We start from the raw sequence: 72,089 nt of genomic DNA on the forward strand, positions 1-72,089 counted from the left end.
GGTGGAGGAGCTTCGCCCCACTGCTCTTTGAGCACTGCAAAAAAGGACAAATAAAATGATAATTACCTAATGTTATTATCATTTTATTTTTCAGTGCAGACTCGTGGCCAGGTTAGGGCGGGGTGGGGCTGGGCAGTCAGAGCAGCGGGAGAAGGAAATATGTGCACTATAAGTGCGCATGTCAGTTTGGCTGGCCGTCTTGGGCCAGACAAACTGACATGCACACTTAGCATTTCTCCATCAGCTATGTTGCCCAGCTGGATGGAGAACTGCCCCAGGCTCGCAGGCACTGCCTGAACAGCCCAACAGGCCGCTCAGACCAATCACTACCCTGCTGTCATGCTGGTGGCAGCAGCATCGTGATTGGCGTAGGGGAGGAGTCTGGGAGCCTGTGTGTTTCCGTTCCATGCTGCCGTGAAAAGAAAAGGACAGAAAAGAGGGGGCAGTCGTCCACAGGTAAGTGTTTTTTTTCCAATCCCCCATGCTCTATCCACCGCCCCCGTTCAGCAACAGCCGCCACTGTACTACACCATTATCATTCTCTTGCTGAACTTGGTTTGTGTGCTACACTTGGTTAACACTTGGCTTTTCACAATCCAATGAGTTCAGTGGTGTAACATCGATGCAGTGGCGTAGCTAGGGGGGGTCCGCCCCAGGCGGCACAATTTCGGGGGCGACCGCGCGGCACTGGTGGCCCGTTGCGGCTGCCTTTTTAATTTATTTGGGGACACTGTGTCCCCAAATAAATTATAAAGGCTGCCGCGGCCGCAGTGGGCCACCAGTGCCGTGCGCGCTGCCCAGTTTGAAAGTGCGCGCTGTGCGCACTGACCTGCTGTTATTAGAACTGCAGTGCGCCAGCGGCAGTCACAGTGCTTCCAAAATTGCGGCCACGTATTTGCTCAGCTCTTGACCGTTGGTCCGTCCCAGCCTCCAGGGCCGTCAATCCATCTTGTAGCGCGCGAGCGCTACCAATGACGGCCCTGGGCGACATTAAAAAAATTATTTATTTTGGCCAGCCCTGCCCTCGCGATGAGAACGACGTAGCAGTGACGCGTCACGCGCTTCACCGCTACGCGCTCCTTCTGGCCTGGGGCAGTCAGTGGCAGTGCTGTTCTCTGGGGGATTTGCTGGCTCTGGAGACTGGTCTGGCTGCTGATTAAGTGAACCGTGTACGAAGTTCGAACCAACCACCCCTGCCTGCCATAGCGACCCTGGTGCGAGTCTCAAGTGAGGTAAGAGGAGAGTTTTCAGAGGGGATATTTAGTGAGTGGCAGAGTGGCAGCATAGCTGCCAACAGGGCTTTAAGTGGGATGAAAAAACTGGGGGGTCTCTCAAAGGGGGGCGGCCGATTTGATTAAGGGCATGGCTTTAAAACACTTCCGCTAAAAATCTGTGTTTAGCATAGTGTGCCGCCTGACTTGTATTTTGCTGTTTCTGTCATTGCATCCAGATATGTGATACAACAATTAACATCATACCTACAACCAGGCCCGGTTGTAGAGGGTGGGCCAGGCCCACCCAAGGCTTGTCATGGCCCACCCTAGGCCATTGTGAACTGGAAAATGATTGTTTTTCATCCTAGTGTCTCACAGTGGCTTGAAGCCCCATTGTGCCCTGCCGCGTTGTTTTATTTAATTATTAACCATTGACATGCTCTAGTTTCAAGCCTGGGGACAGGTGTGAAATCAGCAGGGATAGTAGCTGCTATGATGTGCAAATGAACCGCACAGACATCCTGAACACTTTCACTCACTCACACTAAAGAGGCTGCAGGCTCCCATCACAAGGTACCTAGGAGTTGCAAAAAGTGATATGACAGAAACGCTTTGCAAAGGATTTCCTTTTCCCCAAAAAGTTCGTGAAAATGTGTTTAGAATTAGCATATAGATTTACTCAGGTGTTTTTTTAAATTTCTTCCTACTCTGAGGCCATTACTAACTTGCAGTATTACATAAAAAATAAATTAATGGAAAAAGTAAAACTAAAATATGTTTTATCTTTCCATTGGCTAAATGAAAAAACATTCTACTCATCATTAATTCACAGCACAATAATTTGTATGTCGATTGTTACAAGTGATAGAATGATTCCTTGAGCAGGGACCTATGGGCAGGGCCACTGGAATTATGTGATTGTGCAGGCGTGGCATTTTTCGCATAGCTATGGATTTGCCGCATTTGCCACATAATCCATTATCTTCTGTATAATCTGCAGATTTTTAAAGAGGTTGTTTTTAGCTCAAATGGTTCAAAAGTTATAAAATTGCATTGACATGTGGTGGCGCTGAGTGGAAGGTTCTTTCCTAAGGTTGACTGGTCACCTTCTGATTGCTTATTGCTATATTCAGGTGTTAAACTGGTCCCAATGAAGTGCAATCTATGTCTAGTGTTAGCAAGCGTAAAAATATCAAAATAATGAACTAATACTATCACATAATGTGCCGCATTATGCTGCATAGTTTGCTTTTTCTGGTTGCACAATTTAGTCAACACTGCTGCATAATTTGACCCATGCTTCTGCCTGAACTTTCCGCATCTTTATTTTAAAGTTCTGACAAGCAAAGTCCTTCCCCTTTCCCAAAGCTAGAAGGGCAACAGAGAAAGCGAAGTCAGTAGCTCTTTGGGTGGTAGTTATTGTCTTAAAAATGTCAATGGAGGACAGATGCCAACACCAAAAATCTCGCATCTCTGAAATACTTACTGGAACCCATTCGTCTTCATGGCCCACCCATGCTTCTTTATGGCCTACCCAAAGAAGAAATCCTAGAGTCGGACCTCTTTCAAGCGCTCGACATCCTTTTACAGGGGGGGGGGGGGGGGGTTCCCAGCTGCAGGGGGCCCCCTCAGCACAGCGCTCGGGTCTGAGCGCTCCAGATAAAATCCGGAGCAGGGGCCCCTCTGTGTACATTGCAGGGGGGCCCCTTAAACTTTCGTTACGCCACTGACTATGGCCTAGACAGGCACACAGGTGCCGACCTCTTCGAAAAGGTAATCCCAGCCTCGGTGCTGCACCTGTTCAGAAGGTTAGCGCCCAAACACCAGTTGTGACTGGAGTCCATTGAGCGTCAAAGACAGCAGGGCTGAGCCCTGAACTCTGAAAAGCCGGCACGTGCGGTTACAGCGAAGACAGGGGGACCTCGCCTGCAAACACGGCCTCCTCAGGTCTCAAAACTCCCTCCCCTGTGAAAAGTAGTGCAGTAATGTTTGCTGTTACCATGGTGACGGCGGGGCACGCCGGGCTGGTGTGGTTTGTAACTGGTGAAACCCTCGTGTGCAAGGCGAGGCGGGGCTGAGGTCTGTGTAAGGCAGATAAACCTTCGCCTTTATTTCCTGGCATACTGAGGACTGTATTTTTGAAAATAGAAAAAAGGACTTTGATCTCTTGGGCAAGCGGCTCCCCGCTTGGACAAACTGAAACAGGCGGCAGAATGACGGAACGCGACCACTCAGTAAAAGTAAGTAGACAACGTCGATTTAATTAATAAGAAAGTCTCAGTAAGTATCGCAGAGTAAGATGTATAATAAATCACAGAAATTCAACAGAACACTAGAACTATTCGCTGTTTAAATATAAATATATTGGAAGCAAGAAAGGTTTAACATACTTTTTTTCCGAGAAATGTCGTTTTTAGTTTTCATATATTAATACCGTCTGTTACATAGGTTATACCGCGGGGTGTTATGCAGAAAATGTGTAATTCCCCAGCTTTTTTTTGCACTAGATGCTTTTGTTCCTCTTTTTTATTCAATACTATTGTTGTGTCACATTGCATTAGAGTAATCTTATCCGAATCGCTCCCACCACAAACTGAATGGTTACAATGCGCGTCAATAAATTACCCTACTCAAAGGTACTTATGTTGTCAACGTCAGAAGGATGAAAGATTGAATTGGACCTACTGGGATTTACTGCTGTGATGTGTGGGTCTGTGACAGGCCCGGTTCTAACTAATGTGGGGGTGGGAGGTGGAAAGGGGGGCATGCCCCCCCAAGCATGACCTTTGGCCCTCCCAGTAAGGGCAGAGGGTTCCGTGGAGAGCGCACCTGTATTTCCTCCATGTCCCTGGGCGAACGTTACAAAGTCTTTTTTTCCACTTATCAGTCAGGGGTCATTAAGGAACCTCTAAAACACACTTTATAGTTCATTTTTTTTACAACTACTGTTCTAAGTATGTACTCAGAAGCAATACAAATACTAGTTTTAAGAGATTTTCCCTATTTTTGTACTGGCTCAGACATTAAAATACTGATCATGCCGGGAAACAAAACGGGCAGGAAGCAACCTATGGTGTCCGAGGCAAGCTGGGCGGTGTGTACTGGGGGACCAGGGACCGAGGTTTACCTGGCAATGATGCAGCAGGTGCAGTGGCACCAGGGCCCATGGCTGTGAGCGGCCTTCTGCTCCTCAGTTATGGCTGTTTCTGTGGGGGGTTCTGAGAGTATTTATTTATGTACTCTGTGTACGTAGCGCACAGTGATATACTGTAGGATGGGGCATGCATTATGCTGTTTAGATAGAGGTAGCGTATGCCTCATTGGATGAGCAGTCACGAGAAATCATATATGTCAGCCCATTGCCTTAGAATTAGGGCCTGATTAACAAATGTGACCGATATCCCGACCACCATATTACAAGTGCATTGCATCCCGCCTGCCGTATTACAAGTGCATTGCATCTGGCCTGCCGTATTACAAGTGCATTGCATCTGGCCTGCCGTATTACAAGTGCATTGCATCCCGCCTGCCGTATTACAAGTGCATTGCATCCCGCCTGCCGTATTCCAAGTGCATTGCATCTGGCCTGCCGTATTACAAGTGCATTGCATCCCGCTTGCTGTATTACAAGTGCATTGCATCCCGCCTGCCGTATTACAAGTGCATTGCATCCCAGCCACCGTATTACAAGTGCATTGCATTCCGCCTGCCGTATTACAAGTGCGGTGCATCCCGCCTGCTGTATTACAAGTGCATTGCATCTCACCCGCCGTATTACAAATGCCATTGCATATAATGCACTTGTAATACTGCAGATGGGATATCCGTCACATTTATGAAAGCGTAACCAATCCACTGAATCTAAATCAGTCCCTTATTGTGGAGTTACCATGCCTACAATAGTATGTGCGTCTGTCTGTTCTCCGACCGATGCATTTGTAAAGAAAATTACCGTGTTATCTCAAGTACGATATTGTGCTGGGCTGAATTTATTCTCACCAGTAAAGCAGGGTGACAAATATGAGCATTTCATATTTTGATATATTGTTCCAATCAATCAATCAATCAATACATTTGTAAAGCGTGCTACTTCGCTACTTACTGGCGGGGGGAGGGGGAAGCTGCAACTGCTCAAAGAGCCAGGTCTTGAGGAATCTTCTGAAGGTCAGAAGGTCTTGGGTCTGTCGTAGGGGGATGGGGAGGGTGTTCCAAGTCTTGGCGGCGAGGTGGGAGAACGATCTGCTGCCGGAAGTCGCTCTTCGGATGCGGGGGACTGTGGCGAGGGTGAGGTCGGCGGAGCGAAGCTGGCGGGTGGGGGTGTGGAAGCTGAGTTGTCTGTTGAGGTACTCTGGTCCGGTGTTGTGGAGTGCCTTGTGTGCGTGGGTGAGGAGCTTGAAGGTTATCCTCTTGTTGACGGGGAGCCAGTGCAGGTCTCTCAGGTGGGGTGTGATGTGGCTGCGGCGAGGGATGTCGAGGATCAGACTTGCAGAGGCGCTCTGAATACGTTGAAGTCATTTCAGGAGTTTGGCCGAGGCTCCTGCCTAGAGGGAGTTTCCGTAGTCCAACCTGCTGCTGACGAGGGCCTGGGTGACGGTTCTTCTTGTTTCGGTGGGGATCCACTTGTAGATCTTGCGGCGCATGCGGAGCATGCGGAGGGTGTTGAAGCCGGAGGACAAGACGGCGTTGACCTGCTTTGTCATGGATAGAGTGGAGTGGAGGATGAACCCTAGGTTGCGTGCGTGGTCGGTGGGTGCTGGAGCTGTTCCCAGTGTGGTCACCAACTAGGAGTCATCCCAGGCCGAGGGGGTGGAGCCGAGGATGAGGACTTCCATCTTGTCCGAGTTCAGCTTCAGTCGGCTGTTCTTCATCCACTCGGCGACGGCTTTCATTCCTTCGTGGAGGTTGGTTTTGGCGGTGTGGGGGTCCTTGGTGAGGGAGGGGATCAGCTGGGTGTCATCGGCATAGGAGATGATGTTGAGGTCGTGCCATCGTGCAACGTGGGCGGGCGGTGCCATGTAGATGTTAAACAGCGTTGGGCTAACGGATGAGCCCTGGGGCACGTCGCAGATGATCTCGGTGGCTTCGGAGCAGAAAGGGGGAAGGCGGATGCTCTGTGTTCTGCCGGAGAGGAAGGAGGTGGTCCAGTCATGGATTCCGGAGTTGTGGAGGCGTGTACGTAGTGTGCGGTGGCAGACCGTGTCGAAGGCGGCTGACAGGTCCAGGAGGATGAAGGCCGCGGTTTCTCTGTCGTCGGTGGCGGCGATGAGGGCAGTTTTGGTGCTGTGGTTGCTGCGGAACCAGGACTGGGACGGGTCCAGGATGTTGTTCTCCTTGAGGTAGTGGGTTAGTTGTCTGTTGACGGTCTTCTCGATGACCTTCGCCGGGAACGGGCAGTACATTCCCAAGTTATAATCAGGGCCACTGAAATTATGCAATTTTGCAGCTGTGGAATTTTCCACATAATTTAACATTTGTCATATAATCCATCATCTGCTTTGTAATCTGCAGATTCAAAAAAATGTTTCTAGCTAAAAAGGATAAAAACTTAATAAAAATGCTGCAACACAATGCAGCGCAGCTGGAAGACCATTGCAAAGGTTTCTGTTGCGTATTGCTATGCTTCAGTCTTAAACTTACACTAATGAGCTGCAACCTACGCTAAATCAGTGTTAATAAGTGTAAAGAAAATGACAAAATAATGAGGTAATACTATCAAAAAATGTGCTGTATTACGCTGCATAATTTGTCATTTCTTGCATTATAATTTAGTCAACCCTGCTGCATAATTTGGCTTTCTCTTGCCACATAATTTCAGTGGCCCTGGTTTTATTGATCTTATTCTTCATCTAATCAAATCTACTCACAATGGGTCTGATCATAATTCAGTTCAATACCACTGTTATGGAACCTGGCATGATATACACATGGTGCAGTTAATGCTAACTATCCAAACTTACCTCGGAATAAATGATTAATTCCACAGGTATATTTTAAAATGAACATCTCTAAAGTTTTACCACAAACAAAATATTATTTTCAGATGAATGGATAGTCTCTGGGTACATCGTGGTACTTTATACAACATAGTGCGAGGTCGCGCAGCTGATGGTACATGCAAAGAAGCTGCAGAGTGTGTGGTCCTTCGACTTTCAGGGCCCAAAGCTGCATCACATACATATTCAGAAAATACATGCTATTTGCTCGCCTCAAATTAGTTATTTTGTCATTTTATCGATATCATTTAGCAAACTAATCTGCAGTTGAATGGACACAAAACTTATCACATACATGCACCTACGATATGTGTAAACAACATGTTTATGCCCAAGCACTTTTGTACCCAAGCACCTCACACCAGGCTCAAACAAACGCTGCACACCGAAGGCCCACACCAGAATGGCCAATACACACACACACACATGCACAAAAACACCACAAGAGCATACACACACGACACTCACTCAAACTGATATGTAGATCAAGAGATACACAAGCAAAAACTTTCACCATTTACAAACAGGATCTCAAAAACCGCAAAGCCCAACAGGCTATTAGTGTTTCTCTCCCCATAGCTGAATTTGCCCTAGAATATATTTATCACAATGACAGATGAATGTTGGATGATTCCTACTGCCTCAAACTGAACACCGGCACAACTAAAGTTGTGATCTTTGACCTGTGACTCTACCAGGTGTGCGACAGAGCTAGTACCTACTCCAAACCCGCACACCATGAACCTCGGAATGGTCATCTACTGCAAACCTGACTGCACAGCCCAAGTCAACGCCATCACATGCTTTCACACCCTGAAGATTCGGAGGAAGATTTTCAAATAGCACCCAGTCAGCACCCGGAAAACCTTTACCCATACTCTTGTCAATAGCAAACTAGACTATAAGAACACCCTCCATGCCGGAATCAACAAGCATCTCATCAAGAGGCTGCAGAACATTCAGAACTCGGTGGCCAGAGTCACTCTCATCCTCAAAAGAAATAAGTGTTGGGCAAATTGTGAGGAATAAATAGCCAGTCTTCCTAGTGAGCAGATGGCAAGGCTTGGGTGTGGTAACGGAGACCTCCTTAAACTTGCACTACTATTACAATCTGCTTGGTATCCAGGTGCTTGTGTTGGAGTCTGGCCTGCTGGAAATTATGAAGGTTGAGGCTGACGGGTATAGACACCAGCTCTTAATCTCAAATAACTCTCTATATGCTCATAATTGAGAAAAACTGGGCCCACATTGGCTCACCCATATGCACCCTTGGTTTGGTGTCCCAAGCTTGCCACACTGTCTCTCCACTAGCCACAAGCTTTTCACACTGTCTCTCCACGTACAGCAAACTCCTCACACTGCCTACCTATGCACCTCAGGTTTCTCGCGCTTCCTGTTGAGAGGTGTGAAGATCCTAGCACCGTCTGTTTATTGGATCTACCCTCACACTGCCAGCCCGCGCTCCTGAGATCCTCACACTGCCAGTTCAAGGATCCCAGCAGCTCATGTTGTGTATCACACTGTCTGTCCATGGGCTCCAAGCGCCTCACAATACCTTCTGCTCCTCAAACTGTTTGTTTATAAACTACAAGCAGCTCTCACCATCTGATTGTGTGATCCAACCTCCTCACTGTGCCTGCCCATGGGCCCCATCTCCTCACACTGTTTGTTTATAAACTACAAGCAGCTCTCACCATCTGATTGTGTGCTCCAACCTCCTCACTGTGCCTGCCCATGGGCCCCATCTCCTCACACTCTTTGTTTATAAACTACAAGCAGCTCTCACCATCTGATTGTGTGCTCCAACCTCCTCACTGTGCCTGCCCATGGGCCCCATCTCCTCACACTCTTTGTTTATAAACTACAAGCAGCTCTCACCATCTGATTGTGTGCTCCAGCCTCCTCACTGTGCCTGCCCATGGGCCCCATCTCCTCACACTGTTTGTTTATAAACTACAAGCAGCTCTCACCATCTGATTGTGTGCTCCAACCTCCTCACTGTGCCTGCCCATGGGCCCCATCTCCTCACACTCTTTGTTTATAAACTACAAGCAGCTCTCACCATCTGATTGTGTGCTCCAGCCTCCTCACTGTGCCTGCCCATGGGCCCCATCTCCTCACACTCTTTGTTTATAAACTACAAGCAGCTCTCACCATCTGATTGGGTGCTCCAACCTCCTCACTGTGCCTGCCCATGGGCCCCATCTCCTCACACTGTTTGTTTATAAACTACAAGCAGCTCTCACCATCTGATTGTGTGATCCAACCTCCTCACTGTGCCTGCCCATGGGCCCCATCTCCTCACACTCTTTGTTTATAAACTACAAGCAGCTCTCACCATCTGATTGTGTGATCCAACCTCCTCACTGTGCCTGCCCATGGGCCCCATCTCCTCACACTGTTTGTTTAAAACTACAAGCAGCTCTCACCAGCTGATTGTGTGATCCAACCTCCTCACTGTGCCTGCCCATGGGCCCCATCTCCTCACACTCTTTGTTTATAAACTACAAGCAGCTCTCACCATCTGATTGTGTGATCCAACCTCCTCACTGTGCCTGCCCATGGGCCCCATCTCCTCACACTCTTTGTTTATAAACTACAAGCAGCTCTCACCATCTGATTGTGTGATCCAACCTCCTCACTGGGCCTGCCCATGGCCCCATCTCCTCACACTGTTTGTCCATATACTCTGTGCTGGAAATGGAAAAAATGTACTCTGAGAGCCCAAACATTGTGGTTCAACTTATGTTAAAGAAATCTGCTAACACACCTTCTTGAAGTCTGAAAATGTTTATTAGCAAAAGAAAAAGAGTCTGTGAATTTACAGCCGTGAGACCCGAGAATCCACCAGCGTCCAGTGAGCATAAAAACTACAGCACACTCGTAAACAAGATAAAGATATATGTTTTCATACACAGGGCTCCAATTGGAATCACATGGCGAAATGGAAACAAAAGAGGGGTTACAGGTGCATGGAAGAGAATTGAGAGACTCCACATTCGACCTCCAATGATGCAACAATCTAAACTCACAGAGCTGAACAAACTACCTGAGCATTTCTCGCCTGCAATGCCAGAAATGAGAGTGAATACACACGTCAGAGGCGGCACATAGTTAATATTAGCAAGAAAATGGCAATGACCCCCACATTTACGCCAACGCGAGTCATCAATACTTAACACATACTTTTTTAAAATAAAAACTGTGCCGAAAGAAAATGTGCAACAAGGACAAATGTGATAAAAACCTGTTGTGGCTTACTGAATTTCAGTCACAAACAGGATTCATTTTGAAATGTCTGAAGGGATTAAGGTATCTGCTGCAGCAATCCTTGTGCATCCAGCAATTTCTGTGGTCTATTAACCGCAAGGTAACACTGGTGGTTGTCGTTTTTGCTGAACAGATGAGTGTGTCCAATCTCAGGTTTGACTCATAAAATATCATAGAGCGTTAAGGTGCCTGCTGTAAAGCACAGTGTTAAATGGTAGCGGCAGTTTCAGTTGGTAACCTTTCAAGTATTTGCCCGGCGGTAATCGCCTCTCATACCACTCGATAATTTACCAATAAAAGAGGCAGGCGCCGGAGACTGGAAGGCAGGAAACAAAGTTTTATTCCGTCGGAGCAGAACACATCAGATCAGACAGCAAGGTATCGTCACGAGGTGCTCTAACCGCATCTCTGAGACCTGGTCTCTTATACACCGGTTTATTACTTTATTACATATAGTACATTCTTGAGATTCTCTTGATACCTGAAAGAACATCCCCTGAAGCCCCGGCTCAGATCCGATCCCACACATGGTTACAGTAGAGGTTCCCACCCTACCCGCAGTGGGAGATGGCTATCACGCAGCAGGGAATTCCGCTAATTCCCGGGGGTGTGTGCAACCGGCCGGGTCTCAGGGGGTAGGGGCTTTGATCTACTGTAATCCCTTTGATGCGGGGTGTTTCCCTTACAGTAGGGGCAATAAACTGCATCCGCAGGGCTAGGTGATGGCCTGGGACCAGTTCGGACAATGGGGCGCAGAGGAAGGGGGTTATCAAAGGAGAGGCATGACCATGTATGGGTTGTCGGTCGGAAGTGGTCACGTAGCAGGGTCGCGCAGAAGGAGAGGGTTTATGGCCTGTATGAGAGAGCGGGGGTGGCCGGCGCGCGGGGGATGCTCGCAGCGCCGGGGGAAAGCGCTGGCGATCGAGAGTGAGCGGGGAGAGAGAGTGGGGTGCCTAAAATGGCGACCGTGCATTTGCTATGCGTGGCGCTGGGGAGAGGCAAGATGGCGCAGATAATGTTCAGTTTGCAAGCTAAATTTCCACAACAGCATGTAACATACAGGCCGCATGTATGCATTTCATGTAGATAGTTCATTCGGTTACTGCTTGGCTGCAGAGAACCTTGCAGCTCAAGATCACAAATTAAAATATTTGTAGTAAAACAGTGAGTTCTGAATGCCATCAAGGAACTGCATGCAAAAAGCAAGACAGCAGTTTATAGTTTATAGTTTATACTGTGTTTAACAATCGTTCATTATTCTAAGGTTGCAACAAAAGTGTTCATTGGAGTATTAATAAATGCTCATTACCAAGTGCTATATAAATGGTTATTAGTGTAATTACTTCAGTCGGACAGGGGTATTCTTTTAGTGCAAACTTACATACAAAGCTTGGAATTTAGAAAAGCTTTCTTCCAAATTATAGTTTAGCTCTTAAGGACTCGTGAAGTAACAACAGGCTGAGTTTGCTCATTAGCATTTGCATCAAGGTGCCAGGCTCCAGCTAGTTCTAGCATTAGACGCAAACAAAAGGTGTGCTGATGGCCCGTTAAGTGAGGCTTTTATGTTGGTCTCAGTTGGAACTGAAAGTAAGGCACATCGCTCATTCCATGCAAGTTGTAATAATGTAAAGCAATATTTAAAGCATGCAGACCTCATTGCAGAGTGACTAGCGAACTTGAATGCGCTGATGGCCTCTGAGGAAGGAGTGAGAGACTCTGAAACGCGTCAGGCCGAGGGTTTCCAACACGGAATCGGAAACTGTCTGTTTATTTAAATTAAAGATGTTCTTTGAACCTGCGGTGGTGAGCGGCCTCAACTTGCTGAAGCAATATGGGTGATTTATCATGTGGCGGCTCCAGGCCACAGAGGGATCGCACTCTCCGAACAAAAGGAACCACGCAGGGGGAAAACTTCCTTCTGCAAGTGGCACGGCAGGTTAATTAATTCAAGCAGACATGGTCCGATTCGGGGGTTCAATGAAGGACTTTAAATTTTTAACCCTGAAAAGATCGGCGCAAACAAAACCCACTGGAGGGTGTAACTACGTTTGAATGGCACTGCAATGACCAGCATGCAACGGAATAATTGTATTGAATTAAGAGGCACACCGGAGGCCAATGTATAATATTTAAAGCATGCAGACCTCATTGCAGAGTGACTAGCGAACTTGAATGCGCTGATGGCCTCTGAGGAAGGAGTGAGAGACTCTGAAACGCGTCAGGCCGAGGGTTTCCAACACGGAATCGGAAACTGTCTGTTTATTTAAATTAAAGATGTTCTTTGAACCTGCGGTGGTGAGCGGCCTCAACTTGCTGAAGCAATATGGGTGATATATATATATATATATAAGCAAGGCGGACTCGTCCGCCGAAACGCGTCTGGGCCATAATCTTGAAATAAAGAATTTTCTTGAACATCATCCCACGGAGTCAGTGCCTGTTTCTGAATGCGAGAAACCAGGATTGGAAGAAATATATATATATATATATATATATATATATATATATATATATATATATATATATATATATATATATATATATTTCGAAATTACTTCTCGCCCGCCTCATTTCCTTTCGGCAAGTAGAGAGTAACTATCTCCAATGGGTAAGTGCAAAGTTTTCTTTATTCACTCACAGGTTACAAACTCTGACGCATTTCGGTCAACAAGTCACCTTGATCATATGTGATACTCGAATAATACATATATGCTATTTTTATATATTTATAACATTAATTTATATTTATCTATTTATATTTTTAACTATTTTAAATAATTCAATTTATTTTATCATTATTTCCTGTGCGTTTTATTTTAAGTCCCTTCCTCCATTACTTTCTATGGGAGTGTGTTGCAGTACCAGTGGTTAGGCATGTGTAGTACTGGACTTACTAGAAAATTGAAAATTAGCACCAATGTGTAAGTTACTGCAAAGGTGCAGTTTGTGAGTACCAAAAAGTAGGATATTTTGTAGTTTATATTTTTTTCCATTCTGTAGCGATCCTAGCTCTTTGTGTTGCGCTGTTCACTCTTTCCACCAGGTGCACAGTGCAGTGTTTGTCACTGCTTTGTACGTCATTCAAGTGATCTTGAAAATAGTACATACTTGGAATGTCAGTCATGTACATCTATAAGAGTGGATCAAATCTGTTCAGCTCTCTGATGAGATACACACCCAATTGTGGCACACTCATCAATATGGCCAGAATGTAATAGGGATAATTCTCACATACAGCTTGATCTAATCTTCATGATGTTAGTCCTTCTTCCTCCATTGGCTAATACTCAGGTAGACATAATGCAAAAGGACATAGAAGCACACTGCACTGCCACAAGAGCACGAGTAAACATTTGTAATTTTTGCAGGGCGATGAATATGTCGGCGAAATCAAAGGAGGAATGAAACCATCCATGCGGCTCACAGTCATGGGTGTTCTGAGTCCCAACCCGAGCAGGTATGTTGGTTAGTAGGTCAGTGTTGGGTGTTTTGTGGCTCTCAGGGTTACTGCCTCCACTTCAGGTTTATAAAACAGCATTCTATAAACGCAGGTCCACATTAGTACATTATCACTATACTATCAGACATTCTGCGCAGCTAAGATGTGTCAATTGACCAAATGTCTTTTCAGTCTAGTGCAAATAATGGCCATCTATAAGTGTTTGATGGCTGTCACAGTGCAGTGGCTGCTCAGTGGCATGGGTGCTGTCCTGTTACATTTCTTGATAGGCTGACATTTCAAGCAAAGCCACTACAGTTGGCTGGGGCACTCTCCTCCTTCACAAATGGCAAACATATGGGGAAACAGCCTTTACAACGCCACCATTATCACACATTACAATTACCATGCATCCTTAACAATGCATAAGTCTTTACCACGCATGTCTTTACCAACCAAAAGTTTACCACGTAGATACCTTTACCATGCATGTATTTGCAATGCAAGTGTATGTATTTCGCAGGTAAGTATAAAGCATATATATACATATATATATACATCCAATCGAAAGCTGCACCAAAATTGAGGCACCACACATGTGCGTATTCAACCTTTTATTTCGGCGAGTTGCAGGGAAATCAGGCTCCACATCACAGCGTAAGTCACCAAACATGTTTCGGGCTACCTTAGCCCTTGCTCACTGGTATTCCTCGGGGGGCACAGCACAAGAGTTTCCCGCCGCCTTTGCAGCATTTAAAGTATGGTCCCGCCCAGTGGGCGTGCCTCGCAACGGCATGCTGGTCTCAGTAGTTTAGGCTGATTGACATCACTAGTGGATATCGCTGTGTCTCCCAAGAGTCTCTCCAACCTCAAGTGGGTAACTGTATATATCAAGGCTGGGTCCCTGCTCGTAGTCTCGCCAAAAATGGTCACGCCATTCCATTGTGCGCCTATACAATCACAGCGCACTGGAGCTGCTCGTCCGCAGCGGGGTGTCTCGCGACCAGGGCAAGGCCGCTACACATCCAATCGAAAGCTGCACCAAAATTGAGGCACCACACATGTGCGTATTCAACCTTTTATTTCGGCGAGTTGCAGGGAAATCAGGCTCCACATCACAGCGTAAGTCACCAAACATGTTTCGGGCTACCTTAGCCCTTGCTCACTGGTATTCCTCGGGGGGCACAGCACAAGAGTTTCCCGCCGCCTTTGCAGCATTTAAAGTATGGTCCCGCCCAGTGGGCGTGCCTCGCAACGGCATGCTGGTCTCAGTAGTTTAGGCTGATTGACATCACTAGTGGATATCGCTGTGTCTCCCAAGAGTCTCTCCAACCTCAAGTGGGTAACTGTATATGTCAAGGCTGGGTCCCTGCTCGTAGTCTCGCCAAAAATGGTCACGCCATTCCATTGTGCGCCTATACAATCACAGCGCACTGGAGCTGCTCGTCCGCAGCGGGGTGTCTCGCGACCAGGGCAAGGCCGCTACACATCCAATCGAAAGCTGCACCAAAATTGAGGCACCACACATGTGCGTATTCAACCTTTTATTTCGGCGAGTTGCAGGGAAATCAGGCTCCACATCACAGCGTAAGTCACCAAACATGTTTCGGGCTACCTTAGCCCTTGCTCACTGGTATTCCTCGGGGGGCACAGCACAAGAGTTTCCCGCCGCCTTTGCAGCATTTAAAGTATGGTCCCGCCCAGTGGGCGTGCCTCGCAACGGCATGCTGGTCTCAGTAGTTTAGGCTGATTGACATCACTAGTGGATATCGCTGTGTCTCCCAAGAGTCTCTCCAACCTCAAGTGGGTAACTGTATATGTCAAGGCTGGGTCCCTGCTCGTAGTCTCGCCAAAAATGGTCACGCCATTCCATTGTGCGCCTATACAATCACAGCGCACTGGAGCTGCTCGTCCGCAGCGGGGTGTCTCGCGACCAGGGCAAGGCCGCTACACATCCAATCGAAAGCTGCACCAAAATTGAGGCACCACACATGTGCGTATTCAACCTTTTATTTCGGCGAGTTGCAGGGAAATCAGGCTCCACATCACAGCGTAAGTCACCAAACATGTTTCGGGCTACCTTAGCCCTTGCTCACTGGTATTCCTCGGGGGGCACAGCACAAGAGTTTCCCGCCGCCTTTGCAGCATTTAAAGTATGGTCCCGCCCAGTGGGCGTGCCTCGCAACGGCATGCTGTTCTCAGTAGTTTAGGCTGATTGACATCACTAGTGGATATCGCTGTGTCTCCCAAGAGTCTCTCCAACCTCAAGTGGGTAACTGTATATATCAAGGCTGGGTCCCTGCTCGTAGTCTCGCCAAAAATGGTCACGCCATTCCATTGTGCGCCTATACAATCACAGCGCACTGGAGCTGCTCGTCCGCAGCGGGGTGTCTCGCGACCAGGGCAAGGCCGCTACACATCCAATCGAAAGCTGCACCAAAATTGAGGCACCACACATGTGCGTATTCAACCTTTTATTTCGGCGAGTTGCAGGGAAATCAGGCTCCACATCACAGCGTAAGTCACCAAACATGTTTCGGGCTACCTTAGCCCTTGCTCACTGGTATTCCTCGGGGGGCACAGCACAAGAGTTTCCCGCCGCCTTTGCAGCATTTAAAGTATGGTCCCGCCCAGTGGGCGTGCCTCGCAACGGCATGCTGGTCTCAGTAGTTTAGGCTGATTGACATCACTAGTGGATATCGCTGTGTCTCCCAAGAGTCTCTCCAACCTCAAGTGGGTAACTGTATATGTCAAGGCTGGGTCCCTGCTCGTAGTCTCGCCAAAAATGGTCACGCCATTCCATTGTGCGCCTATACAATCACAGCGCACTGGAGCTGCTCGTCCGCAGCGGGGTGTCTCGCGACCAGGGCAAGGCCGCTACACATCCAATCGAAAGCTGCACCAAAATTGAGGCACCACACATGTGCGTATTCAACCTTTTATTTCGGCGAGTTGCAGGGAAATCAGGCTCCACATCACAGCGTAAGTCACCAAACATGTTTCGGGCTACCTTAGCCCTTGCTCACTGGTATTCCTCGGGGGGCACAGCACAAGAGTTTCCCGCCGCCTTTGCAGCATTTAAAGTATGGTCCCGCCCAGTGCTTTCGATTGGATATATATATACATATATATGTAATATATATATATATGTTTATATATATAAATTCACTTAAGAAAACAGAAACAAAGGTTACAGGGATGTTATAATTAGGAAGTAGAATTAAAAAACAACTTAGAAATTCACTGACAAAAACATAGGTTACAAGGATGTTATAGTTAGGAAAAATAATTTTTAAAAAGCCACAGGTTACAGGGATGTTATAGTTAGGCTCAAATTTTACTTGTACAAAAGCAGTGAAATTCAGCAGTTATCATTAGCGGAGCTAACTATAACCTATGCCTCCACACTGCACTGGTTATGGTCTCACATATAACACCACTCATGAAATGGTCAGTGACATCACTAATGACATCATCCAGTGAGTAGGAGTGCTTTCTAAAGGTTTATGAGTGTTAAACATATATACCGAGGTACTACAAAAGTTGAAATAGTATACTTTGTGTACTACTAATGAGTGATACTATTTCTAACATATATTATGTGAGTTGTTGTGTGATTGTGTGTATCCATGTGTGAGTGGCTGTATGGGTGTATAGATAGCTGTGTGGGTGAGTGAGTGGCTGTGTCAGTGACTGTATTGGTGAGTGAGTTTGTGTGTCATTTGCCGTATGGGGAGTAAGTGGCTGTGTGCATGGCTGCATGGGTGGTTGAGTGGGTGTGTAAGTGACTCTATCAGTGAGTGAGTAGGCATCTGAATTGCTGCATGAGTGAGTGACTGGCTTTGTATGTGGTTGTATGAGAGGGTGTAGGAAAGTTCCCTTTTTTGCATGGTTGCCCCCCACTTTTTGCCAGATGTTGATGCTCTTTGACTGAGTGTGTCCTTGGCTCCTGCCAACCAGGTACTTAGGGCTTATGTTCTTTCCCTAAATCTGTACTGTTGCACACCCATTTGGCAACTCTCTGGCCACATGTAAGTGCCTTATAAAAGGTACCATAGGTACCAAGGGCACTGTGACCAGGGAAGGCCTCTGTGGACTGCAACACATATTGTGCCACCCTTAGAGGCCCTGTACCTCAACACCCACACACTACCATTGCAGGCTGCGTGTTTTGGTGCAGAGTAAAGTGAAGAGTCGACATGGCACACATCCCTGTGTGCCATGCTTACAACCCATGGCCTATGGCATACGTAAGCCACCCCTCCAGCTGGGTGCACCATACCACTGGTGAAGGTACAGTTGCATGAGTCCTGTACCCCTACAGTGTCTAAGACCATTCTTAGACATTGTAAGTGCAGTAAAGCCATAAAGAGTACACGGTTAGGGTGTTTGTCATTAGGAACACCGCAGCACCATAATGGCTTTACTGAAATCTGGGAAGTTTGATATCAAACCTCTGAGCACATTAAACCCACACTGATGCCAGTGTGGGATTAATGCCAAATGCACTCAGAGGGCATTTTAGAGATCCTCTCTGAAAAACGACCTAACTCTAGTGACCTGGCAGGCTGGCTACTCACCAGCTGCCACCCCAGACATGTTTCTGGACCCCTGGATCGAGAGCCTGCTGCTCTCTGGGGTCTGAAACAATGCATATTCTGGGCGGAGGTGCCAAGCCTCCTCCCCCAGGATGGGCAGGTTCCACAAAGGGGAAGCATCAAAGGCTTGCCGCCTTTGTGAGCTGACCCAGCCATTTGTTGCTCCCTGCAACTGGTCCAACTGGTTCTGACCCCCACTTTGGGCGAGAGAATCGGCAGGAAAACCAAAATACGAGGAGAGGTGTGCCCACCTTTGCCAACCCCACCCCTCAGGTGGGGGTGGTGAGGTGAAGCACAACTCAGTCCCCGTCATCTTGAAGATGGGGGTACCCAGCCAACCAGAGTGAGGCTTATTCCTACCTCCCACTGGAGGGTGGCATAATAGGGGGTGTACCCACCCCAAGGACGGGGCCCATTGATCCCAATCTGTACCTACCTGAAACACCCCTAAATTTAGTATTTAGGGGCAACCCCGAACCTTGCCTTCTCAGACAAGCAAGAAGAAGAAGAACGACCGAAGAGCCGTGCTGAAGGAAGAAGAGGAAAACACCAACTGTTTTGGCCTCAGCCCTACCAGCCTGTCCCAACCTCGACCTGCTCCAGCAGAATCTGGGCATGTTCTGCAGCCAGCAGCCCACAGAACCCATAGGACCTGCCCTGCATTATCTAAAAAATATGTTGTCTCCCGTGAGCACGGACTTTCTCAAGAAACAGACTCTGGCTCCAGCCAAATCTGCGAGTCTGCACCACTCTGCACTCGATGCCCACTTCCCCGCGTTTTAGTGGCCCAACACCACGTGGAGGTCTCCCGGCGATCCTGACCTGGGATCTGGTGAACCCTGACCTACCTCAAATCTCCCGACGACGCCTTCAGTCTCTATTTGGAGGATCATCCGACTGTGACCGGAGCCGGTAAGGAAAACCCGATGACAAAAAAAACTCCTTCACCCTACGCCCTGTGGCCTTGGGTGGCCCAACCGACAGTGTCCCGGAATCCCTCGACATCTCAACTTACCTCTCCGACTGGTGGTCATCTCCAGAAGATCTTCGTGCCCGAGCCTGCAGTGTTTCTTCTGACTGGAGCTTCCCCATTGAAACCACCAGGGCTCTGATGTCGATCCAGCACCCCGCACCCAGTCGCCCCTGTACCGCTGTGGGTGCACCTTGTGTGCCAACTTGAATCCCCCTTTGCCCTGAGCTTACCTTTAGGAGCTTTTCTCCTACATCCAAGTGGCGTGCCCATGAGCAGCAACCAACCGAAGGCCCCCTATCCCTCATTGGATAACATTGGGCCTCAGCACTCTGCACCCAGCTGCCCTAGTACCGCTGAGGATGCTCTTTAAGTGCATCCTTGACCCTGGGGGAACCCTTGTTCTAACCCCAGAAACTCAACTCCCAAGACTGATTACTTACCTTTAAAAGATAACCTAATTTTCTCCCATAGGACTGCATTGACTGTTTTCTTGTGAAAAAAGCTCTAAGTGTGGAGTTGAAAATTGTATGAAAATATAAACAAGTGTATTTTGATGACAAATTGAATTAATTACCTTTGTCTAGGAAATGTCCCAGTGTGATATCTAGGCATATCACACTAAGTAGAAAAAGTAACCCTGAAAAGAAATCCTGAAAAGTATTCAAAAGTAATCCAAAAATATTAAGAACTATATTTGCACATTTTTGCAAACCTGTAAGAAAAGTCTCTCTTCATCCAGCTTGCCTTTTAACAATCTGTCTTGAAAAGTACAATCATATTTACCTGTACACAGTCCTGCTTGGTTCTATAAATGAAATGCAACAAAAAAATATTTTTTGATACAAACAATTGATCTAAGTTCAGTCTTTGAGTGTGTGATATCATTTCTTGCCTGAGTGTGTGCAATAAATGCTTAACAGTACCCTGTGATAAAGCCTTACTGCTCATCCACACTATCACAAATGGTGAGTAAGGTATTATCTACTTTGACCTCTGTAAGACTTTGGAGATCCACTAGACTCTGTGCTCACTATACCTAACTTTGGTATAGTATATACAGAGCCAGCTTCCTACAGTGGGTGAGTGGATGTTTGAATGGGTGTTTGTTTAAGTGTGTTGGTGTGTGAGTGGATGTACGGTAGAGTAAATGTCTGTGTGAATGGGTGTTTGGTTAAGTGAGTTGGTGTGTGAGTGTGTGTGTTGTAGAGTAACTGTGGGAATGGATGTATGGGTGAGTGAGCGAATGTGTGAATATTTGTATGGATGTGTGAATGGGTATGTGAGTGGTCATCTGGGTGTGAGTGTGTGTGTGTGAGTGCTTGTATTGGTGAGTGAGTGGCTGTGTTAGGCTATATAGGTGAGTGAGTGTGTGAGAGGCTGTATAAGTGAATAGGTCTGTGTGTGAATATCTGTATGGGTGAGTGTGTGGCTGTGTGAGTAGCTGTATGGGTAAGAGACTGGTTGTATGAGTTGCTGTATGAGTGAGTGGGTGTGTGAGTGGCTCTATGGATTGCTCTACGGAGTGGTTGTGTGAGTACTTGTTTGGGTCTGTGAATGGGTATGTGAGTGTTGTGTGGGTGTGTGAGTGGGTGTATTAGAATTTGCATAGGGGTGTGAGTGGGTGTGGATGATGTCATCAGTGATGTCACCAGTGATATCATTTGAGATGTAATCAGTAATATCATCAATGATGTCACTGACCATGTCATGAGTGATGTAATATGTGAGGTCATAAGCAGTCCATTGCATTGGCGTAAGTTACTGTTAGCTCAGATAACTATAACTGCTAATTTTCACTGGTTTTGTACGCGTGAAATCTGAGCCTAACTATAACGTCCCTGTAACCTCTGTTTTTTTTCAGTGAATTTGTAAGGTTTCTAAAAACAAAATTCCTAACGATAGCGTCCCTGTAACCTTAGTTTTTTTCAGTCAATTTCTAAGGGTTTTTGAATTCTACTTCCTAACTATAAAGTGCCAGTAACCTTTCTTTTTTTAAGTGAATTTCTACATTTAAAAAAAAAATGTTTTCCTACCTCTAAAGTGTACCCTTTTAGAGTGAGTGTCTCATTGGGTGTGTGAGTGGGTATGTGAGTGTCTGTATGGGTCTGGGAGTGGGTGGATGAGTCTTTGAGTGGGTCTGTGAGTGAGTGCATAGGTTTCTGAGTGGGTCTGTGAGTGAATGCATGAGTCTATGAGTGATTCTGTTAGTGGATGCGTGAGCCTGAGTGGGTCTGGGAGTGGGTGCGTAAGTCTCTGAGTGGGTAAGTGAGTGTCTAAGTGGGACAGAGAGTCTTAGTGTGAGTGTCTGAGTGGGTCTGTGAGTGAATGAGTGCTTGAGTCTCTGAGTGGGTCTGTGAGTGGGTTTGTAAGTGTCTGAGTGCTCTCTCTTTTGCCCTCTTATGCTCTGTTGTGCCTTTTCTGCTTGGACACGTGGAGGTTGTGAACTCTAGAGGGAAGAGCTTTACTGTTCTTTGCCCGGCTTATTCACGCCATCTCATAATGAATATTATTTGGTCCAAGATTATTTGATATTAAAAGTCATTCTATGCACCTTGTCAGAAGGTGGCGCATCAGATCATTCCATTATACAATTGTTCTGCAGCAAGAGCAGCACTGCAGCACTATCAGAGGAAAGCACAGCTGCCTATCCTGGCCATACAAGACAAGGGCCTGAAGACTCAACCTTCAGATATCACAGAGGTATTTGAAGCTTGTTAGGAGATCCTTTATGGATATCCCACAATGGAACTCAAGGAGGGTGAATTTTCAATGGACTGACACTGTCCTCTCCCTCCCTTGAAAGTAGGGCTTCACTGTGAGACGAGGTCACAATTAATCAATTCTGTATGGCTTTACAAAAAGAAAACATTACACGATTGAATGCATCACAATTTCTTGCATGGTACATTATCTAGGTAAGAAGCTTGAGCTCTGGACTTCTAGCCAGCAAGGGCTGCAAACTATCTAGAACTGGAGCCCGGCTCTGTCTGCCGGTCAGATTGGAGCACAGTAATTCCATTTACTTAGGATGATATGAGAAACTGAATAGAAGCTTTAACTCTATATATTCAGTTAAATTGTATTTTATGTGAAACAATCCCATCAACTTATTTGATTTTTATTTTTTTGCTTTTATTAAGGCACTCCCATCCTCCTTGCTCACATTTTTGTTCAGAAATTTCTCGTTCTTCCTGCTTCCCTCCACACCTACAGAGTGTGTGGATAGTTTAACGCAGGGACACCGTTTCTCTGCCACGCTGATCCCTTCCTTCATCCACATTCTTTTTTCCCTACAGTCTGCTCTCCCTTCCAGCTACCTTTCTCTGTCTTTTCCTATTCCCCAGGGCACGAATCGGGGATACGCACGGGTACACGGCATCCACCCATTATTTTCACAGAGTGGACGCCGCCCCCCCTGCCAAGAAGTTGGGCCCCACAGAAATATGTTGAACTTATCCCAGTGCCATTTTTAGACACCGGACACGTTCAGCAGGTCCTGAATATTTTCTGCTTTTCATTCTCACCAGCGACGTGCAGGCAGTTAGCGGGCTTTTTTTACACCTCCAGCTGTTCCAAAGATAAAGGCAGAAGTTGAGGGGCCATCAGGAGTCATTTTGATCGATTATGGGAGGCGGCCTGAAACCTCTCAATTAAATGCAAATGCATAGAAGAGGAAACAAAAGCACACAGCTTGTTATCTGTTCACAGATACTTAAGAGATGAATGCTTTTTACTTTTTTTAGTCCCTGTATACAAGTGCATGCACTGTAAGAATGTCAGATGGGATGGTCTGTCCCAGTATTTACACAAATAACAATATAAATACCACTATTTTGTTTCTTTTATAGTGCTACTCATCCTAATGCAGAATCTGCCAGTGAGGTCACTTCCTGTGATGCCATGTGGGATGTCACGCGTCGTGACGTTATGTGCTGTGTTGGCAGTCCCCCCACTTCCTTTTATAGGACTTGTGGCCTGCTATTCCCTCTCCCCTTTGCCCCTCTCTTTTCTCTGTCTCCTCAGCTTCTCCCTCTGGCTTCCTTCTCTTCTGTTATTAGCGACCAGCACTTCCTCTTTCCCGTCCTTTGATGCTCAGCTGCACAGAATGATTTTTTGTGTGTTTATTTTCAAATTATTTATTATCATTTACTATTGATTTTAGAAACTAAGGTGCCGATTACGATCCGGTAAAAACCGGGTACGAGTTTTCTCCGTCCGACTCGTACCCGGTCGGAAAACTTTACAAACATGGAATTACGATTCGCACGGAAGCACCATTTCCGTACGAATCGTAAAAAACACCGACCGACGAAAATATACGTACGAATGTGATCCGGGAATGCTGCGACGTGACGTCGGGACGCTTTCAGGCAGCGTTTCACGACCCAGGAAGTACGATTCGAACCGACAGCAGTCCGGACGGCGATATTTTCACGGCACCCAAAAAGTGCCGGAAAGGCGAAGTACGGCACGAAACGACCAGAGTAGGTGGCCCGGTACGCGCCGTACCCCCCCAGCCCCCGTATGTACGCGCCGACCCCCCCAGCCCCCGTACGTACGCGCCGACCCCCCCAGCCCCCGTACGTACGTGTCGTACCCCCGTGTATGTACACCCGTGTACGTGTCGTACCCCCCGTGTATGTACACCCGTGTATGTGTCGTACCCCCCCCGTGTATGTACACCCGTGTACGTGTCGTACCCCCGTGTATGTACACCCGTGTACATGTCGTACCCCCGTGTATGTACACCCGTGTACGTGTCGTACCCCCGTGTATGTACACCCGTGTACGTTCGAGTCGTACCCCCACCCGTGTATGTACACCCATGTACGTCTCGTACCCCCGTGTATGTACACCCGTGTACGTCTCGTACCCCCCGTGTATGTACACCCGTGTACGTGTCGTACCCCCCTTGTATGTACACCCGTGTACGTTCGAGTTGTACCCCCACCCGTGTATGTACGGTGCGTACCCCCAGCGCGTAGCGCTGGGGGTACGCACCGTACATACACGGGTGGGGGTACGACTCGAACGTACACGGGTGTACATACACGGGGGGTACGACACGGGTGTACATACACGGGGGGTTTGACACGTACGTACGGGGGCTGGGGGGGGGTCGGCGCGTACGTACGGGGCTGGTGGGGGGTCGGCGCGTACATACGGGGGCTGGGGGGGTCGGCACGTACGTACGGGGGCTGGGGGGGGTCGGCGCATACATACGGGGGCTGGGGGGGGGTCGGCGCATACATACGGGGCTGGGGGGGGGTCGGCGCGTATGCGGGCACATGTCTCCATGGTTGCTATGGGAGTTCGGTGCGGACGGTGTTTTTTCCATACTGTTGTAACATCGGACGCACGGGATGGATCGTAATTCCGCGGTCGGACTTCACTTTTCACATTTGTACGGTAAATCGTCCGAGGACGTGTCGGACACAATTTCCGACCCGGGGACGTGTGGGGAATAATTCCCAATGCGATTCGTATGGACTTTTTCCCATGCGAATCGTAGTTGGCAGTTTGTACGGCACTTGTATGATTCGTACGGTAAAAAGACCGGATACGAGTCGTACGGGGAATTTTTTTACCGGATCGTAATCGGCACCTCTGACTACCTTTTTGGTATTTAAGTGAAAAGTCTTTCTGGTCACTTCCCTAGATTCGATCAGTGTGCCTTTCCTTTTATAAATGTTTCTTCTTCTTGGGATATTTTTAAAAGTTCATTACTTTCTGGAAAGATTTGTTTTGAAAATAGTGTTTGTATCGTGAGTTTTTAAACATTTTACGTGCATGCAGATGAGATGGTCCCATAACAGTGTATTCTATTATGCAAGTCATGATTTCCCCCTCAACTCCAGACATTAATACTTGCTCTGATATTTTTCAGCCTTGCTGTGAGTTTGCTGTGCAATCCCGTCGACCCCAAGGCGGACATAGCGCTTCAACTGACAGTCAACTTCCAGGAGCGATCAATAGTTCGAAATGCAAAAATTGCAGAGGAATGGGGCACAGAGGAGAAAAATATAACATATTTCCCCTTTACAGCTGGCGAGAATTTCAAGGTAAAAGGAAATGATGTCAAGTTGGGAGAAATACAGTGGGAGACCAACATAGTGAATATGCCATACCAACACTTGGGTTAAAAGTGTGAACAGACTTTATTTATTCATCTGAAGTCAAAGATCACAGTGTGATTCCTGGTTTTCCCAGCATCAACAGGCGGCACACCACAACTAACAAGCATTGGCATAGCCAATAGGTCTCGCTTTTGGGACCTTATAAGTATTTAGTTATGCAGCACAATTTCCTTGGTGCAACAACTGTTGCATGGCTAAACACTTATAAGGTCCCAAAGGCGAGACCTATTGACTATGCCAATGCTTGTTTCAATATGGTCGTTCAGTTGTACATAATGCCTTCTTGGTCATATATAAGGTAACAAAAGTGCTTCTGACACTTTTTTATTAAAACTTTTCAGCAAGCTGCACAGCAGCCACACTTGTCTACAGCACAGCTTAAAGACATTGGCAAAGTCAATATCTCTGGATAAACACATATAAGGCCCCAAAGGCGAGACCTATTGGCTATGCCAATGCTTGTTTGCATTGTTACACTTCAAGTGTTGCCTTCCCCACCATCGTTGCGGTAGTGAATTGTGTACTTTCTCCGGACATCAGGCATCTTAGGATCTCAGACTGGAACAAATGGGTGCAAAAGCTGAACCTACGGACAGAAATCAAACTGCAGGTTAACTCCAGGCTCTAGGGTTACACTAGGAAGGATGCAGGAACTTAGAAAACAAGAGGAAAACAAACTCTTAGCGACTAACCATCACAATAATCACAATAGGCAAATATTTAAACCGCGTCCTTAGTTTAGGTCTAAATAGTGCAAAACATATGTTGTGCAGCTGCCACTTCACAGCTGCACACGTGCAGTGGAACTGTCACTTCACTGCTGCACATGCTTAGAATATTTTTTGAGCTTTGCTTTAAAGAGTTTTTCGGTATATATGTCTCCTCTGTCTGTATGGTTAACTTCCATCATTCTCATTCGCCTTGGCTGGTAGCTCATTCAGCTCTGGATGAAGCACTCGTTGAAAAGTTGCCGTATTTATTCATTTTTAGGTCTCGTCTGAGCTAGCGCTTTAGCGCTGCTCTGGCGAGACTTATAGTAAGCGAGTTTTAGAAGTGCAAACGAGTGCTTTCAGGCCTCCAAATACAGTGCATGTGCTCCGGGCGCTCGCACCATTTGGCAGCCTGAAAGCACTGGTTTGCTTTCACTTTCGCGGCCGCACGGCCGCTTGTTGTGTTTTATCTCTGCTTCCCTCACCGAGTCGCCCTCCCACCGTGCACCCACCCTTAACCCCTTCCTCCCTTTTGTTTCCAAGAGTGTCCTCTATCCGTGTGTGTGAAGGGAATTCCCTTAACAAGTCATGAACGCGCGAGGTCACGGGCTGACCTCGTTGCTTTCGATGCATGGGTTTCTAAGAGGTGGAATAAGCAGTGTTTCAAGCAATTCGTGTCTGAACAAATTAGAACGTCAGGGCGTCCTTATTCTTTTACTCATCTGAATGGCCGGTGGCTGCCCCTTTAACAATCATCAAGCTCCGCTTCTCCTTTAACCATTTCCAGTGCCCACTTTCATTTCCTTCTTGGCTGTAGCCGGAAAAGACCAGCTGTTGTGCTCCGATCGGAGCTGCTGCAACAGGGGTGCCCTGCTCACTGGATGCCGCACTCCCAGGCCCCGCTCTGATGCAAAGGCCTCTGGTGCTCTCGCTGTTGAAATTGCAGCTTGTTTTACACTATATCCTGTCGATTTTGCATGGTTGTGTCGCTCAATATGGTTTGAATGTTAGGCCTTCATTTGCCTTCGGAGTTCAACAGTAGGAATGTTACCATGAATAACTGGCACACTTCTTACCAACTGTGTCTGTATGGAAGATGGTTCAGAGGGTTAAGGCGCACACTGCAGGGCAGACAGCAGCCATTGTGTACAGTGTGAAGAGAAACATTGCAACAAACAAACACAACCATTTTTTACCTTGAAATATTAACAGACTGAGCACATCCTGGACAGATTCAGCACACGCACCTCATGCCCTACAGCACCCCCGCCAGAGGCATTAACTCTCCAAACTTTCTGATCTGTTCGCTCAGCCCTTCAGGTTACACACAGAACTCGGACAGATGGTGAACCCGCTCAGCTATCCTACATGGTTTCAATCAGTAATATGCAGGTTGGACAGCTCACGCAGCTATCACCAATTTATATTTTGCTATTGTATCCGTGTAAAGTTGAAGCCTCAATAGCCACCTCTTGGCATCGGATTCAAGAATGTATTGTGTAAAGTAAAACCTTTACTCTGACCAGGGTAACAAACACTTTCACATTCACTATTCTGCTTGTAGCTTACATTAGAAAACACTTTTAGGGCTGGTGACTGTGTACTATACAGCAACCCGAGCCCTGTGTTTACATATAAAATACATTTTATTTATGTAGCGCTTACTACCCCTAATGAGGCATGTTGTACATATGTTGTGACTGAATCAATACAGTGCCTCGAAGACCAAGGCTCAATTTTCAGACTCCTGTCCAGGCTCACCTCTTCTCCCCTTCACCCTCCTCCCACACCCACTGCCTTTCACACCACAGTACTTGTCACATATCAGGCTTCTGTGACCCAATCATAGGAGACAACCCCCCCAAATGAGGGCGACTTTACAGAGGTCTGATGGAGGCTTTACTGCTGAGTGCCAAATGCAAGACACGTCTGGGAGGCCAGTCCCATCTTGGGTTTACTGTTTCCCTTTGTGCATATATAGTAAGAGTGGGACGGTTGATTTCTTTTTATCCTTATATATCCGCATACAAATCGCTCAACTAAACTTGACTAAATGGTTCTAGCATGTTATTAAAATACTAGAAGTTTATTGGAGACAGCTATATTTTTTTCTTTAGACTGAGCCCCTCCGAGAAGCTTGACTAATCACAGCCATTTCCCTTTAATTTGAAAAATGTGCGACGCTTCGTTTATTTGCGCATTATTTTGAATGTAACGCCTATAGCCAATGTTATTGTATGCATCGCAAGAATATGGATATTTTGTAATTTGCCATAAATAAAATATAAAAATAACCTGATAGCAAATGTTCTAGAATTTTCAGCGTTGTTTAAACAATAGGAGGGATTAAGAGTTGTACTATATAAGGAATTGGTGCGTTTTTCAGGCATGCATTACATTTGTTTGTTTTCGGGCATATTTATATAAGCATATTTCTGCCACTTGTATGTCCTTGTAGAGCGAGCGTCCTTTCCATACCGTTCTGGGCTGTTCACCCATCGGAGTCCAGCTGGTCCATGACACGCTGCGGCTATGGATCGCGAAGAAAGATCTTGGGGTTTTATGTTATTGGACTATGTTTGGAAAGTGTGTTTGACGTTTACGCGGCCTCTTGGCTGGTGATGTGTATTTCTTGGTGTATGCATGTACCATGAAGCCAGTAATAAATACACTATACTCCTTAATCAGCCAGGGAGATCGTTTCGATTCACAATGATTCCTGACACGACAGGGCTGATTTAGGCTTTCATCCATCCCCGTTAAAATGCTTAGAGGAACTGTAACAACTTTTAAATTGTTTTCACTATATTAAGAAGCTGAAAAGCGTAACACGCTGCTCTCGTCTCGGGTACAGACATCCGCTTCCCTGCTAGCGTAAAGCTTTTCTCTCTTTTCAGTGTTTGTTCTCCAGTACGAATGAAGAAAGAAAAAACAAGCATTTGCAATGCAATAGGTCTCGCATTTACGCGGTTTTGAGCTATTGGCATTGTAAATGACAATGCCTTTTATTTATGTGTTTGTTTTTAAAACATAAATAAAAGGCATTGCCATTTACAATGCTGATAGCTTAAGCTCGCGTAAATGCAAGACCTATTGCATTGCAAATGCTTGTATTAGTTTATTTCTTTTGTTTAATGCAAACTTTACCCAGCAGGGTTTTTAGAGCGCAGTACAAAATGACAATGTGAGAACACCAGGCAGGAATCACTCATTTGTTGAATGAGGACATAAATACGTAAACATTTACAATACAGCTTCCGGTAGTGAATTACATAGGAGCTCAATACATTTGTATATATGATGGGCAATTGGGCATTACTTTTTAAAGTGCGGAAATTGAAGATTTGCAGAGAATAACATTTGAAAAGGGTAAATATTAGGTAGTTGTGCAGCAACTGGTTAGCTTGACATGTATATCAACAGGGAATAGCAATATAGGAAAATCAACAAAAAAATTGATAGAATTTAAGTTATAACCTGCATTGCCAAAATCTTCTCTTATATCAGTAAATAACAGCATCGGAGTCCAGCTGGTCCATGACACGCTGCGGCTATGGATCGCGAAGAAAGATCTTGGGGTTTTATGTTATTGGACTATGTTTGGAAAGTGTGTTTGACGTTTACGCGGCCTCTTGGCTGGTGATGTGTATTTCTTGTTGTATGCATGTACCATGAAGCCAGTAATAAATACACTATACTCCTTAATCAGCCAGGGAGATCGTTTCGATTCACAATGATTCCTGACACGACAGGGCTGATTTAGGCTTTCATCCATCCCCGTTAAAATGCTTAGAGGAACTGTAACAACTTTTAAATTGTTTTCACTATATTAAGAAGCTGAAAAGCGTAACACGCTGCTCTCGTCTCGGGTACAGACATCCGCTTCCCTGCTAGCGTAAAGCTTTTCTCTCTTTTCAGTGTTTGTTCTCCAGTACGAATGAAGAAAGAAAAAACAAGCATTTGCAATGCAATAGGTCTCGCATTTACGCGGTTTTGAGCTATTGGCATTGTAAATGACAATGCCTTTTATTTATGTGTTTGTTTTTAAAACATAAATAAAAGGCATTGCCATTTACAATGCTGATAGCTTAAGCTCGCGTAAATGCGAGACCTATTGCATTGCAAATGCTTGTTTTAGTTTATTTCTTTTGTTTAATGCAAACTTTACCCAGCAGGGTTTTTAGAGCGCAGTACAAAATGACAATGTGAGAACACCAGGCAGGAATCACTCATTTGTTGAATGAGGACATAAATACGTAAACATTTACAATACAGCTTCCGGTAGTGAATTACATAGGAGCTCAATACATTTGTATATATGATGGGCAATTGGGCATTACTTTTTAAAGTGCGGAAATTGAAGATTTGCAGAGAATAACATTTGAAAAGGGTAAATATTAGGTAGTTGTGCAGCAACTGGTTAGCTTGACATGTATATCAACAGGGAATAGCAATATAGGGAAATCAACAAAAAAATTGATAGAATTTAAGTTATAACCTGCATTGCCAAAATCTTCTCTTATATCAGTAAATAACAGCATAAATCGCATACGGTGGCTGTTTGTATGCTGCACATCTGTCATAGAAGTATGCCTTATGAAAAGTGGAGAACTGGATTATAGCAGTCGGAGCACAAGTAAAATGAGTTGGGCGAAAGTGAAATCGATGGATGGCAATGCGTCCATGAGACTAGCCCTGTGGTGGGGGAGGGACAGTTGTGAGAGGCGCCATGAGGAAACAATCTCTCGGCTTGCTGTGGCGGGGGCGGGGGAGCGCATTCCAGGCGGGGGAGCGGACCCTTTGAAGTGGATTGCATGGCGGCACGATGCACGTGATTGTGCGCGTGCTCGCCATGCAATCCACTTTTGGGAGCACTTTGAAATGCCCCTCTTACTAGAGTCTCGCATAGCGATTGCGTAAACGCAATAGCTAGGCGAGACCTAAAAATAGGACGGAACACAGACAAATCCTAAAAGGTGGTGTGGGGCTTGTGACTTGACTGATATATATATAATGCCAGAGGTTCCATGCAGGCATAATTATTGTCAATGCTTACTTTGTGCAAGACGTCATGGTGATAAAAAAAGGTGGTGGTGCCGGAGTATTTAAAAAGTAATAAAAAATACTTTGATGCAAGTATAACAAGTGGCGAGGATGCTATACTCACACAAGAAAAATATATTGTTTTTGTGTTATGCAGAAAAATGCCAGCATATATGAGCACATCTCAGTATTTCCATCTGTTCCAGTTGACGTTTCAACCAGAGCAGAATAATGTAATGGTCATCATCATCAGGATTTTACACAAGAACTTCGATATTAGAATCTGTTAGTTGGTTTGAGTGATGAACAAACATTTAGGGGTCGGAAGGGCACCGAACGCGATCCGGCCGGAAAAACTACGAGCCGTACGTGTGTTTTCCGCCCAACTCGTACAGCTGTACGAGCGAGCAAGTACGATGCGAGCTACATGAAATTCACCGACGAGTCGTTTCCGGGTCCGAACCGCTCTGTACGTCTCGGTCGGAAGCAAACCGTGGCGTGCAATGGATGCGATTTACAACCGAGCCAGTACGATGCACGCATCGGACAGCCTGTGCGAGCCGGAGTGTCCGGCTCGCACAAGCTCCCGGAGTTGGATTTCCGGGGTCCATGTCGGACCCCCTAACACTCGCAGCCCTATGACTCGGACACAGGGGGAGACCTATGGGTCTCCCCAACACAGGCATGTACGGTGCGGATGGCACCGACGCGTACCCACTGTAGGGGGCGCACTTGTTCGTTAATGGGAGCCCATGTACGCATCGTACGACCGGCTCCCATTGACTTCTATGGGAGTCCGACTGAACCGAGTCCGACAGCATACGTGCGCATCATACTCGCTCGGTCGGACTGTAGAGGTCCGGTCGGAAAACACTCCGGATCCGACTCGGTCAGGGTGCTTTCCGACCCGGATCAGAATCGGCCCCTTAATGTATTAGCTGCAAAACTGTCCCAAGGAATGCCAAGTGCATGTAATTGAGACATCAAGAAAGGAGTAAGTAAAATTCTACTGTCACAGCTTCCAAATTAATTTTTTCCTCTCCGTTTTTCTAGAATATATCGATTCTGACCACGATTAATTCAGCATGTAAATTACAAAATGTATGGAACGTGCATAATTGTATGTTTTGGTGAAGTTCCCAGTTTAAGCTGAATGAATATTTATTACAGCGCTAATCCCATCTGAGCTTTCAAACCCTTGAGGCGGAAGAGTGAAATAGAAGCCTCTCACATAACAAATAGAGCCCCAAATTTACTAAGGACTTGCGTCGCCTTGCAGTTCGAGTTGCAGTTCGAATGAGCTGCATTTTTTCCAAAATGTTTCAACAAAGCAAACACAAGAACCTGCGTGAAAAGATGAAGAAAACAAATAATGCTTTGGTTATAATACATGTAAGACAGTAATATTTATATTGTTGTAAATAGATACCACAGGAAGCCATAATAATTTCTCACTGCTTTTAACTTCATAGCAGTGAAAAAAGGGTTTTGAATGCAGTGCTTTGGTTGGCGCTGAATCGCTGTCTCCTTATGGTATCCAGGGACCTGAGGGAGCTCCGCCTACCCATGGTCTACAGGGACTCGAGGAAGTTCCGCCTATCCATGGTCTCCTAGGACCTGTGGGAGCTCCGCCTACCCTAGGTCTCCAGGGACTCAAGGGAGCTCCGCCTATCCTAGGTCTCTATGGACTCGAGAAAGCTCCGCCACCCCATGGTCTACAGGGACTCGAGGAAGCTCCGCCTACCCATGGTCTCCAGGGACCTGAGGGAGCTCCGCTTACCCATGGTCTACAGGGACTCGAGGAAGCTCCGCCTACCCATGGTCTCCAGGGACCTGAGGGAGCTCCTCTTACCCATGGTCTACAGAGACTCGAGGAAGCTCTGCCTACCCATGGTCTCCAGGGACCTGAGGGAGCTCCGCTTACCCATGGTCTACAGGGACTCGAGGAAGCTCTGCCTATCCAAGGTCTCCTGGGACCTGTGGGAGCTCCGCCTACCCTATGTCTCCAGGGACTCAAGGGAGCTCTGCCTATCCTAGGTCTCCATGGACCGCATGGAGCTTTGCCTACTCAAGGTCTCCAGACAGCTGAGGGAGCTTTGCCTATCCTAAGTCTCCAGGGACATGATGGAGCTGGAGCTTCGCCTACACTAGGTCTCCAGGGCCCTGAGAGAGCTCTGCCTACCCTAGGTCTCCAGAAACTCGAGGTAGCTCCGCCTGCCCATGGACTCTGGGGAGCTGTGGGAGCTTTGCCTACCCTAGGTCTTCAGGGAGCTGTGGGAGCTCTGCCTGCTCTAGGTCTCCAGGGAACTGAGGGAGCTCCGCCTACCCATGATCTCCAGGGAGCCGAGGGAGCTCCGCCTACCCTAAGTCTCCAAGGACCTAATGGAACTTCACCTACCCATGGTCTCCATGTACCTGAGGGAGCTTTGCCTACCCATGGTCCCCAGGGACCTGAGAGTGCTCTGCCTACTCTGGTTCTCCAGGGAGCCGAGGGAGCTTCTCCTACCCATGATCTCCAGGGACCTGAGAGAGCTCCACCTACTCTAGTTCTCCAGGGACCTGAGGGAGCTTCCCCTACCCATGGTCTCCAGGGACGTGAGAGAGCTCTGCCTACTCTAGTTCTCCAGGGAGCTGAGGGAGCTTCTCCTACCCATGATCTCCAGGTACCTGAGGGAGCTTTGCCTACCTTAGGTCTCCAGGGACCTGCGAGAGCTCCGCTTACTCTACATGGATGGTTTAGATGCCTGCCTCCTGTGCCGCTTCATAGCTGCCATGTTCTCAGTTTGCTTAAGTGTGACATTTCCATGATTTCAGTGTACTTAGGAGTGACATTCTACAGCCAAATGTGTGACACTTTGAGTGACCCTTATCTTTTACTGTGTGTATTTTAATCAATTACATGCATAAAGTGCTTTCTCAGTTGTAGAATGGGATGTAGTAACTCTCCAAATAGAGAAGTCACTATTCCTTACTGTGCCAACCAGGAGTCAGTTCTGTTTTTCTCTGCTTAAACACAGACAGACATCTGCAGAAAGACTGCAGGAACCAATTGAGGTTTCACAATGTAAAAGAGTGTATTTCCCACTTATTAGTAATGTGCATTAATTTTCATTTAAGGTGCATGTGACTGCATTAGGTATCTAAAGGTGGTAAGACCAATGAAAATGCAGACAGAATAATATTGTTCTTTTTACTCACGTCTTTGCCCCAGGTTCTGACACTGGCCCCCATTGCTGCTGGACTCCCCAGTGCCAACCCGAAGTGACTGGCAGCAAAGGCTGAGGCTGTCAGTAGAGAACGTCTTGGAACTGGGATAGCGTGTGCTGGTGGTGGTGGGGGGGTGGGTGGCCTGGGATGCATAGTGTCTGTGTGCTACCTTTGAGGCTTGTGGTACACTACAGGTTGTTTTTTAGTGCTGCTGCCAGGCTCGGGTGAAATCAGGGTCACATTGCCTTGGCCGCTGCTGGGAGGATGGTTTGTGACAGCTGAAGGCAGACTCCCTAACACCTTTAAAAGTGTGCGCTCGCCCACTGGCATGAGATTGAACTACAAAGACCCCACACAGGACTGGAGGCAGGAGGGCAGATGAGGCCTAACATCCTGCCATCCGTCCCTGCTCCACACACGTGGATTGTGGTGCTGGGGGCTTCTAATGCGGGCCGGGGGATACAGGACTTTGAACACACTGTGAGAGTGACCCACCTGCCAGGGGTGGCTGGTAACCTTTAAAAGTGGTGGGGCATATGAAGTGCCCCAACGCTTCCCAAAAACTGACATTAAACAACCTTTCCCTCCAAAATCCCAAACTAAAACAAGCCTTCCCTCCAGAAGCCCAAAATAAAACAAAAAGCATTTTGCAACATAAATACGAACTAAATCACTTCCCTGACATGCATTACACTAACATTTGTAATAAGTAAAATTAAATGAAATGGTACTTTACTGTGCTTCCTCCTCTGTGTCCTTCTGCAGTCTGTGGCACGAAGAGGTCCCTAATCAATCCAGACGCAGATCTCATGCAATTAACCAGCATGAGAGAAGCGCCAGGATTGGATGGAGCAGGTTGGCTGGATACTCCTTCAGGCCCTGGAGGCCCTACACCCAGCTCTCTAAAACAGCTTGGGTTATCAGGCTGGCCATCATAAGACCGCCGCCCAAACTGACATGCGCACTTTGGAGTGTCTGGCCATCCACTGCTCCAGTCCTCCCTGCTACCAATTAGCATCAGAGGACATGCCCCACATTTCTCCCGGCTTGGTGGCAGACTGGCGCAGTGGCATCCATCGGTGAAAAATAAAATGGTAATGAAATCATTTCATTGCCATTTTACTTTTCACATTATGGCGTGGTTTGCAGTGGGCGGGTTGGAATGCTCCTCCGCCCTCATGAAGAAACCGCCACTGCAACCTGCCCTCCTCAATGTCAGTCGCATGCACGACCTCCCTCCCAGCCCACACACTTGGCGCACTCTTCCAGGCCCGATGAAGATAGTGCTACGGTGACATGACAATGACTGAAGTGAATGTGCTATCCAAGTGCAATAATATAGTGGGATTTCAAATAAGGTGAAACAAAATCTTTGTTGGTGGCTCGCTCTCTTTTAATTTAGATTTATTGTTTTTAGCACCAAACATAATTGGTAGATTCTTACAGGAATTGCAGCGTGAAAAGTGCGGCAAAGAAATGAGGTTCACTGCAGACTCTGTGCATATTAGCATGCTTCGCAAAGGTTCCACTAAAGCTGTGCAGAGTTGAAAACGGATCGCCCCCCTCTCTTGAGTGCACCATTCATTTGTAACGTATTAAAAGGCATCAGTAGCCTATCATGGATTACACACGGATAACAAATGCCCAAAATCGCCTTGGCTACCCTTATTGAGAACAATAGGTCCCTTAAGCGGGTTTGTTCTTGGTGAACGCGCAGCATGTATCTCCCCACTCATCCCCTGCGGCCCAATCACGAAGCACAGCAGAGGCACCCCCCACATGGTCGCTCCACCCGAATCCCAATAACTTCAGACCACCACGAGTTTGTTTTTTATGGAAGAATTGAGGCCGCAGTTTATTAGGCATTTTCAACTTACAAGCGATCCTTTACACATCCTTACTTTGTCCAGAGAGCCTGTGTCCTTACCCCATAAGCTCTGCACTGTGCCTTGCCTTCAGTGCATCTCACCTTACCCCTGGCAAACTATCAGCATACTAAACGTAAACCAAGTGCTGAGAGCAGACTAGCACGTGCAGGAACGTGAGCAGAGGGAAGGAGCCAATCACAGAACTGCTGCAGACTGTGCCATGGAAATAGAAAGAGTGTTTTGCAAGAAGCAATGGTTCCGTAAGGCAATTAGTCACAATCAAGAACTAATTTGTCTTAAAAATTAAAAGACAAAACAATTATCAATCCACCAAGGCAAGCAAAAATAGGCAGATAAACTATTATGTTTATTGCAATGAATTCATTCATAGCGTATTTTTCGAAAATATCTCAAGCTATTTTTGAGGATATTGTAAAGGTCCAATCCTCTCATTTACGTGAAAAGACGTGCAGTGATAGGTGAGTGATAGAAAAAGTGAATCATGTAAAAAGAAAATGTGACTCCTTAGGTTAATTTTATACAATTGAAAAGGAGTCTGTGTAAGTCTGCTGTCAACGCTGTTTTGACCTCTAGCAATGTGAGGTCATCATCAGGACAAGGTGTGTGACCACCCAGTATCTAAAATTTAAGAAACATTTGAGTCAGAATTCTAGGGAGAGAAAAGGGCCTGAGTATATTTCTATTTATGCTGAAATTGCAGTTGCCTGGTAGGAAGATAAAGGGAATCAAGCCAGAGAAAAAACCATCCCTATTGGGAAAAGATAGGGAGATGGGCATCCAATTGGCCCTAAATGACGGAGAGAAGGAGCATAAGAACTACTAATCATTTACATAAATGGAGTTAATCAAAGGTGGCGTAATGATGATGATGATGATGATGATAGATAATTTATATTGCGCAAGACAATAACCCACAGGTATCAAGGCGCCTAACAAAACAAAGATGGAAATGTACATCCTTACACATAGGCTCGCAGGAAGAGGCGAGTTTTAAGGGCACTTCGGAATATCTGTAGGGAGGGTAGGGACCTGAGATCCAAAGGAAGATCATTCCACCATTTAGGAGCCAGAGTGGAGAAAGCCCTGCCACCCCACTTGGCTCTTCGTATGCGGGGGACTGTCAGGAGCAGTTTCCTGGAGGAACGCAAGTCCCTTCCAGGAGTATAGTGGGAGATGATAGAACCAACTCCCGTGTCGCTGTTCTTTGCAATGGCTCTATAGGTCATGCATAAGACTTTGAACCGTACTCGGTGCTCTACCGGTAGCCAATGCAGCGCTTTCCTGGCCAGTGTGGCCGAGGAGCGTCTGGGAACATCCAGAACAAATCTGGCTGCGGCATTCTGGACTACCTGCAAGCGCTGTAGAAGGCTCCTATTCAGCCCCGCATACAGCGCATTACAGTAGTCCAGTCGTGAGCCGATGAGAGCGACAGCTACTTGCTTTCTGGACTGCTGAGAGAGACATTTCCTGATTCTTCGCAGGGTGTGAATTAAGCCCCAACAGGTAGAGATGGTTCTACTAACCTGTCCGCCCATATCCAGGGCAGGGTCTATCATCACCCCAAGATTCCTAGCAGATATCATGGGGGAAGGGCACACTCCTAGCGAGTCAGGCCACCAGCTGGCTGACCAGATGTTCTCTTTCCCTCCAAACACCATCACCTCAGTCTTCTGTCTCAGTCTGAGCGTAATGCTCAATCACCTGAACGTGTCGTTGACAAGCCCAAAAATGAGAGACTCAACCAGGCGGTGAAGACAGAGTACGCTCGTTGTTGGTGAAGGGGGGTCTTAATCAACCCTTCGAAATGATGAGCTTTGTGGTCGTGTGACCAATTGGAGCACGCTTCATGCAGTAAGTGCCAAGAAGGTGTAACCACCATTACCTTATCTTTATCTTGGCCACCAGGGTTGGAGAAGTGAACCCCTAATGAGAGAAGAGAAATGTGGTCAGTCAATGCGAGGGGAGGAAAACAATTATACCCCTGGTGAGGGAATGAGAGCATTCACCTATGGGAAAATCCACTTATAGTGCCCTGTGGGAGGAGGGAGCCGCTATTTATTTTGGTGCTGCGATACACAACTAGTTGTAAAGAGAATGGCTAAATTAGATGAACATGGTCCTTCAGGGGAATAGGTATGTACGGCCCATTGGGGACTCACCTCTAAACAGAAAACTAGTGGCACGTTGGCATACCAGGAAGAGCCACCGAATGGCACTGCTTTCGGCACAGCTGCTTCTACGCTCGGTTTATTGAGTGAGTCCATTGACAAAGAGGAGTGTGCTTGAAAAGGAAAAATTCCTTTAGCATGTATGTGCTGGGACTGCTCAGTCAACGACAATGCTGAGTGTTGGCAAAGTTGAGGCTGAAGTACCAGGTAAAAACTAGAACGATGATCGCTTCAGCAATAAGCATGGGCAGGGCTCACATATTAGATGGCCTTCAGACAAAATATTCGGTACAAGATGTCGACCTACCAAAATATCGAGTAAAAAATATAGTGATATGGTAATATCGTCAGCAAGAATATTGTTGTCAAGAATATCGAATTTAAGGTGTTACATTGTTTTTTAAAATATCGAAGTCATTAATATCGTTTACAAAAATATAGGGGCATATCAACAAGGGCTTTATCTCTGCTTTTTTGGCTTTAAAAGCCAAAAAAGCAGAGATAAAACTAGCACCCTATCAACAACAGGATGCTAACATGCAAATTTGCATGTTAGCACCCTTTTACTCTACGCTTCCCCTTGCATCTCTAATGAGATGCAAAGGGGGCGTACCAGAGTAAAATAATAGGAGAAATGTCGCTAAGCGACATTTCTCCTATTATCAAGAATATCGCTAACCCTGTTAGAGACAAAAAAAGCAGCGCTAACCGCGGTTAACGCTGCTTTTTTACGTCTGGTATTTTTCTGACTTAGCCATGTGTTATGGCTGTCTTTTTGCCAGCTCTCTGGAGAAGGAGAATGATGGAGAGTGACTCCAGCCTATCACCCCCATAGCATAGGGATTAGGCCGATAAACAGGGACCTTGTCTTACAGATATAAGGGCATTTTCGTGCCATTTCTCTTAGAGTAAGGCTTATGAATTTAAGTGAGGGGTTAGATATATAAGTATTAGTCATGATTTACTCATTTGCTAACATGCCGATCTGTTTCTCATGGAGCTATGCATATTATGGGCTCCGTAGGCCTTAAGCGAGACAGACTCCATTTTGCTTTCTGCCTGGTAGCTCGAGAAGGCTTTCTAGGTTAAAAGTGATGTTTTAGTTTTAAGCTGTTGTTCGCTTGGAGAGAACCGGTTCAGGCTGACCCTTATCGAAGGAATGTATTTTTCTCCACTCCGAAGACACAACTTCAGGCTGGCCAGCTGGGAAAGTGTCCTTGGTACGGGGAGGTACAAGAATTTGGTGGGCGGCAGGTTACTGGCCGTGAATTTCCATGAAGGAACGGGCTTTTGATATTAGCAAAGGTGTTAGTCTTTCAGTCAGTCAGTCCGTAGGCGGCATCTAGCCGTTAGCATCTCTGCCATTATTCATTTTTCATGGTGGACAAGTCGCCATCTTTGAAGTCGGAGAAAGATTTAAGACCGAAACTCTCTGAAGATAGACTGAACGAGAAGTGGCGCGGAGCGCACTAACCCAGAGAGAGAGAGAGACGGTAGCTAATTAACAGCAAGGTTCCGAGGTCCTGAGGGAGAGCAGACGAGTTTGAGCCTATCAGTGCAGACGTGTACTTGTGACGGCTGAGGGTGACTGCAAGGCGAGCCAGGACCCAGAGACGAGACAGGAGCCTAGATGACTGCCGAGTCCCGATTTCCCATTAACCAGGTGAAGTCCGACCGATTCTTATAGTGCGTGCACCCTAATCTTTCTCTTTTATTTCTTGTGCAAATGTAATGCTGCATAGTAATGTGATTTATGTTTATGGTTAATAAATGCCCTAATTCATATAGAATTATCGTGTACCTGGTTCTTGTGTCCAATCTTGGTAAATGATGCTCCTAGTTGAGCACTGTTTAGACGAACGGATGAGAAATCCCGATCAGACGAATAGTTATCAAATAAAGAGGGAGTGAGTGGACCTTTGATGTCGTAAGCACGGAGTACACTATATAATCTGAATCCATATCCAAAGTTATTATTTTAGTTTTATCCTAAGTAGATTGCTAAGATATCATCCTAATAATGTTTCATAGGAATGTGGTCGTCGTTGATATGCGGCGTTAATGAGAGCGCTGGGGAGGATTACCAGCGTGTAGGGCTGCCGGATTGCAGCCCGTGTGTAAATGAGAGCGGCGGGAGGGATACCGCCGTGTAAGTTTCGCAGGATCGCGAACGATTTGGAAAAGGGAGCATTGGGTTCTGCAGGCCCGTGTGTAGACACGCCGGATTGCGTGTCAGATCTGCCCTAGGGTAGAACGGTCTGGGTCAGGGCGACCGCGAGGCCAACTGATGTGAATAAGATATTGTAGAAAATCCATATATGTATATTGTCATTCCCCATTCTTAGGTGCGACCTGTATATTCATCTTTATATCTACCCATTGTAAATACGATCTAAGAAGGGAAGGTGAGTACGTTTTGGCTGGGTCACAGGGGCCCCTGGGGGCTGATCCCATCTAAACAGAAAATCCAGCCATTACATCTGGCGTCACGAACTGTTTACGAAGCCTGTGTGCATTGTTTTGTTTTGATCTCGTTGGTTTGCGCTCGGCTTGTACGTATAAAATTTTGTTTATAATTGTGTATATAATTTTTTGCGTGTTAATATGTTTCCGAAAAAATCTCCGTCGGTTTTCAAATTACCGATTCAGATTCCCGGCTGGGAGTCTACGCCTTATGAGGCTTTAGCCCGTGAGTGGGCTGATTCTACTGGTTTGAGTGAAAATTGGTCTTCATGCTTGGAGCAGGCGGAGCCTGCCGATGTGATTTCATGCCTACAGAAAGCGCCAATAGTGAAAGGCGATGAGCTTCCTATTTTAGGACGCAGAGGATGGATTATTCTTAATGCATACAGAATTTTGCATGAGAAGTTTGTTCAACTACAGAAACAATTTAAAGATACGGAAGGACGGTGTGTTGAGTTGCAAAATGCGCATACTCTTTTACGTTGTCAAAATAAACTGCTTGCCGACAAACTTGAAACATATCAGACCATTGCCGAAAGAGCTGCGGTCCGTATTGCACGATATAAATACAAACATCGTCGTGGGCGCGTGTCGTCCCGCAAAGTGCGTATGCTTGTAGCGAAAGCTGGAATGGATTGGAACCCCGATGAGTGGGACGGTAATATCTGGGATTCTCATACTTCTGACTCCTCGGCAGAGGAGGGTGACAAGCGCGAGTCTTCTCGCTCCGGACGTGATTGTAAATCTGCTTCATGCATTGATTTGACTCCCGATTCTGACCGTGCTCGTTCTTCCCGTGCGGATGACGTAGCTTGCCCTGATTGTTCTGTTAAATCTAAGATGCGGGCTTCCTCGGAAGCTCTTCCCGCAGTTTCTGCTCATCCGATCTTTCGACGGAAATTACAACAAGCCCCTGGTAATCCGGGTGGTATCCCTCTTGACTGTATTGAAGATTTTACTCAGCAGGAGATTAGTGACATCCTGCAACGATTTAAACAACGGCCTGGTGAGGCCTTGCTTACCTGGATGGTGCGTCTTTATGAGCTTGGCGCTTCCGGTATTCTGCTCGATGCTGTTGATTGCTTACGATTTTGCTCTTTGAGTTCTGATTCTACTATTCAGGACCATTTTCGGAATTTTAATGGTAATGTCCAAACTTCTTTGCTCCAGCTTGCGTCTGATGGCTGTAATCATAAATATCCAACAGAGTCTGATTGGCCCTCTGACGACAAGCCGTGGTACACTCTGCGCGATGCGTCGCAACGTTTAAAGGAAGAAGTCATGAAAACTTGTATCTTCCTTAGTACTGCTGACAGGTTATTGGATGGTTTGTTAACATCTTCCGTGCGTAACCGCATTATACGTACTTCTCCTGTTGCTTACAAGCAGGTCATGATGACATTGTTGATTAATCAAACTGGCAATCCTTTGTCTGCTGTGCTTGAGTCTGTTCGTCAGCTTGGTGAGCTGGGTGAATGGTTTAAACCTGAAAGACAATCCCGACCTGAGGGTCGTACTGGAGGGGACTATAAGTTCTCTAGACGTGACATGTTTCTTGCTCTCATTGCTGATGGTGTCAAAAGGGAAGAGATCGATGGTGAACCTAATAATATCCTATGGGATGTGTTTCGTAAGCGTGGTTTGGATCGGAAGGAAGGTGCCCGTCGTGTGCGAAAGAATGATTATGATCGTGGTTCGGATGACAGTGGTGATGAGAGACGACGTGTGGATTCTGATCGCCGTGATGACCGGCGCCAAGAACGTGGTGGTTCCCCCCGTCGTAGTGATGGGAGGGGGAGAGAGGATGATCGTGGAAGGGGAAGGGATGATCGTGGTTCTAGCAGACATAGAGATGCAAGGCGTTATTCCCCTGATATACGAAGGAGGGAGGATCGTAATAGACTCTCTGACCGTAATTTACAACTTTTTGAACATGATACTAATCCGTTTCGTACTGGAGACGGATATGAACATCAAATCCTGCTACCGAAGAAAACTGAAAACATCTACCCTGATCTGTCTTGGTTGACGGAACGCAGGAAAAATGACTAGGAAATAGGTCAAGCTCCGGTACGCAGGTGGGCCCACAGAGATTACAGACCATATGTAGATATTGAGATTTTTTGGAAACATCGTAATATCCAAAGGGCCCGAGCGTTAGTTGATACTGGGGCGGAGGCCACTTTAATTCATGGTAAGTCAAGGAAATTTCATGGACAGTCTTTCACAATTACCGGCCTGGGTGGCAAAGAAACACCCGCAGTTCAAACTGCACTTGAGATTACAATTGGTAGGATTCCTCGTAGAGAATACTCTGTGTTGGTTGTGCCACTTTTGGAATATATTATTGGAATTGACATTTTGAAAGGTATGACTTTGCATTTGGATGATGGTTACTATCAGTTTGGTACTAGACAGTACATTTCGACCAGACCCGTACGGGTTGGCCGTTTACGCATGCCACCTATTAAGATCCCTTTAGCGACGAAAGTGATTTCTCAAAAACAATATCGCATCCCAGGTGGTCATGAAGAAATTACAGCTACGATTCAGGATTTGGTTGACGCAGGAGTCATTACTCCGGTCACATCTGCTTGGAATAATCCTGTTTGGCCCGTGCGCAAAAGTGACAACTCTTGGCGCATGACTGTTGATTATCGAGAATTGAACAAACATACTCCTAAATTGACTGTGGCAGTGCCTGACATTGTTACATTGATTGAGAGAATTCAAAAGCATCCAGGTACATGGTATGCTTCTATCGATATTGCTAATGCATTCTTTTCGATTCCAATTGCCCCCGAATGCCAGGAACAATTCAGTTTTACATGGAATGGACGTCAAATGACGTTCCGGAGTCTTCCTCAAGGCTATGTACATAGTCCTACGATCTGTCACCGGCTGGTGGCGGAACATTTGTCTGAAGTGCCCACGAATACACAAGTTCAAATTTGTCATTATATTGACGACATTTTGATTCAAGGTGATACGCAAGACCAGGTACAGTCTCATTTGGATCAGATTATTGACTGTTTGCGAGCAAAGGGTTGGGAAATAAATCCTGACAAATTACAAACTCCATCTCAAGCTGTAAAATTTTTAGGAATCAATTGGCATGAGGGTCACAGAGAGGTGATCCCACAAGTTAAACGTAAAATCCTTGATTTTGCTGTTCCCAGAAATAGGAAAGAGGCGCAGTCCTTCATTGGGTTGTTTGGATTCTGGCGCCAACATATTCCCCATTTGAGTCAAATCTTGGCTCCACTGTACCGAGTCACTCGTAAAAAGAATGCGTTTGAGTGGGGTGAACCTCAACAGACTGCTTTTAATTTGGCTAAAGAAGCTATTCAGTATGCTTTGGATTTGTGGCCTGTGAGTGACGGTGATGTTGATTTGAATGTGTCCGTGGAAGGTCTGTATGCCAATTGGAGTTTATGGCAAAAGCAGGGCAGACAAAAAGTGCCATTAGGTTTTTGGACCAAAAAATTGCCAGAGGCTGGTGAGCGTTACTCACCTTTTGAAAAACAGTTGCTTGCTTGTTACTGGGCTCTGGTGGATACCGAGCAATTGACTTTAGGCCATGCTGTGATTTTGAGGCCTGAAATTCCCATCATGCAATGGGTTTTGAGTTCACCGAAGTCCCATCGAATTGGACATGCTCAGGAGGCTAGTGTGATTAAATGGAAATGGTACATTCAGGACAGGGCACGTGTGGGTCCGAAAGGTGTGGCGGTTTTACATGAGCGAGTGGCGCAGGCGCCCTCCAATGAGGCTGAAAGTGAGTGTTCGGTTCCCGTAGTGCAGGAGTCTCCCGTGAAGTGGGGTAAATCATTTGATGATCTGTCCGTGGAGGATAGAAAACATGTGTGGTTTACGGATGGTTCTGCGAAATTCATTGGTGACAAGAGACATTGGAAAGCAGTGTCCTACAATCCGATTACACAGAAATTATTGAGCACAACTGGAGACGGTAAGAGTAGTCAATATGCTGAACTCTATGCGGTTTACCAAGTTTTGAAACAGGAGTTACCAGGTACATGTCATATTTTCACTGATTCTTGGTCCACTGCAAATGGACTAGCGGTGTGGTTGCCTACATGGCACTCGCACAATTGGGAATTGCACTCCAAGGAATTATGGGGTAAAGAATTGTGGCAAGAAATTTGGGAACTGCTTCCGCACAGTACTGTAACAATCTTTCACGTGGATGCTCATACTCCAATCGATTCCCTTGACAAATTTTTCCATAACATTGCAGATGGACAGTCTAAAATTTCTGAGGCAGTGGTTGACATGCAAGATTCTGATTTGGCGGGATTGGCGAAATGGGCCCATCAGAAGGCAGGACATTTTGGAGAGAAAGCCACTAACAGGTGGGCTGTTGATAGAGGAATTCATATTCCCTTTTCTTTAATTAAAGATGCCATTCTACATTGTCCCATTTGCCAACACTCTAGAAAGAAGGAGGTGCCTCAAATTGTTCGAGGTCACTTATATCGAGGTAAATTGCCCGCCCAAATTTGGCAGATTGATTATATTGGTCCGCTCCCCATGAGCAGAAATTGTCAATACATTTGTACAGTAGTTGATACTTATAGTGGCCTTTTGGTCGCTTTTCCTTGCAAGAATGCTACCCAAGTGAATACGATTAAAACCCTGGAGCTGATTATTCTATATTATGGTGTCCCATTCCAAATTCAATCAGACAATGCATCCCACTTTCGTGGAAGATTGGTGCAGGAATTCTGTATGGAAAACAATATCGACTGGGTATTTCACATTCCATACTATCCACAAGCTTCAGGACTGATTGAGAGAATGAATGGCTTGTTGAAAGAACAGTTGCGCAAGTTGACTGATGACCGTTACAGCCAGTGGAGAGATGTCCTACTTCAAGCTTTATTAATTCTGAATAACCGTCCTTTGTTGCATGCTGAATCTCCTTTGATGCGTTTGTTTCCTCCACATGTTGATGCGAAACCTAATTCTGTTGCTACCACTGTCACATATTGGGAAATTACCCCCGGTGCTTTGGCTCCATGTAGAGCAACCTCAGGTTCCGCAGGCCTCGACCTGCATGCTTTAAATGATGTACACTTCCCAGGGAAAGATCGAATAATTGTTGAAACTGGCATAGGTGTCTCTATACCTGCCGGTAGTTTTGGATTAATTGCCCCTAGATCTGGCCTGGCCCTGAAAGGTGTTCAAGTCCTTGGTGGTGTGATCGACAGTGATTATCAGGGAGAGATTAAGGTTCTCTTGCTTAATAGCAGTGAGATGGATTTGTTTATCAAAAAGTCTGACCGTGTTGCTCAACTATTGATTATGCCTGTCTTCAGTGGTGAGATCAAAAAAGGCTCTGCCCCAACGTTGCTAACTGTGCGTGGACAAAAAGGCTTCGGATCGTCTGATCTTCCTGGAGCTAAAATATGGGTGCAATCGCCTAAAAATCCTCCTGAACAGGCTGATATTATTGCGACCGGTCATGACAACACCGTTCTGGTGATGAAGCCAGGGAAAGATGGCTGGGAAGCTGTCCCAGCTGACAAATGTTATTTACGAGAATGATTAAGGCCTGTGTTTGTATTCTTTTAGATCATTCTTTGGACTGCTGCTGCAGGATGTGTCGTCGTTGGACTCCTTTTGGCTTGCTACGCCGGGAGAGGAGAGCATCTACCGACGCCGAGTGATGGGATAACAAGAGCCACGCGATCCGCGTGGCAGAAGTCCTCCAATTTTTGGATCACACTCGCGAAGCGAGTGACGAACTCTCCGCATTTTTGCCTTACCCCCATGAAATCGGTTACTGACATCTTATCGACCTGTTTGGTTGCTGTCCCTGCATCTACTGAAACCCTTCATCATGTATTTAATGTGTCCTATGCCCGACCTAATGTCATTTTGGGCGACTTCTTGGCCCATGAATTTTGTCCCTCATGTACTCTTCTTCCAGACCAGGATGTCCTTCTTAATTCCAGAATTACTACTTTTAATATTACCCCTGGTGACCTTTGCTTTATGATGACCTGCAATCCTAAGGCCATCTCTGAATGTCTGCGGTTGAAACTCCAAGCCGCTACTACTTTTTCATTTCATCAACGTTTGCTTTGTACAAAAAGACTTCCTAATTCATGTTTTTCAGTGAAGAACAATATGACTTGCAACAGTTTAGTTGTAGCCACTAGCCATTATCGTTCAATGTTGTTACCAGCTGGATGGCTCTTTTCATGCGGGAATTCATCTTGGCCCTATATTCCTGCGAATATTTCTGGTGGCCCGTGTGCCATCACTAGATTAAGTTTGCTAATGTTTTCTTCACATCCTCCTTCACATTCCCGTATTGTTCGTGACTCAATGTCCTTACATGACGACTGTGATTCCTCTGTTCATCTTTTTTCCAGATCAGAATATCTTGGTTTGTCTTTTTCTATTATTGGTGTTCCTGCATTAGCCGTTTATAATGCTAAAACAATAGGCAAGATGGCCTGCTGGATGGTCAAGTCGATCAACCAAACTTCTACTGTTTTGTCAGATTTATTGTTAGATTCCCAAGGTGAACGTAGAGCTATTTTGCAAAATCGTGCGGCCATCGATTATTTGCTGTTAAAATACGGGCATGAATGCTCTGAATTTGAAGGTCTATGCTGTTTTAATTTGTCTGACCATTCTAAAGATATCCAGTCCCATATTAATAAACTCCACGACTTGACTGCAGAAATTAGAGAACACATAGATCAGGGTTTCTTTGACTGGCTTTTTAACTGGCTCCCTGACATGCATTTTTTACGACAAATTTTGGGAGGGGTTATTATTATTGTCTGCATCCTTATAGCGATTTGCTGCTTTATTCAGTGTGTCCCTTCCCTGCTACAATTTTTTTAACTTACGAAGAGTCGTAGATCAGTTAGTTTTGTTTCATATTATTCATCTACTGACGTTAGCTCCATTTAGTTATTGGTTAATAGACTGGAGTCAAGGGGTGTAATGTTATGGCTGTCTTTTTGCCAGCTCTCTGGAGAAGGAGAATGATGGAGAGTGACTCCAGCCTATCACCCCCATAGCATAGGGATTAGGCCGATAAACAGGGACCTTGTCTTACAGATATAAGGGCATTTTCGTGCCATTTCTCTTAGAGTAAGGCTTATGAATTTAAGTGAGGGGTTAGATATATAAGTATTAGTCATGATTTACTCATTTGCTAACATGCCGATCTGTTTCTCATGGAGCTATGCATATTATGGGCTCCGTAGGCCTTAAGCGAGACAGACTCCATTTTGCTTTCTGCCTGGTAGCTCGAGAAGGCTTTCTAGGTTAAAAGTGATGTTTTAGTTTTAAGCTGTTGTTCGCTTGGAGAGAACCGGTTCAGGCTGACCCTTATCGAAGGAATGTATTTTTCTCCACTCCGAAGACACAACTTCAGGCTGGCCAGCTGGGAAAGTGTCCTTGGTACGGGGAGGTACAAGAATTTGGTGGGCGGCAGGTTACTGGCCGTGAATTTCCATGAAGGAACGGGCTTTTGATATTAGCAAAGGTGTTAGTCTTTCAGTCAGTCAGTCCGTAGGCGGCATCTAGCCGTTAGCATCTCTGCCATTATTCATTTTTCATGGTGGACAAGTCGCCATCTTTGAAGTCGGAGAAAGATTTAAGACCGAAACTCTCTGAAGATAGACTGAACGAGAAGTGGCGCGGAGCGCACTAACCCAGAGAGAGAGAGAGACGGTAGCTAATTAACAGCAAGGTTCCGAGGTCCTGAGGGAGAGCAGACGAGTTTGAGCCTATCAGTGCAGACGTGTACTTGTGACGGCTGAGGGTGACTGCAAGGCGAGCCAGGACCCAGAGACGAGACAGGAGCCTAGATGACTGCCGAGTCCCGATTTCCCATTAACCAGGTGAAGTCCGACCGATTCTTATAGTGCGTGCACCCTAATCTTTCTCTTTTATTTCTTGTGCAAATGTAATGCTGCATAGTAATGTGATTTATGTTTATGGTTAATAAATGCCCTAATTCATATAGAATTATCGTGTACCTGGTTCTTGTGTCCAATCTTGGTAAATGATGCTCCTAGTTGAGCACTGTTTAGACGAACGGATGAGAAATCCCGATCAGACGAATAGTTATCAAATAAAGAGGGAGTGAGTGGACCTTTGATGTCGTAAGCACGGAGTACACTATATAATCTGAATCCATATCCAAAGTTATTATTTTAGTTTTATCCTAAGTAGATTGCTAAGATATCATCCTAATAATGTTTCATAGGAATGTGGTCGTCGTTGATATGCGGCGTTAATGAGAGCGCTGGGGAGGATTACCAGCGTGTAGGGCTGCCGGATTGCAGCCCGTGTGTAAATGAGAGCGGCGGGAGGGATACCGCCGTGTAAGTTTCGCAGGATCGCGAACGATTTGGAAAAGGGAGCATTGGGTTCTGCAGGCCCGTGTGTAGACACGCCGGATTGCGTGTCAGATCTGCCCTAGGGTAGAACGGTCTGGGTCAGGGCGACCGCGAGGCCAACTGATGTGAATAAGATATTGTAGAAAATCCATATATGTATATTGTCATTCCCCATTCTTAGGTGCGACCTGTATATTCATCTTTATATCTACCCATTGTAAATACGATCTAAGAAGGGAAGGTGAGTACGTTTTGGCTGGGTCACAGGGGCCCCTGGGGGCTGATCCCATCTAAACAGAAAATCCAGCCATTACACCATGATATCCTATGGAAGGAGGATATCATGGCTAAGTTTGTCTGTCCCTATCAACAAGCTAACGTGAGATTATCGCTGGGTTTCCAGCGATAATCTCAAGTTAGCCACTTAGCGTGAGGATTTTTATCGCTATTGAGATAAGCGTTGCTAATAGCACGTTATCTCAGCGATAAAAATCAACGCTAGCCGGCGATAATTATCCTAGCGCTAAGTGCGCTTAGCGATAATTATCGCCGGTTGTTGTTGATATGCCCCATGGTTGGTTGTAATTTAGTTTTTTAAATTATTGTTATGTATTTTAGTATAGGGTTTAAATGTATATGATGTAATTTGTTTGTATAATTATTGTTTATGTTTCTTAATATAGTTGTTACATTTTTTATAGTTATTAAATATAATGTAATTACTTTTTGTGATTTTTTAATACCGTAGCGGGTTGTGGGTTTATATGGGTACATGTTGGGACGTAATGTAATTATAATACATTAATGACTATTTTTTTAATTAATATTATTTATTTAACTGATAATTAATTATATTAATTGTGCAATTTATGTGTTTTTATTTAATTTTTCATGTGTGGCATGTGGGGTTTGTAGAGATACAGAATAGGCTGTAATTTAATTTGATTTAATTAATAATTAGTTGTTAATTAATATTACATATTTAGTTGATAATTAATTATGTTAATTGTGTAAAATAAATTTAGGTGCTGGTTGTGGAGTTTAAAGTGGTGCAGGGTGGGGAGTAAATTAATTCAAATTAATTAATAATTAGTTGTTAATTATTATAATTATTATTTAGGTGCCGACTCGTATCCGTATTTTTTTACGTACAAATCGTACAAGTGCCGTACAAATGGCAAAGTACGATTCGTACGTGAAAAATACATACGAATGACCTCGGGAAAAGTCTACGAGACGTCCCTGGACAGTTTTACGTACGAGTCGTAAAACTGAAGTCCGAGCGCACAAGTCCGATCTGTACCAGCGTCCCGAATACACAAGCGTATGGAAAATGTCCCGTACGGAGCGAACTTTGTACGACCCCTACCCCGGGTACACTTGTGCCTGGGGTACGAGTCGTACGGCCCCCACCAGCCTCCCACCCCTCCCGCGTACGTCTGCACCGTACCCCCAGCCCCCCGTATGTATGTGCCGTACCCCCACCCCCGTATGTACGCGCCATACCATCACCCCCGTATGTACGTGCCGTACCCCTACCCCGTATGTACGTGCCGTACCCCCACCCCTGTATGTACACACCGTACCCCCACCCCCGTATGTATGTGCCGTACCCCCAGCGCGTAGCGCTGGGGGTGCGGCGTGTACATACGGGGGTGAGGGTACGGCGCGTACATACGGGGGTGGGGGTATGGCACGTACCGGGCCCCCTTTTCCTCGTGCATCGCGGTGTACTTAGCTTTTCTGGCACTTTTTGGCTCCCGTAAAAATATAGCCGTGCGGAGTGCTGTGGGTACGAATCGTACTTGCTGGTCCGTAAAACGCTGCCTGACTCCGTGCGGACGTCGCGTACGCGCTGTCCAGGATCGGAATTGTATGTATTTTTTAGCCGCACGGTGTTTTTAACGATTCGTACGGAAATGGTATTTCTGTACGAATCGTGGTTGCTGGTTTGTACGGTGGAATTCCCGGGTACGAGTCGTACGGAGAAAACGCTCCGTACAACCATTTGCACACGGGTTTTACAGGATCGGAATCGGCACCTTAATAGATAATTAATTATGTTAATTGTGTAATTATTTTTGTTGTTGCGGGGTTTATAGGGGTCCAGGGTAGGGAGTAAATTAATAAACATTTTGTTGTTAATTAATAGTATTTATTTAATTGATAAATAATTATCTTAACTGTGTAATATTTTTTAAAATGTTAGGTGTGGGGTTTAATGGGGTACAGGGTGGAAGGTAAATTAATTATAAGTAATTATTATTTATATTTTCAATTAACAGCAATTATTTAGTTGATCATTCATTTTATTAATTGTGTAATTACATTTATTTAATTTAAATTTTAGGTGTGGGTTTTGGGTTTTGAAGGAGTGTATTTTAATTAGGTAATAATTAATTTTTTTATTGATATTAATTATTAAATTAATAATTACTTTTCTCAATTGTGTAATAGTTTTTTTGTAAATTTGTAGGAGCGTATTGTGTGTTTTCGGTGGGGGTATATTGTGGTAAGCAAATTATTTATATTTAAAAAAGAATAATTTTTTTATTAATGATAGTTCAATTTGCTTTTTAAAGTTAAGTTTTAGGTGTGGGTTGTGAGTTTTGTGGGGTTAAATGGTGGGAAATAACTAAATTAAAATTATTTAAGAAATATTTTTTTGCTAAATAATGTATAAATACAAATTACATGAAAAATATATGTATTTTAATTATAATAATATTTGCAGTTACTTATTATGTAACATTATGATATGTATTTATTTCAACATCTTTATATTTGTATTTGTTTACTATATTTTTTGCATTATTTTATTGCATTGAAGGGAATTTGTTTGTTTCTAATGTTGCAGTGACTGTAGTGGGAATAGAACATTTTACCCTTCCGCAATCCAACACTTTCCCTACTTTTGCACTTATTGAAGTGGGAATAGTACATTTTACCACTACGCAATCCAACACTTTCCCTACTGTTGCACTCATTGAAGTTGGAATAGTAAATTTGACCCCTCTGTAATCCAACACTTTCCTTACTGTTGAACTGACAGGAGTGGAAATAGTAAATGTTACCCCTCCGCAGTCCAACACTTTTCCTTCTGTTACACTGACTGGAGTGGCGATAGTTAATTTTACCTCTTCGCAATCCAACATTTTCCCTACTGTTGAACTGAGTAGAGTGAGAATAGTTAATTTTACCTTTCCGCAATCCAACACTTTCTCTAGTGTTGCATTGAGTGTAGTGGCACTTGTAAATGTTACACCTCCTGAGTATGACATTTTGGAACTGATTACTACTGCTGTGGTCCGACCGGCGCATTCCGATGTGTACTGTTGGAGGCAGCAGTCGGAGGTACCGAGCTGATGCAATCCGACAGGGTCGGTCGGAAAGGCCTCATAATCCCTTAAGGACAGCATTTCGCACATCGAGATTATGATGTTGGTTTCCAACAGCGAATCCATGTTGACCTTTCCGACATGGAAAGGGTGTCAGAAACGACATTTGGGGTCACTAGCAGGGCCCCTTACCCCTGGCCCACCACATCTGGGCTTGGTCGGCGCCTATGTAGCCCACCTGAATATCCCTACACCATGTGGCAGGCACCATGAGGTGCCTGCCACACAGTGCAGGGATGTTCGCTGACCCCCATTTCTCAATGGGAGCTTGTGCTGCAGGCGGCTTCCACCCGCTGCACAAGCTCCTATTGAGAAATGGGAGCTTACGGATGCACCATGTACGGTCGTATCCAATCAATGCGGTTGGTTCTGCCGACCTGATGCCAGTCGATTCCCAATCCACAGCGATGTCAGTTTGAGGCAACTTCGACCAACTTCGTAATCAGGTCCTTTGTCTACTCTTTTGATACAGTGGAACACAAAACACTGATTCACAGGCTGGAGAAAGCAGGGATACAGGACAGCGCCCTAAGATGGATAGTGTCATTCCTAAAAGACCGATCCTTTCAGACAACGGAATGCAGACATTACTCAGATGCTCTAGAGAGCACATGCGGAGTACCACAGGGCACAGTCCTCAGTCTCACACTATTTAATCTCTACATGCAACCTCTGGCCGAGATTGTCCAGGAATTCAGGCTATCAATCGTATCCTTTGCTGATGATACCCAACTGGTAGCCACAGTGGCAGAGGGTCCTAAATCAAACCGCATCCAAGTGGTTCCTTGTATGCAAAAAGTAGCAAAATGGATGACTAGCTATAGGTTAAAATTGAATGGTGACAAAACAGAACTTATGTTCCTAGGAAATATTTCCCCACCACGAGTCACCATTAACTGGCCAAAAGGACTGGGATGTCCTCCCAGCTTTAAAAAGTCCATAAAGATTCTGGGAATGTGGATGGATCACAATCTCTCCATGGAAACACAAGCTAGGAAATTGGCTGCCACTTGTTTTGGAATACTATGTATGCTTCGTATAATTCTATATCTTATTCCCGAGCCAACCTGGAGAACAGTTATACAGTCCCTGATGGTCTCACAACTGGATTACGGGAATTCCCTTTATCTGAGATCACCCAAATACGTGGTGAGCAGACAGCAAATGGTACAAAATGCAGCTGCCTGGCTGCTTAGAAGTACACCCAGGCATGAATCAGCGAAAGGTGCATTGAGATTACTTCACTGGCTACTGATACAGGCCAGGGTCAAATTTAAATCGTTATGGATAGCGCATAAAGCTATGAACGGCAAGGGCCCGGACCCTCTCAGAGCACTCCTCACCCCATATACCCCGAAAGAGCTCTAAGATCCTCCTCAGATCTTCTCATCAAGACCACAAGGATAAAGAGATCAAGAGAGGGAGGAAGATCATTTTGGCTAAAAAAGCTATGGAACTTCATGCTGAAAAAACTGAGACTGCTCACGGATTAATTAAGCTTCAGGAAAAAATTTAAGACATGGTTGTTCCCTGGATAAACCTCCGGACCACCTGTTATCGCTCGCTCCTCAGCGCTGGGAAGCCCCTGGGCAACTATGCGCTCCGTAAACCCCCCCCAAACATAAACTCTTGTATAATTTGTAGTGGGAATAGTATATGTATTAATTCACATTGAAAAGAAACTGAGATTTTGATTAATGTTCTTGATCTTATTGGTGGTCAAATTACAAGCCATTCAATTGCCACATTTGTAGTGTCCCAAAACAGGTGGGAGACCCAGGAGGGGATGGATAGTGTTGTCATTGCGCTTGGGGTTGCGTGCCCTCACTAGGTGGTCCTTAATGTTGCTTCTTCTTTTGAAAGAAAACAAAGATGGTCCCAGTGACAAATTAGCAGTGTATTGGGCAGTCCAATGTTTTCTAATGCTTTTTCAGTTTGTTGCTGTTGGAACAAAAGGCAGTGACACATGTGAACTTGCTCATGGGTGTTCTGTCTTTGGGTTGTAGGAGAATCTCCGTGTGAGTAGCAATGCACGTTTGAGTGAATGTTTTTTCAGCTGTATGGGCGACCCAATTTCTTGGAGTTTGTTGAAAAGTGTTTCAATTTCTCTGAAGAAGTCTTCCTTGAATTTACAATTGCGACGAATGCGCAAGTACTGGCCATAGGTGAAGCCATCTCTAAGGGCACAGAGGTGAGATCTGGAGTACTGGAGTAGTGTGTTCTTCAGTTTCTTTTTGTATTCAAATATTTTATTTGAGTTTTCAAATGTGAGTTACAATCATAGAAAGTAGCAACATTACAGATAAAGAATAAGGGAGACTGAATAGTACAAGCTTATTCAGGAAGTTTTAGTGCCGAAAACTTGGAGTAGGTACAACAGTATCTCACTGAAGGGTTCTACAATGCCCTTGGCGTATATAAAAGTGCTAAGGAACATGGTGTACCTCGATATAACAGTTTGAAGAACAGAGAAAAACTGCAGTGAGCAGTCATGTATGTAAATGTATGATAACAGTGCAGCAAGAAGGGCAGGTGGACTTTGAGGGTGCTGTGCTTACATGGGGTCGGCTAATAGAAATGGGGGGGGTGAGATTGCACAGCAGCACTTCTAGCTGTGGTGCCTTATGGAATAGAGGAGTGCGTTGGAGGCATGGAACAATCAGGTGGGATCAGCCTTGTTTACCTCCAGTTGGAAGTGCGTCAGTAGTGCAACCCAATGGGTGGATATCAGGCAGCGTATATCCTCATATCTGAGGGCATCTTCTTCCACTATACCCCACTTGTGTACCACTCCATACCAGGCAGCCATTGAAGGGGTGGCAGGGGATTGCCAATACAATGTTGGGGATTGCTTTACAAGGAAGAGTGCCAAGGATGCGAAGAGGTTTCGCACTTTCACCCGCTTTGTATGGCAAAAAATACCCAGGGAACTTGCCTCCCAAGTGTTGAGGTCCGTGAGCCCTGTGCCTGCGTGCAGTATGGTGTGTACTGTGTGCCAGAGAGGTGAGACCTGATGTGTTCCTCTTTGTTGGTTTGCAGAACAAGTTTCATATAGTTGGTTTCCAGAATCCTTAATTGTGATATCTAGGTAGTCAATTTGGATGTTGCTGTGGTGGTGTGTGAATCTGAGATCTGGTTGACAATAGTTCAGCTATTGGCAGAACTTGGTAAGTTGTTTTATTGCCTGACCATATCAAAAAGACTTTGGGGCCGATTACGATACTGCCCGTAAAGGCTCCGACCTTTGGTCGGAGCCTTTAGGGCCACATCATAATGGGCCGGTTGGTTTCCTTTAACCACCTCATTATGATGGAGGCGGTTGGAAAGGAAACCGGCCGGTCATTCCAGATGGCTTCTGATGGGCTTGGAGAGCCTGTCCCCCAGTCGTAATCCAGCCTGTAATCTCGAGGGTGGCTCTTTCCGCCCTTGAGATTACGATCATGGTTTCTGACATGGTTTCCATGCCGGTCTGTCCGACATGGAAACCATGTCGGAAAGCGTGTTAGGAGGCCCTCAGCAGGGCTGCCTTTGGTGCATGGGCTCCGGTTAATCCCTGAACCATGTGGCAGGCACCTGGAGGTGCCTGCCAAGGTGGTGCAGGGATGTACTACACCTCCCATTTCACGATGGCAGCATGCATTACAGCCGGTTTATGGCTGTAATGCATGCTCCCATAGTGAAAATAGGAATGCGACCAAACAGTGTTCGATCGCATCCTAATGGGGCGGTCGGGACCGCTGACCGGGTATCGGTCGGTCCTATGACTGAGCCGATGTCGGGCAGAAGTGATTCCGCCCAACATTATGAGTCCCTATGTCTATGTATATCTTCCATAGTCGTATTTTGGAAAGAAAGGGGTTGGTAGCATTTGGGACGTGTTGTGTCTCCATATTATCAAAAGAAAATTGCTTAATTTGAGGCAGGACTGTTTCCATAGATGTCCCCTTCTGTTGCCTATAAAATGTACACTCAAAAAGAAAATAGTTTTTGTGAAGGCTATTCCTAAAAGAGAAATAATGAAGTTAGTGGGGGCTTGTACTGGGGCAGGTCTGGAGTTGAGATGTTTGTTTTATCACCTGAATGCCTCCTGTCTGTGGTATATTGGTGTATAGAGATTCTATTTCCAACGTGACCAGAATCGCTGTGGTGGGATCAAAATGTTCTGCTTCAATCAAATTAATAAAGTGGGAGGTGCCTTTCACATATGTGAAAATAGAAAGAGTGCACACGACAAAGACTGGACGCTCCCACAAAGTACTGCCGCTGAATAAACGAGCGAGAGAGAGTCACTCTGCATAGCTCACACTGTTGTCAGTGTCATTGTTGTTTTAAAGCAGCTCCTCAAAGAGTGCGACTTGTGGGGTGGTCGGGGGCCATAATTGCATGACAAATGCATTTTAGTGCAGTGATGCAGACACCAGCACTAAAATATGCTAGTCTAACCCCTCATGCGTGGTACTTGGCAGAGCTGCCGCTTGCACGTGGACTATTGCAAGAAGGCCTTTCACTGCAGGAGTGCCCTGTGCGTATGACACGTCGGTTGTGGAGTTATAATTTAGTTCAATTTCGATGCAGCAATGTATTCATGTATTTCCCAGCAGCCTTTGCACCTCTTATGTACTAACACAGTGTTTGTTGTCTTGCAGATAGAGATCGTCTGTGAGCACCAGCAGATTCGGGTTCTTGTGGATGGACAGCAGATCTGCAACTTCGCCCATCGAGTGCAGCAAATTAAGACAGTGACTGCTTTAAGAGTCTCTGGGGATGCCAGGCTAACCAAAGTAGCATAAAGAGAACTCTGATGGAGAGATAACTAGAAGAAAACACAAAAACGTGCGTCCACAACATCACTTCAATTGCTTTCAGAATTCTTTGTTGAGAGACTGAAATATACTGGGCCAGGTGCATGTAGCCTGGGGAAATCTCAGCGAAGTGCTGCAGATCACAGCACATTTTAAGTTAGTTTGCACAAGGGCTGCCACATAGAACAGACAGTGCAGTTCCATACAATGAGGGTGGGCTTTTGATTATTAAAAAGGACTGCTTTGCAGCATGTGACAGCTTAACCAGAGTATTCTGAAATATTTGTATTCGTGATTTTTGTAAAATGCTACTAACTACAATATGGTGGCCTTGGGGTGCTTTCGGGCATAACAGGGAGTGTAAATAGCATTAGAGCCCAAGGGGTCATTCACAAGGAATTGGCATAGGGCAGCGCAGCAAGTCATCTTGCTGCCCAGCCCTGCGGCAACGTGAAAGGATGCATAGTATTTATGAAATACGGTACATTCATGTCCTTTCCTCTGAACTTGCGCACAATTTGCTGCCTATTGCGAATGTTGGCACCTGTGCACCAGGGTGCAAGGGCGCCTCCATTGCAGGCAGAATTGTTTTTGCGCACGAAGGGGCACATTCCTGCACATAATCAATCCTGAGAGGCGTTTTCCTCTTTCTATCTGTGCTCCAGAATGCAGCACACATGGAAAGAGGAAACATTGAGGAGAAATGAATTCATTTCTCCTCTTTAGCCTGCTCTGGGGAGTCGTAAAGTTTTAGTTTAGGTTTACTTAATTTTGTAAATCTGGGGCAGCGTCGTAATTCATGGGTGTTATGTAATAACACCCACCGCAATGCCCATGGAGCGCCTCCTCGACGCAGAGTAAACCAACACAGCGCTTTGCGCTGCCTTGCCTTACTCCATATCCATGAGACCATGCAAAGCCACGCAGGGTGGCCTTGCGTAGCCTCATAGATATTATTCAAAGTCCTGCGCCCCCGGAGTATCAAATAAAGTGATGCTCCGGGGGCGCAGGCCTCTTGTAAATAAGCCCCCAAGTGCTGGAAGTGCTGGAGGGGGTGGGGAGGATACTAGTCAATCATTCTCAGTGACCTTCAAACTTGTGTCACTTTGAGAGATGGGCTTCAAAAAGTCCCCGGTGTGATGGCCAAACCTCACAGGAGGACAATCTGGCCAAGTTACATCTTTAATTGTGAATGAGTAGGTACAAATCATTGATGCATGCAGTTGGCAAGGAAATGACTCATGCCCTCTTTTTCATTGTTGCTCACAATGAGTCACAGTATGGCAGTGCTTGAGCTGGTGGTTTCCAGTGCTCAGCACCAGTACTTAATTGTCAGCACCGGAGCTGGTGACAGTCATCCACAAGGTGGTGCTGTCTGCTTAGTTCAGAGGTGACCACAACAACAGTTAATTATCAATTCTATATATATTGAAAATTACTATCACCCGCTGCCCAAGCCAATCGTGTAGCTTTGGGGGCCTGAAATAGTCTGAATTCTCAAACCTGTAGGAGTGTGATGTTAGTAGTTGTGTTGTTAAAATCATTGGTAGCAGGGCAGGGGCTATGTGTTGTGCAAGCTGCAATGTCCTCTTGACAAGAGCCCTGCCACTTATTTTTTTACAAATGAAGCACTGGGTAAGTGATACACACAGTGGCCTCTCTTTTCTAATGCGAATGTATTGCATATATTAGCAAAACTGGCGCATGTAAACCATGTTGATTAAAACTGGACCACTGAGTGAGTAGAGTTACTATGACCTATGTATCCAGGACACAAATATAGCTCTTAGCAAGCACAAATGACAACCTACAAAGGATTATTTTTTGTCGAAATATATGGATTCAAAATGAAGACAGGTGTCAAACGTTTTACTTGGACTTGCCACATTAAAGGTGTACAAGTACTCAGACAGAGAGGTTCCATGTGTGTGGTGGAACCTGGACTAGGGTCTACATTACATCCCTGGGGCCAACACCCCTACTATTATGACCGTCCACCCCTACTATTATGACCGTTGAACGTGGGATTTTGCCTTTTAAGCATTTGTTTTTTCTTAGCAGTTTGGTGTATATTAGTATAATATTTGTTAAAACGTTTAATAAAAAAAATGTTGAACTTCACCAACCATTGTGCTGCATTTTATGTCTACCTAATATCAGTGGCGGCCTGGCACAGGCAAGTGCGGTGTGGCGGGGTGCGGTGCGGCGGAGGTGGGAGGGAAGTCGTCAAACGATGTAATAGGTATTATTTATTTAATGATACCTATTCCGTTGTCTTTCGACTTCCCCCCTGAATCCCCCCTCCCTGCCTCACCGCGCTTAACTGTGCCAGCCGCCACTGCCTAATATTGAAAATAGTAGACTGAGGGGGTTCATTTAGATGTTGGTGGCAACAACTCATTCTCTGAAAATTGATGCATGCCTTTTCCATCAGCCCAGGCCTCATTTAGAGTTCACAGGATAGTTGTTCTATTGACAGTGCAAATGTTGCTGGCATTGCCATTGGGAGAACCCCACGGCGGGGGGACCCCCCCAGCATTGGGCCGCAGGCATGTTATCCGGAGGCCTGTCCTATTTGGGTTGGGGCTTCAGTCCCAATGTCCACCATGTTGTTTATTTCCTGGGATACAAATAATGATGAATGTTCCCCACACGCTTGGAAAAATTAGGGGTTTGAGGCCGTACCCCAAATAAAAACACATGCACACATACATGTATATATAAAAGGTGATGGTACTCCCGGTGTAGGGACTTCTGTGTACTGCCTGCGATGTTGTCACATGCTGCAGTCATCCTTTTGTTAGCTAATCTTGTTAGATATTAGTCAGTGTTCATTAACATACTGCAGCCTCAAGTTTTCATTTTAAATTGTTTAAAACATACAGTGGCTTTTCATTAGGGTGAAGTGTGGTGGGGTTAGTTGATAAAGGTCTGGGGTGCCATTCTTCAACCCCAAAGATTTTGGTAAAAGGATTGTGGTGATCAGATGGCTAGATTATGTATGCATACGTTTTTTAGTCCTGTGCTTTCCTTTTTCAAATAATTTGTTATCAGTTATTTTACTTCAATTCGTTTCAATTGCAAACCAACACTACAACTCCCAGCATGCACTGATGTACTAAACGAGTGCTGAGAGGAGGAAAATGGTGTCCAGCTAACATAGAGTTATCAGGAAATGAAGCCAGTGAGACAAGTCAAAATTCCAATCCTAGGTGGGCATAAACTGGCACCATTGGCATTAGTGTGAATTTAAACAAGTCTTGTTTTTGCAGCAAAGAGGGCTGGATATTCTGTGACTTGTGGGCATATGCTTCTAATGAGAAAGGTGGGACTACAAGTCCCAGCGTGCTTTGTGACAACACAGGATTGATGGGCTTAGATGGCCCTAGCTGTGCTGTCAGGTGGCCACTAATCTCCCTGAAGCATCCTTCTGAGTGGAACATAGATGGATCAGGCCTCGCCGCTGTGCTGGGTGCAGAAGAGCCCGAAGGTTGGACAATCTGAGCTCGACTGGAGCTAAAATTGGTCATGGGAAATGTTTTAATAACAGTCTCGGATTGTATAAACGCAGCCATGTGGGAAATACACATGCGGGAAATATACGCTGAAATAGCGTCAAAAGGAATGCAAGACCACATGGAGAGTGACAGCAAATACGCATGTAATTATGATAGATACTGGCGACATGCTTGGGTGGGTGATTAGGGTGGGGGGGTATGTTGGGGGGGTGCTGGGGGATGGGGCGGGGGGCATATTGGTTATATCGCACACTCGCTGTGGATTAATCCTGTGGATGGACTACCTCATAGCATAGCTGTTGATGGGGTTAATGCTGTACAGTTATGATCAGTTTGGTGGACTGGTCACTGCTCTACGCTCTGAATTGGCTGGAGGGCGGAGTAATGAGGAGGGGGATTGACTGTATTCTGTTTTGTGACCCAATAAAGTCTGTTTAAAAAAAAAAATGGAGAGTGACAGCAAAATGAGTATATGCCAGGCATCAACAAGCTTGGTAACCTCATTAAACAATAAAAGGGTCATAAAGAATATAACAAACAGCTTTGAGATTCTCACACCGGCCGTGGAAATTGACCAACTGGAAAAGATTATAAAGAATTTAAGATCAGAGGCTGCAGCAGGGCCAAATGGTTCACCCAATGCTCTTTTTAAAGGAAATCCGCCTTACTGGGCAGAATACTTTACCCCATTATTCAACTAGTTATACATCATGAATTTCGTGCCGGATTCCTGGAAAGGCAGCATTTTTCAGACCATATATAAAAGCAGAAACCCTTTAACACCAACAAGCTATAGACTCATAGCATTAACAGATGTGAAGGCGAAGCTATATGCAGCCAGTCTTCTACAGCACCTCAAATCGTGGCTAGAAGTAAGCAACATTTAACAAATCTAACAGCCCTGACAATGTTAACAGAAAAGGCGCAAACATGAAAAAGGCAGCTATTTGCCTGCTTTGTAGACCTCAAGCCCCCCTTCGATCGAGTGCCACGGGAGGACTTGTGGGAAAACATTTCTGCATGGGGCGTACTGAACAGACTTTTAAAGGCAATCAAAGAGTTATATATAGGAACCTGGGCCCAGGTCAAAATTGGAGACGGCAAGAGTGTAACGAACAAAGTCTACACAAATAAAGGATTAAAACAGGGGTGTGTACTAGCTCCGTGCCTGTTCAACATATATCTGGCAGATCTAGTACAAACTGTACGGAACATCAACGCCCACCCGCCCACACTGGCTCAAGAAGAAATAGAATACCTATAGTACGCCGATGACATCGTCTTATTGAGCCAAACGCCAATAGGACTTCAGCAAAACATGGACACCCTAAACACATACATGGACAGAAATGGGTTAGAGCTTAACCTGAAGAAAACCAAAGTGGTTTGGTTGGTAGACTCGAAGAAGAAGAAGTACACCTGGTTCTTTGAAGGGAACAAAGTCGAGGAAGTTGAGTCATATACATACTTAGGATTCATCGGGGAGCATCAAATGAAAGGTAAACAACACATAGAAACAATGCAGGCGAAAGCGCAATCTTTAAACTACGGCTTCAAAACTTTAAAAACGCAATTGAGCTGTCCTTCATTTGACCATCTTTTACCAGTGATGGGTGCTCAGTTAACGCCACCAGTGACTTGCGGTATGGAAACACTGAAAGGACGTGCAGAAGGCATCTTAAATAGAATCCAAACAAGATTATATAAAACTGTGTTCAACATCACGAAAACTGCATCTCCAGCACAGGTGCGTTTAGAGTTTGGACTGCTGAACCAAAAATACCAATGTAAAGGATCCTTTATAGAACTATGCTGAACCCTACGCTCGTCGAAAAGAGGGTCAACCAACCACATGTGCTGGAAGGAAACAGAGGAGCAAACACAGAAAAATAAAAAAGATTCATGGGGGCCATATTTAAAACAGGCTATTGAGGAACTTGGAATACAAGACACCTGGAGTGCGAGGATTGGGAAACAGGCATTTTATAAAGTAATAAAAGCCACAAATAAGCATCTTTCATATTTAAAAGACAAGCCTTGCACTCAGACGTCACGCCTGGACAGTGATAAATTCCTATAAGAAATGACGGCACCAGGATTACCTTACAGTACACTTCCCACTGAAAATAAAGCATCCATTTATGCAGTATTGTTTTTGGAAAATGGGAAACAAGAGATCTAATGCCATCCTGGAAGGATCAGACATCGAACAAAGAATGCCGCTCATGCAAATATAAGGAAGAAAGTCTTGCGCACCTATTCTGCGTTTGCCCGAGTTACCTGACAGAAAGGAAGAGAATGCTGAAAAGAATTTTTAGAGAGCTAGAAATATGAACATGCAGGCAAGCGGTAACCCATTGGCTGGGTGGCTCCTCTATACCGCTCATTACCGGGGAGTAAAATTCATAAAAATAAATATGAAAGCCGTAGAACAAAGAAATTAGGGCATCAGCACCTCGATAAAGGACTATAATTATGAAGCATCTGCACTTTAACCCAGGGTTTAGGTAACAAATAAAAGAAGAACAATAATTACTCTTTGCAAAAAAGAACTGAAGATCCATCAATAGAAATTAGTGTTGTATGAGCGATTAAACAAAAGACCAAAGATAGCGCACTTTAAACCCCAGGACAACGCAAAGGAAGACATTCTAATTCAAAGGCACCTCAGCACATTAGCACTTTAAAACATTAGCTCCCGAACTTTAAATACCGGGACTGCACAAAGACCTGAGGAAAATGGTCACGCTCTGAGTAGCAAGTTTTTAAAGAACAATCATTCAAGACAAGAACTCACAAGATCTGCATTAATTACATTTTTATATTTGTTTTAATTTGGACTTTTTAGGTCCACTTTAAAAAACCTGTTGGGAACCCGCACTTAAATCAAATTTCATGAAATGTAAGGAATGAATGATTGTGTAATGGTTTTTATTGACTAAATACATAAATAAATAAATACGAAAGTATTCTATAGAGGACATCAAGTGAGTCCAACCATCTCCAGGGGTGTGTGCGGGAGTCCTTTCCCAAGAATCATTTCGAGAAAATGATGCTAAGGGATTCATTCTTAGCACAATTTTCCATTTTGTAGGGCTATGACGTCATGGGTTGTCTGATAGCTCTGAAGAGGGACTCATGAAATATTGCAGAGCATCAGGGTTTGTGCCAGTTTCCAAGACCTTTGCTTTTCTGCAGCATTACATTCTTCGTGGACCTGTAACACCATGGTGCGCTGCCTTCTCTGAATTGCTTGTGGGACATGTTAACAGTTAAAAGACCTCAAACTCTGAAGCCATTGGTTTGTAAACTGCACGTGTATGAATGGATCATTTCTGCTTCAACTTTAAAAGAGTATTACCCAAGTACACAATTAATTGAAGACACTTGACCCTTAAAGCTGTGACAACAGGTTTCAACAGTTTGCAGCCCTGCCAAGTGCCACGCATCTCGGGTTACAATAACGATTACTGCATGGCCAGTGATTCCTCACGCAAATCAGCTGTGAGCTGACTGCCTGTTCTCACAGTCCGGGGGTCGAAGAAACTGTGCTCCGTCCCCTGGCTCCATGTAACCAATTGAAAGCCAGATCACAGGTGCCCCATATAAACAACTGACGCTCATTGGTGGTAGAGAACTTTAACCTGCCACTTCTGGCCCTCTATTGAGTCATCGTGCCCTTGTATCACGGCGCAGTCCCCCTTAAGGGAATCCTTGCTGGTGATGCAGTCTGAGTCCCTATTTACATTTCACGTTTTGATGTTCTGTAGTTTTTTACCTCAACAAGTGGCTCTCGTACATTGGATACTGTGCAGTGAGTTTCCTATAGGTCTCTGAGTACCTTCAAGTAATGGAATGGATGGGCCCCCATGACTGTGAACTATTGAGAGCTCTAGGACTGAGGCTGAAGGGTCAGAGTTTCTCACAGTATCTGTCAATGGGTCATCAAGGTGTTCAGAATACATGCTCATCCAGTCCTTGGCCCCTTCGCTGAGTGCACAGAATGATGTTAAACCCTTAAGGTAAGCCATGTCAGCGATGCAATCCCTGTTTACATTTCATGTTTTACTTCATCTTGCATTCCATATATGCTTCTGCAGTTTTTTTTCCATGCAACACATTACTCTTGTACAGTGCATGCTCTGAACTGAGTCGCCTGCAGCTGTGTGGGTAAGTTCAGGTTAGGAGTGGCTGTGCATGAAGGGGTACAATCAATCGAGAGCTCTGTAGTCGAGGCTGGAATCAGTGGGAGTTTCTCACAGTACCTGTGGGTAAGTCATCAAAGTGTTCAGGCTGCATGCTCATCCAATCCATGGCATCTCGGTAGAGCGCACAGAGCAATGATCACATATCAAATATATTTACAATTTTGTATGAAAGTGTGTGAAAGAGGTACGCGGCTGTTGAAATATTAACAGTGCCAATGGAAAGAAAATGTGTTTACAGGCGAGGAGACAGAATGTGTGACAAAGGGAAGCAGAACAAGAAAATAGATGCATGACAGAGTGAAAAGACAGTCATAGGGGAAGGAGATGACTCGTGAGATATGAAGATGTAAGATTTCAGAAAGGTGTAGGCAGAAAAAAGGCTTTAGTGACTAAACATAAGAGACTGCAGAGGGAAGTGGTGAGAAGAAGAGAACATGAGTGACTGGGGCACTCACTACCCCATCCAGAGACCTTACTAATATTTAATTCATCGTCCAATATTTTCAGAATGAAAAAAAAAATCTAATCATTCATAACAAAATAATAGTGGTTACTCTTTAAAGTGATACTGCTACAAGCCTTGGGCTTGTACGTTCATTGTATTATACATCTGAGTGCCAAAAGAGAAAACTCACAGAGAGGCGTCCAAACTCTGGCCATCATCGGTTTGATTTTCTCTTGATAAAGTGTCACTTAAAAAGTGTCAGGCATTTGACAGCAGAATGTCACTCATTCACGCACTGAAATGTCACTCTTAAGCAATCTGAAAACGGGGCTGCTACGCGGGTTGGTATAACAGCAGTTCGCTGACAAACGACTGTTGGGGACACGCAGACTTCTGTTTTGTGTTCTTCCATTGATCAGAGATTATGTCGCTCTGTTTCCTACTTCTGTTTTTTTTGTGTTGCTACATTGAAATTCCGAGTTTTAGGTTAGCCCTTTGTATATACTGCAACTGTTCATTTTATGGCTCCTCTGATTTATATTCCTTGTTTAATGCTGCCACCATGTGGTCATAGTAAAAAAGCCAATGGTTTGGTCATGGCTGATGATGGCATTGACGGTGAAGGGTTCTGTGTTGACTCATGAAGCCAAGACTATTTAAACATCAAGAGTGAATACAGGATCTGTTGTGTCCTGAGGGTGCGAGCGCTTGCTGCGCTCGGGTACTAACCAGGGGCCTACGCTGGTGAATGATACACGGGGACACACAAGTTATGGTTCTGGTCCGCCGCCGCAGCCGTTCTGACGTGCGTGCGCGACCGGCTTTTATTGCCAAAACTCGCGTGACCAGACGCGTACGCCTCAGCGTATCGCGTCAGTGTCATGACATCACATTCCTCCCCAACACACAAAAGCAAAAACAAAACATTCCGGGACACTCCAGACTTAGAAGTACTCCCAACCCCGATGACTACCCTTTGTTAGTTCAGGTAAATGCAGTGCAATTAAATCAAAACAGTCTTACATGAGGTAGTCCTTAAGGCGACAGGAGGGCTCTGGATTATGCCGCAAGCTGTACCTGGACGCTCCCCGGGTTGGCGAATCACCTGGACTGTCACCCAATCGGTCACTGATAGCACTGCTGTCACAGTCTGATAGATCAGCACTTTCGCCCTGAAGTGGCACTTCTGGTTGTTGGAGTGACCGTGGAGCACCAGTCTCACCGGACCGTGGGGTGGTCCAACCCATCACATTGTCCATGGACACATCTGGCTCCACCGAACTCTCCGCACCCCCAGGGCTGTCGCAGGGAGCCCCCTGATTCGTTCCTCCAGTTCCTTGGGACGGCTGGATTCTTTTGAAATGCGACACATTCCGAGTGATTCTCTCCCCTCTCCGACTGGCTGTGACGCAGGAACCTTTGACAGCTTCCACTGTCCATGGTTCCTTTTCAAACCTCAGCCGGAATTTGCTTCCGAGTGTTCTGTTCTTGATGAGCACCACGTCACCTGGGATAATGTCAGGTACTGCCGCTCTCCGTCGGGTGTCGGCATGCGCATACGCCCCCCGGCGTCGGGCATCAATGGCACTGTCATCCAGGGCTTCCGGTCGCCATTCCGGGTGATGCAGTATGGTATCCGTGACCACTCTTCCCATCAGCAGGTGTGTGGGAGCCGCTCCCGTGGTGGAGTGAGGCGTCTGGCGGTAGCTTCGAAGGAAGGTGTAAATGGCCAGCTCCAACGATTGGCTCTTATCGTGAGCTATGCAGATTACCTTATTGAGGGTCCTCATGAACCGTTCCACCTCCCCGTTCGCTTGAGGCCATCGAGGCGTGATTCGCCGATGACGGATGCCCAAGGTCTGCAGGTACGTGGCGAACTCCTGGCTCTGGAATGGGGACCCATTGTCCGTCCGGATCTCTCTCACTAGTCCATGGGTGGCCATTATTTTTTCTAGCTTGGGTATTACTTCGCTGGCAGTTTCTCCACCTCCGGATACTTTGAGTGGTCATCAATAGCCACGAGAGTGTGGCGTCCGTCCGGCGGGCTGCCAAAATCAACACTTATTTGGGGCCACGGGACTCTCGGCCGAGGCTCCATGACAATGGGAGCGGGCCTGGGTGCTTCCCCGGTGACTTGACAGGGGTGGCAGGCACGAACAGTAGCTTCTACCAGGTCATCCATGAGAGGGGACCAGACTTTTGTGCGGAGTCTCGACTTCGTTTTCACCATGCCTTGATGGCCCACATGGGCTAGGTCTACCATCCTCTGCGTTAGCGACGTCGGGATGACAAGTCTATGCCCCCTCAGCAGGCACCCGTGCTGTCCTCGGTCAGGTCATTCCTCACATGGTATAAGCTGTCCATTATCCGTTGCGCCATGGGCGTCAGGCTCTTCCATTCTTCTTTTGCTCTGTTCCAATTGTTGTTCTGGACGGCTCGCTTGGCCCTCTGTAGACACTTGTCCTGGCTTGTGGCCTGTTGGAGGCGGGCCATGGAAACAGGTATGGGACATGATCGAGCCGTGACACATCTCACATACTCCTCTGTATCGGCGGCTTCTTCCATTTCTTGGGGAGTGGCCTTCCGAGGATGGCGAGAGAGGTAATCAGCCGGGTTCCGTGCCCCAGGTTGGTATTCTATTTTGCAGTTGTAATTTTGTAACTGGAGCATCCACTTTTCAATTCTTGGTGGTGGTTTTGTAGAGGTACCCGAGAAGAGTGCTACTAGGGGCTTGTGGTCGGTCGTCACCACGAATGGTTTCCCATACACATACAGATGAAAATGATGACAGCCCCAGTGAATTGCAATAGCCTCTTTCTCTATCTCGGAGTACCTTTGCTCCGTCTCGGTAAGTGACCTGCTGGCAAACGCCACCAGAGCCCATTCATCTTGAGGCGTCTTCGGCTGTAGGAGAACAGCACCCAATCCGACTGGACCGGCATCCACGGCGATCAACGTGAGCTTGGCAGGGTCAAAGAACGCGAGTGTCGTCGCTTCGGAGAGCGCCTCCTTGATTCGTTCGAAAGCCCGAGCTTGCTCGCTGCCCCACGTCCACGGGGTGGACTCTTTTGTCAGTTCCCTCAGGGGGGCTGTCAGGTTGGCCAAGTCTTGGATGAATCTTCCACAGTAGTTGACCATCCCTAGAAAGCTTCGAACCTCAGTAATATTCGTGGGGGCAGCCGCTTCTTTGATGTTCTTCACTTTCTCGGGATCGGGGTTTACTCCTTCCGCAGAGAAAGTGTACCCAATGAATTGTAATTTGTTGCACAAGAACTCACACTTTTCTCAATGCACCGTGAGGCCGGCCTCTCGAATCCGACGCAGCACTTGAAGTAGTCGCTCATTGTGTTCTGGGACTGTCTTCGCATGGACCATAATGTCATCGCTGACATTGATTGCTCCCGGGATCCCCGCGATGAGTTACTGTATTACGTTTTGAAAAACCTCTGCGGCACTCAATACTCCGAAACTTAAACGGGTGTATCGCCTGAGCCCCACGTGTGTCGAAAACGTGGTAATGTTTCGGGAGGCTTCATCTAGTACCAGCTGGTGGTACCCCGACCGGAGATCCAATTTCGAGAACCACCTGGCGCCCGCCATTTCCCCAATGAGGTCGTCAATTGTGGGAGTGATGTGGCGCTCCCTCTTGATTGCGACGTTGGGGAGTCGCATGTCAACGCATATCCTGACTGCGCCTGGCTGCTTAGGCTTCCTCGCCACCACTATGGGAGACACCCACGGGGTGCGCCCTGACACCTTCTCGATTATTCCGGCCGCCTCAAGCTTCTTCAGCTCTTCCTCCACCAGCGGTCTGAGGTGGAAGGCTATCCGCCGGTGTCGCAAGGCTACCGGCTGGACGGTGGGGTCTATGTGAAGGTGAATGTCACGAAGATCACGGAAAAACACGTCCACGGTGTCCTGTCGCGCTTTCTGGAAGCTAACAATCTGCTCCATCCATCTCAATCCGGTTTCCGTCCTAATTTTAGTACGGAAACGGCATTGCTAGAGGTCACTGAGATCATCAGGGAGACTCTTGATGTCGGCGGGAGGGCGATGCTGGTCATGTTAGATCTATCGGCGGCCTTCGACACCGTCCCCCACAGGGCGCTCTTAGCGAGGCTTTATGACATCGGCCTTAGGGGGACGGCGCTCAGGTGGTTTACATCCTTCCTTGAAGGCCGCCGCCAGACGGTCTGGGTTTCCCAGAGCTCTGCCGAGATGCCGCCATTGGGAGTTGGGGTTCCACAGGGATCTGTGTTGAGCCCCACGTTGTTTAACATCTTTATGTCCCCTTTGGCGGCCTTGGTGGAAGCATATGGGGCCCAGATCATCTCTTACGCCGACGACACGCAACTCCTCTTCACATGCGGGAAAGACCAGGAGTTTGATGGAGGGAGAATTCGGGACTGTCTTACATTGGTCTTTGACTGGTTCCAACGGAACAGTCTAAGGGCCAACTCGAGCAAGTCCGAGGTTCTGTTTTTTGGTTGCGGTGTCGATCCGGAGTGGCAGCATTGGTGGCCGTCCGACATGAGCCCTCCTGCACAGTCTTCCTTGGTGGCTAAAAACCTGGGTGTCAAGCTGGACAACCAGCTATCGCTGCGAACACACATTCTGGGTCTGGCTGGCACCTGTTATGGAATTTTGAAAATGCTCCGTAAATTCCTGCCCCTGCTGTCTGAGGAGCACAGGCGTATTACTGTGCAGGCTCTCGTCGGTTCGAGGCTTGATTATGCTAATGCCCTCTTCCTTGGCCTCCCTGATTACCTAGTTCAGCGCCTACAGGTGGTACAGAACTCTGCCGCCCGGGCTATCTTTGGCCTGCGTAGACGAGCCCGAGCTTCCGGGCTGCTTCAGGCGCTACATTGGCTGCCTGTCCGGAAGCGGATCCAGTTTAAATCCCTGACTCTGATGCACAAAGCCCTGTTTGGATCAGGGGCTGGATACCTGCGGCGGAGACTAGCCTTCTATCGACCAGTCCGCTCCTTGCGCTCGGAATCCCTTTACAAAGCGGTGGTCCCTCGGGTGAGGAAGGCCCGCACGGGAGGGCGCTCTTTCAGCTGCAAAGCCCCACAGCTGTGGAACTCGCTTCCTCTTTCGCTGCGCAGCACTGTCAATTTGTTCCAGTTCAGGAAGAGCCTGAAGACCTGGCTTTTTGATCTTTAGGCTGTTCTTATTGCTTCAGTTTCAGTTCTTTTTCTCATTCTTTTGCTGTGTTGTGTTATTTTTATTCTGAGATGCAGGTGGAAAGCGCCGGGACACTCTTTTCGAGTAGCCGTGCGCTATAAAAGAACGCTGTAACATAACGCTGTAACATAACAATGTCATTGCCGCGGAACTTGCCTGTCCCTTGGAACACTTCTTCAAACTCTTCCAGGATGTGGTGCATGGACTCTTGATGCACCCCGAACGCAAAAGTCACTACTCCTAGGTCCTCTGCTGCCCTGCATCCCAGGAGCATTCCCTGGCCATCCTCCGTGACGTAGATGTTGGATGTGATCGACCGTGTTTGGTAAGAGATGGTTGTTTTGAAACGTCCTCGCACTTTCAGCGGGGCCTCTTGACCGTATGCAAACAAAGTTATCGTTGACCGGTGTAGAGCGGGCTTCGGGTGCATTGTGCTGTACAGCGTGGCGGCCATGATGTTGATACTGGCTCCGGTATCCACAACTGCGGTGATCTCTTGCGACCCTACCCGGACGTTGGAATTCCGGGAGTCGCCTTGTCTGGCGCGTCGCTGTGCCGATCATGTGGATTTTGTGCACCACTCTCTCCTCTTCACCATCGTCATCCATGTCGCTGGTTGCCGGCTCTCTTTCATCAACGGCGTTCACTGCGGGGTGTGGCTTGCGGTACCTCTTCGACCGACACACCTTTTCGAAATGATTGAACCGAGCATCTCTTCCCTCTCGTGCTGGACAATCCGCCGCGGCATGTGGCAGACCCCCACAGTACCCGGTTGTTCCGGAGCGGTGGCTCCCGCCCCTTTCTTGTCCCATTTCTGTTTGGGCCTTGCCGACACCACGTTGACTGGTTCAACCTTCACCGGCGCTTGAAGAGCGGCTTCCATGTGCGCAGCACGCGCTTTCGACAGTTCCTTGGTCCGACCCATCGTTAGTATTTCCGCCAACGGTTTGCCAGACTCCTCTAGTATCCGCTCTCGCAACTTGGCTGATGCGCACCCCTGAATTATCGGCCCTCTTATTTCTTCCGTTTCGTCTCGG

General features: G+C 46.1%; 1 protein-coding gene across 3 annotated transcripts; it reads left to right on the top strand.

Moving 5' to 3' along the window:
* Nucleotides 1-3,283: 3,283 nt before the first annotated feature.
* LOC146799614 (galectin-related protein-like) lies at nucleotides 3,284-59,815 on the top strand. Of its 3 annotated transcripts, XM_085627203.1 has the most exons (5): nucleotides 3,284-3,454; nucleotides 13,846-13,934; nucleotides 25,375-25,549; nucleotides 45,363-45,477; nucleotides 46,700-49,120. In XM_085627203.1, exons 1-5 carry the CDS (start codon nucleotides 3,428-3,430, stop codon nucleotides 46,792-46,794), a joined length of 501 nt encoding a protein of 166 aa, XP_085483329.1. In that variant the 5' UTR covers nucleotides 3,284-3,427; the 3' UTR covers nucleotides 46,795-49,120. The 3 variants fall into 3 exon arrangements, with proteins under 3 accessions (XP_085483329.1, XP_085483330.1, XP_085483328.1); XM_085627204.1 differs by lacking the exons at nucleotides 45,363-45,477; nucleotides 46,700-49,120 and adding an exon at nucleotides 57,539-59,815; XM_085627202.1 differs by lacking the exon at nucleotides 45,363-45,477.
* Nucleotides 59,816-72,089: the final 12,274 nt, after the last annotated feature.

Source organism: Triturus cristatus, chromosome 9 (genome assembly GCF_964204655.1).
Source record: "Triturus cristatus chromosome 9, aTriCri1.1, whole genome shotgun sequence".
Classification (NCBI taxonomy): Eukaryota; Metazoa; Chordata; class Amphibia; order Caudata; family Salamandridae; genus Triturus; species Triturus cristatus.

Coding starts and splice junctions, on each gene's coding strand:
- LOC146799614 (XM_085627202.1), top strand. CDS start 3,428: ATGACGGAACGCGACCACTCAGTAAAA. Junction 3,455..13,845: donor AACGCGACCACTCAGTAAAA/GTAAGTAGACAA, acceptor TAATTTTTGCAG/GGCGATGAATATGTCGGCGA. Junction 25,550..46,699: donor CAGCTGGCGAGAATTTCAAG/GTAAAAGGAAAT, acceptor GTATTCTTTTAG/ATCATTCTTTGGACTGCTGC.